Consider the following 72089-nt stretch of genomic DNA (forward strand, 5'->3'; position numbering starts at 1 on the left):
GGCGGGGGGTGTCTACAGTTTCGGGGTGCTGTGTCGCCCGTGACCTTGGTCTCTGCTCCGATGTTATTTGATCCAGCCTGTTGCAGACTGTCCCAGTCAAATTTGTATCTCTGTGTCTGACACACACACACACACACACACACACACACACACACACACACACACGCATGCAACCCTGTCTCCTATAACTGACATTTATATACTGCTAATTTGCAAGAGCACATATGTTTTGAAGGAAACAATACATTCAGATTCAGCTTTTAAACGCTGCTAATGAATGTATCTGGCAGGTTGCATAACGTATCTGTAAAATGTGCACACACAGTATTTGATTCAGGGAAAGAGCATGGCCTTGGTTTAACACCGACAACCGGTGTGACCCTAAACACGCAGGAGTCGGGACACAAACCCTGGTGTCACAGTCCTGTCCTTTTCACGCCCACCACCCACCACCCACCCTGACCACCTCCCAATCGCTTCTATGCATTACAAAAAATGAAGCATCTCCTTCACTGACAGAGAAACTGTGCACTATGTCATGAGCGCTTTCTTTGCCAGGATGTTTTTTTTTTTTTTTTCTTTTTACAAGACCTACATCACTGTTAAATCTAAAACTCGCTCTTGTTAAATTAAATTTACTGGGAGCTATCGGTACAGTGTGCAAACCTTTTGTCTGGCTTTTACACATGCCAGGGCTCCCACTATGGATATATTAAGAAAACCACATTTCAAGATGGTGCATGTCCCATTAAGTTGCTCACCAGGACTGCAAAACAAACACAACTTGTTGCGACATTTGTTCGGTGTTCAGCGCCACTGTTGCAAAGGCAAAGACCTGTGTGTTTTACAGTGCTAATCTATGTTTACTAATGGTAATAATAAACCCCAGGACATGATGAATAATCCTTCTTAGGTAAAATGGATCAATAATAAAGTGTGATCATGATTTTTTTTTTTCTGTGGAGGTGGTGTAAAACTTTACTGTACTCTCCCTGCTTTCTGAAACATTGATTAATGATTAATGACTCATTGTTCAAAGACTGCCGGGGCATTGATGAAAGCTAAATAGATGAGTGGTTCAGAGTTTATGAAACTGTGCGTGGGCTGGATCAAAAAAACGACTTGGTGAGGGAACAGAATATGAAGAGTCTCTAAGGGTTAAACTTACTCAAAGCAGATATTTTTGTTGACAGAACAGACACATAGTGATGGAATAATAATGACAGGCTTGTGAAATGACTGGTTTGATCAAACCCGTTGCACAACAGTGGAAAGTCATTTTCAATGCTCTCAAACGTTGAATATGCGCCACGACCTCCCAGAGATATCACGTCTCCTCTCTCTTTTCCGTGTGCTTGCAAGGCTCCGCCGTGGGCACCGGGCTTAAGTGGTGCAAATTTCAGGCATATTTACATTTCATCAAACCACCACAAACCAGCCAATTAAAAACAGCTCTGGGAGCTCAGTGGGTTTAGCTCCTGTGAGCAGTTGCCTGGTGAATAATTGAGAATTCTCAGCTTTTCTTCGCTGTCTGCATAAGTGACATAACTACTTCCACATCGGACACGAGCTCTTTAATGTAACTGGTGTCCTCTCTCCAGCAGGCTGTGTCAGCGCACACTGGTATGGATCCACGTGGCTGCTTGTTGTGTTATGGCTGCCTCTCTATGTGATAAGCTCCTCTCGTGTTGTCCCAGTGTTAACTCAACATCCTGTGTCCACACTCTCTTCCTGGCCTTATCACTCACTGTGTGTGCAGACAGAATCACAAATACTTCCGGAGGTCAATAGATAAATTGGACCAACAAACATTGCACTGGATCCTACCGACACACACACACACACACACACAGTATAGGGCTGCTACAGCTGTGTGTGTGTGTGTGTTTGCGTGTGTGGTCCAGGGTTCAGTGTGCTGTAGCAAAGCAGTTAAACTTTAAACAGTTATAAACAGAGGAGTTGCTCCATGTCTCTTCAGTCGACCTTCACATTCTGGTTTGTGCCTGATCAGATTTTTAAATGACAAAATGTTGAACAGAATAGTTTAGTCCGGAGGTGTGTATACACAGGTCTACAGCGTGTATCCACCACCTTCCTAAACATAGCCACAAATGCCTATCAGTGCACATTTTCCACACTACAGGCGACCTTGTTACAGTCTTTCATCTACAGTAATCTGTGGCGTTCACTGTGAACAGGAGACGATTGTTCTCTGACCTCACGGCTGTGCCTCCTCACTTAGCTCCTTAGCTGGGCATGCTAACGTTAGCAGTTTGGGCTTTTCAGTTTGCCTAAGTGAATCCATTTTGAGGGCATGAGTGTGTCAACTCTTTCTTTCTTTCAAACTAACTCTTGATCCCATAATGATTTTATATCTCTAAGGTAACCAGAGGATGTTGAGAACTGGGAGCGCTGTTTGGAGTTGGTATGATGGCATTTTTTTGGCACAGCAGGCCTTAAATATTAAGGCTGCTCAAGATGAGAGTCTATTGCTGTTGGAATTTCTATGATGTTATAAGGATGACGATTTGAGAAAGACGAGGTAGATATTGTCAGCAGTGCAGTTTATTTTGCCTCTGAGAGACATTTTTCTTGCCTTTTTAAGTCTAGTTTCACTGTTTTCATTACAAACATGATCCTTTGATTATTGAAATTTGCCAAGTGATGATAACTGCTGCTGATTGAACAAATACAGGCCGGAATACACTGAAAATTTATCTGGAATATGTCCTCGTCTTTGTTCAGAGCTGACAGACTTTAAACCCTCAAACAGTCCGCACACACACTTAGGACCTGCGGTTCATTCAAACTCTTGACTTTTCCCTCCTTGTTTGGAATATTTTCACAGATGAAGATAACGCTATGTGAATGAAAACAACCTAAAGACACATTAGAACAAAAGGACGTCTGCCTCGGTTGTTCCCTCTCAGTGTTCTTGTGAATAACACGGGAGAAAAGCTCAGGCAAGAACATCCTGTTGAGTTCAAGTTACAGATTTGTGTTGACTGAGATGAGATTCTCAAAACACTGTGGGATGGCAGGTCCAATAAACAACCTGCAGGTACACTGTAAAACAAACAGGAATTGAGCAGAATCCGCTAATCTTTTGTCATTAAGTTTACATAAACATATAACCTTTATTCATCTCAGAACACTTCCATTGTAAGTTTGAATGTGTTTATTTTCAGACTGTTCAGAATATACTTGGCAGACTTGGCTGTGTCTTTAACATAAGATAAGATAAGTCATGGTTGTTTCTTTTCATCATCATAATGAAAACAAAGGTAATCATGATGACAGTTGGTATTGAATTCAGTCCCTACCCACATAGATTTATAATTTAACAAGATTAGTGGGAGTATCCCTGCGTGTTACCTCTGTAAAAACTCTGGATCAAAGTGGCTCCAACAGTAAAACAAAGAACTGATTCTTAAAGCTAAGAAAAAGGAAACGGAGATCAAATCTGACCCTAATGTTTTTCAGAGTGACTGAACGGTATATTCAACTTAATATCTTAAGTTGATTGAACTGGTTTTCTCGAGTTCAGTGAAATTACCTCACTTGGTTTTACATTTTCACAACTCATAACACGCAACTATGAAACAAATTATTCCACTTTAGTTCAGTTAACTCACACCTTTAAGGCCTTTTTAAGTTCAACCATCTTAAAATATTTCACAACGTACTTTCTGAACATGCTGTCCACCGTTTTAAAAAAGTTATGCTTCCGGCTTAGTGTGGGTGGAGAGACAAAACACAGACACAAAGATACAATTTCAAGTTCAGCCGTCTAGGTGTGGACATATTCCTTATTTATTTTAAAAAGTAAGTAGGGTTGTGGTTCCCACTGTCATTAAGCTTAGCTCAGCAGCACCCAAAAACATCATGAAAGTCACTAAAACTGAAGCCTGGGAGTTTCCCGGCGACAGCAACAGTTCATTTGACCAAATGGGAGCTGGATTAGTCGACAGATAGAGTCCCACAATACAGGCCGGACGCTCGCTGACTAATCAGAGGTGTGGAGAAGGAAACAAGTCAGCAAATATACTGGCCGCTGAGTCGAGTACTGCTGTCATACACATTCACACACCCAGCAAAAAACCTCTGGCACCCCTGAGCAGAACATTTAGAGGATTGAATCATAACAAATGCAGCGTGTTGGTCCAGTGGTGAGTTTAGACTGAGAGCAGGGACACCAAAATCATCCTTGTGTCCCTCTGTGCTAACACATAACACATGGTCAGTGATGGTAGGATGCTTGTTTTCTCAAAAGTACAAAAATTCAGCAGCAACAATAAATACATAGTTTGAAGAGACATACTGGACTTTTATTTTCTCTATTTTTATTTTCTTATTTTTTACACTTCAGCGGTGAAAATCAACAGGAACATCCACAACATGTCTAAAATCACTGCTATTATAAGATAATTATTGATTGACCTGCGTAACTGGAAAGTCACGCTTCAAGGGAATGGTTCAATAATCTGGAAAATAGACTTATTTTCTTTCTTAGAGAGAGACACAGTAGATGTGTGGATTGACACCACCCTCATAAACGTTCCACAAGAGCACGGTTATCTTAGCGAAACATAAATACTGGGAACGGGAAAACAAAGAAAGACACTGAAGACTGACTAAGTGACAGCAGTTTTTTTTGAAAATGCTTTAAAAACTGAGGTGTAAAAATGTCACTTTACCATTTTTATGGACGTTATGGGACCAGTTACTTCCTAGAGTCTCAGCTGATGCCTGGCAGCTGGCCAAGAAATAGTCCGACACATAACTCCTTGTTGAACTAACACTATATATAAAATTTATAATGTATTAAATATACTCATGCAGGAAGCTTCAAATGGTTATCTGCTGCAGGTCCTCAATTCCTAATGAGTTGTCATTGTAACCAGTAATGCCCCAGCAGCAGCAGATATTTTGACTGAAATGTAAATGTAGTTTTTTTTTCCCGAAAAAATGATGTTTTTTTAGTTAATTGACCTCATCCATTTTCTTTTACAATGCCAGGTCAGCAGACACGTGTGTGTGTGTGTGTGTGTGTGCGTGTGTGTGTGTGTGTGTGTGTGTAACACAAGTTAGGCAACCTCAACAAATTGAACAGACTGTTCTTTGGAGATAAGGCGTCTTTGTGTGTCAACAGTTCACATGTTCACACACACATGTAGATCAGTGTGTGTTTGAGTCTGAGTGTGAGCATAACGAGTTCTATACTTTCGACCTGAATATTTTTCAGTCGAAAACATTTAGTTACTAAAATAACACACGTGCTACTGACTGCATTCATTACTTAACACTTTTAGCCTAAATGTAAACTAGGTCCTGAGAAGAATGGCAGCGGTACAATTCTGTAGAAACTGGACTGGCTAGAGGTCTTCAAAGGTCTAGTCTCATATCATACTGAGTGTAATCATGGTTGCTGCAGGTCACAGGACTCTAGGATTGTGATTGGAGGCCTCTCTATCAGCTCTGGTCACGTGTGTGTCATCATAATCAGGAGAAGTGTCATTAGAGGAAGACAGTCTGTTGGTTCAGGATCGAGTGTGATTGTCCTCAGCTCCCTTTTAGATTCTCTATTCAGGGAGAATTTACTGATTCTCAAACAGCCAGTCAGAAAACTCTGACACCGTGAAGACCCACTACAAGACAATAAACTGTATGACTTCTTCACTGAAAAAAAAGGTTGGTAGTCACAATTAATGTTACACACACACACACACCTCCAGACACAGCTCCCAGACTGAGACCTTTATCAGTTCAGGCAGGAAGGGAGCTCGGAGACTTGCTCGGTGATCAAGATTTATTGTACATGGGAGATAAGACACAAATGCAAACACATACATGTACAGACCACACACCATCTACACAGGAGATAAAACACACACTGAAACATAATCATCTACACAAACACACACACACACACACACACACACACACACACACACTTCAAAAGCCGGGGCTGGCTGGGATCACTGCTGCCCTCTCCTCCCACCCTCTTGACCTTTAACCTCCATCTCTTCATTCTTCCGTCTCGCCGTCTCGCTGTGCCCATCTCTGTCTTTCATCTTTCTCACATTTGTTTCTCCCTCAGTTTGATTTTTGCTTTTCCGTCATCTTTTGGGTATCGATCCATTTTTCTTTCTTTTAAATTGGTTAATTGAAAAAAGAAAAGAAATTCTATGTTTTCATCCACTACCATTATGTATAAATATTAGGAGTTGGTTCATCGAGATAAACATCTGGCGGTGCTAAGTCTACAGTCAGGTGCCATTAAAACATTGCATTTTGCAACACATTGCTTCACGCATGTCACAATTTATTCACTAAGTCTGTTTCTATTGCACTCAGCTACATACTGATATGACTTTTCCACCTCAGCCAAGCTTATAAACTTTTTTTGTGATAATTCAATTTTCTTTTTTTTTTAGCAATTATGCAATTAAGACATGCAAAGATATATATCATCTTCACCCTGTTGAGTCTCCTAGAGAGTGTATATGTGGTTCCAACCCACTGAAATGTGGCTAAACACTTCAATCACATGCACCAGTGCTTTCCTTAAATCTCAATAGATGGTATGGGATGACAACTTGCAAGACAAAGTGAGGATAAAAGCTCCTGCTCCTCTTGCATCCAGCAAGAACTCAAACCTTTCTTAGTTCTCTTACAATGCTAAGTGCTAAAGCTAAATAGACACATGGGGGGTAGAGAGTAAGCCAATTTCAATTTTTAGCTCAAACTAAATCTTAAAATCACACACGAGGTCCCATTAGTCTCAAACTGGCTGAAGGACTTACCTAAACAGATGTTATTTATTAAAGTTAACAAAAATGTGCGTTTGTTAAGGTGCAAAATGAAGCGAAGCCAAAGCAGAGTGGAAGCCAGCTGAGAGGAGAGAGCGGGAGAGAGGCGGTGAGATCATGGAGCCCAGGTGAACTAAAGGAGCTGACGACCCTCCACTGTGAGCCGGTCGTCCCCTGATCCCGACATGGACAGTCCTCTAGCCACAGTGGGAGGGACGACACGCTAAGAGTATTTTTTGTCTCTGTAGGGTTCGAATGAAAGCAGCAATGCAGCCAATAATAGCTGATGGGAGCGATAACAACTTGTCCAGAATCAAGAAATTTTTGGCTTCCACTCTGCGTCTGGTTATTGTCCTGCCTGACAGAATGAACTGCCATTTTTTTTTCTCTTTTTTTTTTACGTAACGACAGAGACAGGACACAGAGCTGCTTTATTTTAAATTATACTTTATTTCATATAAAAACAAAACAATAAACAAATAAATTAGATATTTCTAAAATAATTCTCTTGAGGAAATGTTTAAGAACAGTTGTGATTGTTTACAGTTTGTATCTGGGATAACTGGAATGTAAAGATGCAAATGTATCCGGACACTTCATGCAAATGTAAGAGCTTCACTCCAAAATGAGATCTCCATCGGTGACACCAGCTGTCACAAGGTGATTGGCGGCATAAAATGCAAACAAATGAGCAGAGTAGATACGTTAATCCTTCGCTGACAAAACGGTTGACTGGTTTTACACACAGTGAGATGAATGGATGATGAATTTAAAGCACTTTGAAATGAAACTTTTACATTTTCTTTAAACTTTCCAACATCTGAAAGAATAAGTAAAAAAGACCAGAGTAACTGGTGCAATTGGCCAAATGAAATTTCTTTCAGGAGACTGAAGGAGGCCGCGTGTTTCACCAGCATTTATAACAACCAAATTTCAGACTGAAAGCAAATTCACCATTGACCAATCGCTAAGTGTTGACACGAAAGATGAAAGATGTCATATTATCTAATCATACAATGAAATCTCTTTTTTTTTCCTTTTTTTTGGGAGGGGGGGGTCTCTCTTTCCACATAACAACTGTCAATGGTTATTTTGTTTGTGTCTGTGTTGTCTGCGGTCAGATCCAGGAAGCAGACTGGGACTCAGTTGGCATTTCGACCCCACAGGGGAATTTTCTGCAGCTGGTCCTGGTGGCAGTGCTGAAGCAGCGAATGTGAATTAAGATTTGTAATTTAAAAGATGGTGGCTATGGATAAAGATAGGGGCGTTTGGGAGAGAAGAGGAGACATTACCATAATAAGAGCCTCTTCATTTGCACACAAGCCCAAGCTACCCCTACACCACCACCCCCAAAACTCCCTCTGGTCCGTAGTCACACCCATTAAGCCTGCAAAAGCCTTCATTGTCCGGCCAGGCTGCGGACCTGAGGACCCCTCGCCAACAGATTGGGTTGGGTGAAGGGTTACAGCCAGACAAAGGAGGGTCCCTCCCCCTTCTCCTCTATTTGAAATCAATCACACTGGCTTTCACATTCAGTGTCCCCCGCCCTGCCCTCCTCTCCTTGTCAGCAGTGACAGTGGGCCTGGGCCAGCTCCCCACAGAGTCCTCATGCTGAATCGTCAGCCCTCCTTTCAGGGTGAGTCCCACCGTGGACGCACTGTCTCTGACAAAGCAGCAATGTAGGCAAAGATTGAATGAGTAAAGCTGTTGTTAGAGGAAGACCACGAGATGTTGTCTCAAAGTGTTGTTGTTTTTACTAGTAAATGAGTCTGTCTCCTGACCTTTGGGGTCTGGAGACCTGTTCAGACCTAGTTTTAAAAAGGCAATAGGGCTTTTGAGAAGATGTGCTTTTTTTTTGTTTGTTTTCTTTATATTCAAAAAGATTTGCAAATTTATGGTTTTCATCCAACAACAGCAACAATAACTGGGCTCCTTCTGGTATTTACCCACAAGCTGTTTTCTTGGGTCGGAGGCCGCAGCGGTTTACTACACAATGACAAATGGAGAGTTTCATTCCAAAATTTCCCAAGTTTACGCCATCGTTTAAGAGCCAGTCCATAATTCACCACAAACATTTGAGGCTTGAGCTGTCGATGGAAAATGAGATAATTTGTGTTTCTCAGTCCGTCATAACTCAAAAAAATAGGCCAGTTTTTACAGTGTTTACAAAAGTTGCTGATGCGAACCAAATTTGAACAGCATCTACTATTGGTTCATTATTTGAGATTGACTCCAATGTTATAATTTATGTATTTTATGTTTAATTATTTACTGATTGTGACTTTAAGCTTCCATTTTGGGAAAGTGTACATATGTAATAGAGGTCAATAGTTTCAAATGTTTCACTAAATTGAATTTGGTGATATTTTGGAATGAAACCTGAACATGAAGACAGTGTGACAGCTGTGACGGGTTTGGCACTTGAAACACTTGATTAAATTCCTCTCTCCTTTTGCCACCAATAACCTTCATTTTTGTGTGTCATTCAGAATAATTTATAAAAGGTAATCGTCTTTCTGCTGTTGATATGTACATACAATATTTTAATATTCTAATATATTCACAGGAAATCATAAATTCAGGCACTTTGCTGCTGCTACAGCAACTTCTTAGCACGAGAGATCCTGAGATTTAAGACCGTTTTCTTTTTTAAATAAGCAACACAAAAGTAAAATAATCTTATATAGAGAGATTTATATTTAACAATCAGTTTCTTCTTTTTTATCATAGCAAAATAAATCTTTTTGTTTTGTTAAAATGTCTTTATCACCAAGGTTTTCAAGCCCCGGTTTTGGGTTGAGTTTTTGTGAGGAGATCATTGTCCGTCGCCTCTCTGAAGGAGAGCTGATCAAAGAAAGCATTTCAAGCTGTTTTTGAGTACCAGGGTCTCTTCTGTTGTGTTTAGTGCCGCAGTTTTCCAACGTTACAACTGTTCTTGGGCACAGTGCCAGAGCTGATAGTCCAAAGTACCATGTTTAGTTTGTCGTCTTTTCTTCTGCTCCTTCTTCTGCCCACAATGAAACGTTTTCCTACAAAACTCCACCATGTAATGAAGCCCACCGGCCTCAGTGCTCCACGTGCACACGTGTGTCTGTGTGTGTATTTGTGTCTATGTGTGTGTATAAAAAATGCCCACCTAAATCTAAGGGCTTTGTCTGGTGCCATGATGGAGGTCCACTGTAAAACTCAACAAGAATAAAAACTTTAACTTAACTTTAGAAATGCTGCTGTGGACCTCCAGTATGGCCGCCAGTGAATGTTTTGTTTTTCAATGAAAGCCCAAAGTTTCCCCACTGTGGTGTTGTGTTCATGTGTGTATATGTTTGGGCGCCTATCTCAGCGCCGTCTTCATGTCTATCCGGGAGCGCACATCCTGGTAGCCCAGGAGACAGGGGTCGGTGGACAAAGCATCGTGGGTAAAAACGGAGTCGTTGTCGGAGGAGCAGGAGCTAGACGTGTCCTCGCATGACGGGGAGTACTGCTCAAAGGGTGTCGACAGGTCCAAGTACTGAGAGGAGAGAGAGGAAGTTCAGAAATTAGGGAACTGTTGGTGTCTCCGCAGAGGCAGAAAAAGAAACTAATCCGCATTGACATATTAGTAAAATTGGCAGTAAACAGCAGAGGAAACTGAATTTGGCGTGTTCTCAAAGGCTGTCAGGCTGCTGTTGAACATGCCGTTCATTTAATGATGTCCATGACAGAGGAGATGCAGATGTGGAGAATTGCTGCCATTGCAGTTTTACACCACCACATCAGTATAGACCAATATTGAGACCAATATTGATCGGTCAAGGTTAAAAAGATTTTTAGGCTTGTATCTAAGCCGATAAATTTCTGTACGAGTGCAAGTAAAAACCGACAAATCAATAACATGAACCGTCGACTGATCTGTGGACGACAGTTTGTTGGTCTGGATTTGTCGGAAAAAACTCTCTGAAATTTCAGCAATTCCGATAGTTTCGACACATTTTGATTTTGTTCCTGTTGTTTGGAGTTGATAAGTCTGCTCTCTACACATTCACTGAAGACATCTGGACAGCAGATTGGGAAGGAGAGGAAGAAGAACATGTGTGTGTACATCTTCACGAGTGCATACGTTAGCATGTGTGACTCTGTGTGCGTGTGTGTGTGTGTGTGTGTGTGTGTGTGTGTGTTTGAAGCCCACCTCGTCAGAGATGGACAGCAGCACTCTGTCCAGCTCCTCCACAAGCTGTTTAAAGGTCGGCCTCTGGGTGGGAACAGCATGCCAGCACTCACGCATCATCATGTAGCTGCAGAGGAAAAAATAAAAACAGAAAAACATAATTTCTACACTTAAAATAATCTACAACGAGACAACAAAGCACAAAGTTTAGTTGATGGATACAATTCTAAAAAAAAAAAAAAACCCTATTTGAAATAATCAAATCACTCGGCTCTACTTGTCACTCCCCACAAGTAAAGCACAAAGCTCAGCACAGCAAGGACTGGGAAATTAATTAGCTTGCAGGCTTCATTTCATTTCCATCTGTACTGATGCAAAACATCTCGAGATAAGAAGAGAGAGGAGCTCCTGCTTACAGTTCATGTGTGCAGTTGGAGGGTTTGTCCATTCGATGTCCCTCCTTCAGCAGCTTGAAGAGCTCTTCAACCGGGATACCAGGGTACGGCGAGCCACCCAGCGTGAAGATCTCCCACATCAGGACGCCGAACGACCACCTGAGCACAGACGAGAGTAGAGGGCGCAGGATGTGATCAGGACACATATTTACTTCCGTTGACTGTGGTACAAAATGATGTATGAAGCCATATGATGCGATTAAAACAGAACTCATATCAAAGATGTTTGTCATTCTACTGTCACATTAGTCTCGTGCTGCACATTGGCGTGTTTTCCTGCCGCAGAGACTTTGACTTACACGTCGCTCTGGTGTGTGTAGACTCTGTCGAACAGGGCTTCTGGTGCCATCCACTTCACCGGCAGCCGTCCCTGCAGAGCGGACATGGAAACATTAGAGACCACAGTCTAACTAAACCACAGTCTCACTCTATGTCTCCCAACGCCCCCCCCCCCCCCCCCCATAGTCCTCCCCCTCCTTTGTCCTCGTCTCCCCTCTTTTCTAATTAACTCCCATTAAGGCTGCTGCCAATCAGAGGAAAACATCAGACATCTGTCTTGAGGAGTATTAAAGCTGTGAAAGGAGCCAGGCAGGAGGAACATGACTGAAGAGAAGACATGTTTACAAGCAGGGCTGGTGACGTGGGTTTTCTTTTTTTTTTTTTACGAACCACCAGCTTCCACTTTCATCTTATAACAGTCCAAATACCTTGATGATATTAACATGACACATTTTTCATCCCTGAAGCTCATATGTCAGGTTCAGCTGATTTACATATAATTCTAATACAGTAACTCTACTTGAGCATATTCTAGTAATCTTATTTAACAGCATCGTTTTTTAAAAAGAAAAGGAAGAAGGAAAATAATATTTTCCCTCTGAAACGTGCTGTAAGATGACGACAGCTCAGCAGCTCAACTGTGGAAAGGCAAAAGGAGAGCGACACTTTGGCTGCACTCTGCCCCACCCATTAACTACTGGAAAACAGAACTCTCCACTGGTGTGAAAGTGTGAACGTGTGAAAAGTGATTCCTGAAAATAAGCTGCTACGCAAACTGTCACTCACGTTGGTGGTTTTCTTGTAGTAGTCGATCTGGTGGACTCCTCTGGCCAGGCCAAAGTCAGCGATCTTCATCACGTTGTCTTCCGTCACCAGAACGTTCCTGGCTGCCAGATCTCTGTGGATGCACTGTGGGGAGAGAAGAAGAAGAGGGAGGATTGAAGAAACCTGACAAAAACCTGAAATGAGCTTTAGGCCAACTGCTGCGTCTCCAGATTAGAAGATTAGCATTAAGTTGAAATGGTCTTGGATAATGGGCTCAGAGATTTAATTGGGAAAATGGGCTGAATACATTGTTTTTTTGTTCAGTATGTATTTAGTTTTTTCTTTTTTTGGTGTTGTATGCGCTCTCCTTTTGGCAAATTTACAGTTCTGACCAATCAAGAAGCTTGAACTAAACTTTATTATCTTTATTATCCTTTGAATTGAGACTTGTGACATGACATGTTTCTGTCTGATCCAGGCTTTGGTTTGTAAAAACACAAAGCTAGGGAGGGTAGAGATGATTCACTGCAGATTTTCTCCAAAAAATGAAAAGACTCAGGAGTCTAAAGTCAACACACAGTGCCTCATTTTAGTGAACGCAACAAAATTAAAATGTCTTTATATAGAAACCTGGGAGTTTGAAGAAAAAACAACCCTTTGGGAGGAAAAAAAGAAAGGCCCTGTTTGCCCACATTGAATGGATGTCATTAAGTTTATTTTGGTTTTCATTCGAAATAGACGTGGGATTTGTGGGGACGTGCGAAATGAACCACTCTTGGTTTGTGGGTCTCCCCATAATGGAGGGTTAGTTTCAGGCTCCTGCATTCTTAGGAGGCCGTAGAGCCAGAAACCTGATGCCTACACCCAAACGACGGCTCGGCTGCCTGTTTGCTAACAGATTTATGGCAGCGCTAAAAAGGACAAAGCCCGGCGACAGAGGGACGGACAGATGGATGGAGAAGAGTAAACAGGGCTGAAGCTGCGGCAGATTTCTGTTCAGGAATGCCTGTCTGAGACACCGGCTGGCAGACAAAGAGACGTGTTGATAAGAAGCACACAGACAGAGAGCATGCAGGGAAAATGAAAGGAATTGAAACATGGGGGGTGGGAATGGGAAGAAAAGAAAGAAAGAGACAGACAAGAGAGACGGGGGAAAGGAAAGACCTGGAGCTGCCATCCAAAACTGTCTGAGCCACACTCATCCATCTGAAGGCCAAGTGCCCAAATACAAAAACACTGAATTACACAAAGGAACTCAATCCTAATCACACTTCCCTTCAAGTCAAAAGCAGACTTCTGATATTACAGCCCTTTATACAGTTTAGAAGTCAACAAATGTGGAGCATGTTACTAGATTTCGTGGCTGTATTTCCTGCCCAGAGACATGGCTACAATTAACTGTAATGAGGACCCATATGTAAACATTGAAGCTCGCAATGTAAAAGTTCCTTAAGAACACAAATCTTCCATCTGGCTTGCACCAAAACAATTAAAATTTGTATATATTAGAAATCTCAAGTTATATTGGATCAGTACAAAACATATGTGTGGAGCTGTGCGTGCATGCAACAAGTGAAAGCAACAGTGCTGTAGAATAAGCTGAACACGGATCTATAAAATGTCAAGTTACCACAACCCAAAGTCTTGTTTTGTCTGATCCACAGTATGAAATACAAAGATATTCCATTTACAATGATATAAACAGAGAAAAAGCAGTAAATTCCCACCTTCAAGAAGCCAGAATAAAGGAATTTTGGGCTTTTTGACTCGATAAACTGCTTTAACAATTTACAATTAATCAACTTTCTCTCATTTGACTGATCCATTTATCAAATCGTTTCAGCATAAACCTGACAAGTGAAAAGGAACTCACTAGGTACAACATAACAACACAAAAATAAAAAAGCTTAACTACACCATCAAGAAATTCAGTGATATACACACTGTTACTACAAGTTCTGAAGACTCGTTAAAGTGAACGTACCCTCTTAGAGGCCAGGTACTCCATCCCTCTGGCCACCTGGTAGGCACAGGACAGCAGGTCTTTGAAGGTGAGCTGTTCCTCAGGCACCTTGGTCACATCAAAGGTGTAGTCCATGCCTGGGGGTCGCCGGGCCCGCAGGTATTCCCTCAGACTGCCCTTGGAGGCGTACTCCACCAGCACATACAGAGGGCCTGAGGGGGGAAACACAAGCAGCGTGTTGTTACTATTGGTCGGTTTAGCCTGGTGGCCACCAAAGCTGCAACAATGCGGCTTGGGAGGAAGGCAACGGTGCTGTCCTTTCTTCGTTGACCAATCACAAGCCGACAGATAACCGGCGCAACAATCACATTTAAATGAAAGATATGAAACTCACCATCCTGCGTGCAGACTCCCAGCAGGTTGATGATGTTCTTGTGTTTGTCCATCACCTTCATCAGCTCCATCTCCGAGATGAGATCTGCCAGATCTTTGTCTGTTGCATCATCTGGAGGGAAAAATACCTCTTATTTAGACAGGCATGCCTTTGTCACAGACAGCAGACTTCAGCTAATCCCTTGGGGTATTTTTGTGTCTGTATCATTTCTTTCCTACCTTTGAGCATCTTAACCGCCACAGTGGTGGCCTGGTCTGGGCAGTCCTTGTTGATGCCGTAAGCCTCAGCTCTAACCACCTGACCAAAGCAGCCTTCTCCGAGAGGTTTGCCCAATGTTAAACTAGAGAGAGAAAGAGAGAGAGAGTCAGTGAAAATAAGTATGTCCAAATGAAAACTGTACAAATCCATAATTTTGGGCTCTGGTTTCTTAAAACACGGGTTGGGCAGAGCCAAAAATGGGCTGCGGACTTGTTTCTTTTTAGGTCCCCACATGATGCGAGAGCTAGAAATGTTTAAAGGAGTCTGGATCCCAGCAGCCAAACTAAACTTAGTGAAGAAATACTCTCTTTGCAAGGGGCAGAGCTTTTATGTAAACGCAACATTTCAAAACAGTTCTCTTTCATAATGAATTCAAATGTGATGACCCAAGTGATTCTACATGACAGATAACTTACTTCTCTCTGGGGAACTCCCAGTCCGGGTCATAGGGCAACTCAAACTCCATGACTCCAGCCAGCATAGGAGAGCAGCTGGACGAAAGGCGAGCCACCCTCATCAGAGACGCACTGGACTTCCCTGACGAGTTGGACTCGACTGAGTACTGATGGAAGAAATGCAGAAAAGGACAATTTAGTCAAGCAACCAGGAACAAACAGGAGGGCTTTAAGTGTGGAAATCAGACGTGGCCGGATGGCGCTTTTGTAGGAACTTTCAAGCGTACACGGACCGTACGTCGTAGCCTGCCATATGCCAAAGCATCTTGTTAGACTGAAGTTCCCATGATACATTAGTGCCCTGTACCTGTCTGCGAAGAGGAAACTTGGAGAGCTTCTGGACAGGAAGAGCGTCAAACGGCTCCCTTCTGGGGTGGACCTGCATTCGGCACAACACCACGATGACGATGGCCATGATCAGAGCCAGGAAACCACAGGCGTAGATGATGATGTCGGTGTACTTGGTCTCCATGGTGTCCATAGCATCTGCTGCTTCCTCCTCTGTAAAGAGGAAAGTGACGAATTAAAACTACTTCCAGATATTAATGTTCAAAGTTAGCTTTTTTTTTGTTGAAGAATTAAAGTCTTCAGTATCATTCATCTTTTACCTGAGAGGACGGTCAGCCAAGCGGACTGGTGGGCAAAACCTATTGAATTTCCAGCCAGGCAGGTGTACTCTCCCGCATCCTCCATGGTAACTTTGGACAGGTAGAGCACCTCCACCTCTGACATGTTCAGACTGCCAGTCTGCACAACAGAGTAGAAATTATATAACAATTACACATTTCAGAGAACTCTCTTCCAGGATCCACAGAATGTGTTTGTGCTTGTCTAGATCCTCTGATTAAAACACCTGCTGTCTGACACCCACCTTGAGGACCTGTACGTAAGGCGTCCCATCAGGACCGTAGCGGCTGCCGTTTCTTTCGATGTGTTTCAGCCACTGAATATGAGGCTGGGCGTCGCTGTAGACCTTACAGTGGAACTGGACGTCACTGCCCACCACTGCTGTAGTGTTGGCTGGTAGGCCGGCCTGCAGGATGGGCCTGTGGGGGGAGCGTTCTGTATGGGGAAGAAATCGGAGAGGACATGAGTCAAGTGAGCAGAGAAATTTGAAAAATCTCAATAGGCTCCGGAGAAACCAGTGAGAGCTTAAAGGATTCCCCCTTTTCCCCTCAGGGCAACGGTTCAAAGGTGATCCGGGAACACGGAGACGGAGATTTAACTGATGTGCCGAGAGAGGTTTAATCCTGACAGTCTCAGAAACACCCCTCACACCGAGAGTCCTTGTAGGCCGGACGAATGTGGCGGAAACTAGAATCGTACCGAACTGTGGCAAAAACATCCAGATATTTGGCCACTTAACAGCCGACAAACAAATGTCTAAAAACGGCCAGCAGTTGTTACTGTCACCTTTAATGTGTTTGTACGCTGGCAAAAGAGCAGAAAATGTCATTTTGGGATGAAAACCGGTTCCATTAGTGTGGCTCTTTGTCAGCTGGTTGCCGGGGTCTCTTTGATCTGCGGTTACTCTCGCTCTCTGATCTCGTTAGCCGTCTCGTTAGTCCTCTCCCCCCGTCGATGGGGACAGAAACTGACCCCGCGGTGGACAGACAGCGAACAAATGAACAAATAAACCGCAGTCCTCCTTGATCTTCTGTCACAGGTCAGGTAGAAAACTGGTGTGGACGCCTGACCGTCCACATCCTGCCCGCCACAGCGGACGCCAGGCGCCCCTGTCACCTTCTGCTCACCCCTGTGGTTATCCCCTCCCTCAGACTGGAGGCTTTTATCTGCTTTTTCCATAAGTGCTGACTAATAACTGTTGCTATTGCTGCGATAAATGCTGTCAGCAGATTGTATTGGAGTTTAGGTTTTAAGAACACTATCTTATGTTTTGCTGATATTTAATTCAGCACTTATTATGTAATCTAATAAATCTGAAGCTGTTGATCATACAAATATTGGTCAAGAGACACAAATATATAAAAAAAAGAGTGTCTAAGACATTAAAAAACAAGCAACAATGACAGACACTCTGGATTACGCTTCATCGTGTCTTACCCAGGACGTCGAGGACGTAGCTGTGAGAGATGGAGCCGTATTTATTCTCCACCAGGCAGGTGTAGTTTCCTCTGTCTGAAGGAACTACGCTCTCCATCACCAGGCTCCAGTGCTGGTGTCTCAGCTAGACAAAGAAACATTAATCCATCATTAGATTGGACAGACACTTGGATGAGTCCAGATAGTCCTAATTTTTCTGTCCACTGCCTGTTTTCAGAGTCTCAGGAGTTTATGATAAAACGATGATGCACACTGGTAGAGAAAAGAAAAACTACAACCTGGAATCTCACAAAACATCTGAACTAATTCAACATCACACTCTGCTGTCATTCTCACCTTAATGCCACCAATGCGATGCTCTCCTCGAAATTCACGTCCATTTTTGAGCCAGCGAATGCTCGGCATGGGGCTGCCCATGGCCGGGCAACGAAACTTCACCGTGTTGCCTGCAGGAACAGCGTACAGCTTCTTCTCCATGCGCTGGGTGTGGGTCCAGTAGGGACCTGAATGGACAGAGACATTAGTCAGAATGCTCTGATGAAACCTGGGGACTGAGTTGTAGCAACGAAGGAAACAACAAACGCACCTCTGGAGAAGTAAACCTGGTCATTTTCGATCTCAGCTGATGAGTCCTCCAAGCCGTTGTCCTCGTCATCATCCCCTGATCCCAACGAGTCTGTACAGGTGACAAATAAATACAATGTGAAGAGAGACAAAAACACTTTTTCTGCCACTAAAAGTCAAAAAAGCACAGGAAGCAAACAGGAAGCAGTTGAATATTTTGCATTTTTGATTGAAAAATGATTCAGATAACTGTTTTATTAATAGTTTGCTAATGAATTAATCAAATATATAATCATGTCCGTTGTAATATAATGTAGCATGAATTTTGGCAGACATATTGAAAGTCCTCAGCTCTTAAAGCTTTTAAAACAGTGTCAGTGTCTGTACCTGTTACAGTGATGGTGAAGTTTCTCACGGGCTCTTTGCTTCCCCGGAGAACACAAATATAAACGCCCGAGTCCTCGTATGTTACGTCTGTGATCTCCATGATGGCACCGCGGATCTGGATCCGTGGTGTGGGCAGAACCCGGGCTCCCTCCTTGTACCAGTTCACCGCCATGCCAGGCCGGGTGCTCATGTCACAGCGCAGCTTCAGCACGTTACCCGGCTCTAACAGAAGATGCTCTGTGGTGTCCTCGCTCAGGTCCTCAAGAACATCTGTTGGAACCGAACAACACAAACGCTCTTATTTTGACGTTCAGGCTGTGTTTCAACCTTTTTTCATTTACTTTCATTCTTTTATTCGCTTTCTATTTCTTCTGCTCTTTTAAATACGTTGCCACACAGACAGACAAGGCCAGTCAGCGGGTCATTTCTTCACCTCCTCTCTAAAGCGAGTAACCATCCCCTCAACTATGACCTTCAACTCCTTAACCCCATTATCTCCCATCCCCACACACACACACTCCCACACAATGAAATTACCATGGAGACCAGGAGGCCTAACCGACCCAACCCTCCTCCACACACCCCCCTCCTCTTCATCTTTTTGTTCCTCTGTGGATTATTGTGGGACTGAGAGCGATCTAGCTAACACTGCAAACTCCCTCCCTTCTGCACTCACTCACTCAAAAAAAAAGATGAAGAAGAAGAAGAAGAAAAGAAATGAGAAGGAAGAGAAACCGAAGCTAATGAACACATTGCGGCGTGACAGAGGACGGAGAGTAAATCTAAGGGGCGGTGAAGGTTCACTGGAGATCTAAGTGAGCGAAGGGAGGAGAGAAGTCTGTTCCAGCCTGGAGAAGAGGACACTAGAGTTTGAGCCCACACAGCTGGCCGCGATACCACCTTCAACAAGTCTGTCCTCTCTTATCAGGGTTTTACAAACTTATCTTTTTACATTACAGACACCTAAAAGGATTAAAATTAACATGCACTCAATGCTCACAGTAGGTGTTACAGATAAGCTTAGACTGTCAACATTTCACTTCACTTTTTCCAGCACAAGGAATGAAATTACCTGCGGGGATATCAGCAGCAGTCAGGTCCACCGTTCTGGAAATGATGGTACCTGTGGAAGGAAAAAGGATGAGGTTAGAAAAAGGGTGTGATACTGTGTTATAAATGAATGGTCACAGGGTTGAGAGATGCCAGATTGTAAGTGGGTCAAAAGGGGTATTATTGGGGAACTTTATATCAAGCTGTCCAACAAATAGTAAGGTATGAGTGTGTCTCACCGGGCAGGACGTCCAGCCACGCCGCCTGCATGGCCTGCACTGCCTGGCCTCCGTGGGTGCTCTCCGCCATGCAGATGTACTCGCCTGCATCCTCCGAAGTGATGTTGGACAGATGCAGGGTGTTCACCTTGGATGCGTTGCTCTGCAGGGCCTGAACAGAGGAGGGATCATTTTAACATCTTTTTAATATGAGAAGAACAGAATCAAATCCCAATCTGAGTAAAACATGAAAAATCAAATTGCAGTTGTTTTTTTTTTGGGGGGGGGGGGGGGGGGGGGGGGGGGGGGGGGGTTTGAGGATATGTCAGCTTCTCACCGTCAGAGCCCTGAGGCGAGGCGGTCCTCCCTGGCTGCGTCCCGGAGTGCCGACCTCCGTCTTCAGCCACTGCACCTTGGTGGATGCCGGCCTGTGGACTTTACACACCAGCTTCGCCTGACCGCCCACCACCGCTGTGGTGTTTTCTGGGTAACCTGGCACAATCAGAGGCCTGGAGACCCGTAGATCTGGAGAGGTGAAGATAGAAAATCTGTCTTAGTTCTCGAGCTTCCTGTGAATTTTATTTTGAGATTCATTTCCATGGACGACTTAGAAGAAAATTGCCCGTTAGTCCATGAATGTGGTTTGTTGTCTTTCCTGTGAATGATGCTTATTTACTTCTCAAAAGCTACAACACTTTGTTTAAAAGAGCCAAATATCAGGTGTCATGGTGCAAGTATTTCACAGAATAAAGGAGGAGTCTATTTAATAAACTGTTTCAAACCTGCTTGGTCTGAATACGCCCCGAGTGAACAAGATAAAAATTGTTAAAACACACACTGGCGGTTTCAGTTTACCTCTGAAAGGTCAGGTAACAGAACACCGTGTTCCCGAACAACCACCGTCATTTAATGCGACCAGGAACTGGTGATAGAGTGCCCTGATAACCCGTCTACTATCGTGTCACCATCAGCCACAGTGCCATCCATTCAGTGGGTCACTCGCCCATTTATGTGCTCGCCCACTCGCTTGTTGGAGCATATGTGCGCCCTGGCCAGGGACCTCGCTCACTGCTCAGTCACTCAGAACGAGCAATTTTCCAGGGCAATTTTCTGTCTGATTGCTTCCTGCGAGCGCTTAGTGAAAAGGCAATCTGTTCCCTTGTCGGAGTGAAGTGCTGCCTTCTTTCCCAATCGGCCAGAGTACACGTAGAAGCAGTGCTTTCAGGAATCAAATACACGGTTGCAACCTCGTTAGTGGTAAATCAGAAATGGCGAAGCAGCCAAAAGGAAAACACCTTAAAATAAAGGTCTTGACGGCCACTCGCCATCAATCTGTTTAGTGTCCTGTGACCTCTGACTTCAAAATATCAAGAATATGAATATTATCCCAAGAAGCCACACATTTTCCTCTAATGGGGCAAAATTGAACACAGTAAAACTAGCAGTCAGCAGTAAATCACAGAGATGAACCCACACACACACACACACACACACACACACACACACACACTTGCAGCCATGCTAATGAACTTGCAGAGACAGAGACGGTGCCCTGGAGTTGAACTTGCGGCGGAGTGTGAATTGTCACCCAGAGGCGAGGGGGCAAACAAAACACAACACAACACAAACAAACCGCTCAGCTGGTGCGAGCCAGCCAGTCAGCCAGCCGGCCGGGCTGACAGCGGAGCCCTCTGTGGAAACCAGTTGGGACAATGAAGAGGCCTTCATGCCCCCCGGTCCAGGAACTCACAGCAGCAGAGCCCAGTAATATGTAGCCTGCTTCATACCAGTTCTATTACCAGGAGATCTTGTTCCTGATTGGCTTGCCCTTATTTAAATTACTGAAATGTATCCAATCAGGTCAGTTTGCTTTAACGCATGGTTTATAACTCCACATGTGAAACACTGATGCTGGTTTATAAACAGATAATGTACGGTTGATCATATAATATAACACAGTTGTTAAACTATTGATTAATTGACTTATTAAAGGGATGCTGGGAGTTTATTTTACGTCGTTACTCGACAAAGTTCATAAAGCAGCTTTGAGAATCACAAGCCGCTAACTGGTCCAACTCCATCCACAGGCAGCTCTGGCCCAGACACCCTGCCTGACCAGCAGATGCACTCCCTAAAAAAAAAAAAATGCCAACCCAGTTAATCTGTGCAGAGACCAAAGCAAAAGATGGCATTCTCTGGCACGCTCTGATCTCCTTACTGTTGCAAATGGCTCCCTGTCAATGATAAATGACAGGGAGCCATTTGCGATTTCAATACAAATCCATCTCAGATTCAGCCAGCCAAGTTTTAAGTTGCCAAGTGTCCTTTACACTTGTGTAAATGTCCTTTCTTACATTCAGCTTTGTGGGGATGAAGAGCAGCTGAAAACACAGCAGCAATGTGCGGACAAGAGCTACACTCAGACTTTTATATAATCTGTAATGATGTGGGAGAAAACAGGGCTCAAAATAAGTTTGTCTGGGGGGTGGGGTGACATTGGACAAGTCAGATCCCTGCATTTAGCAGCAGCAGCAAGCGGTTTGTAACATTAGATGTATAATTATATTTGGAAGGCAGTGTGATTTATTTTCACTCATAGTGATTATCAGATTAGCAACATGACAGAAAACACACAGGGATTAATAAAATCTTTCTTAGATAAAACGTCAGATGTAAAAAAAAAAATAAAGAAAAAGAAAAAAGAAAGGACATGTCTCTTTCAGCATTAAATTTCAAACTATTCATTTTCTGCATCATCTTCCTTCAGAGTGAAGACTGGATGAAATCGACCCGGTCAGTGTATTGTGGGCCCCTCTAACCCTTGTGACCTCTGTTTAGCCGGAGTCATCTTGAAGGAGGTGGCAGAGTCTCATTTTAACTCTTTCAACTGACACCAAGGGGGAGTTGGCTTTTTCTTTCTGATGTCTCTGTCTTCTCTCAGTTATGATCATCTCCTTTGAATCAAACTATTTGCAACAATCACATTAATTCACTGAAACTTTAATTTATGGCAGAACTGAATCTCATCTTGAATTCTCACTTCTTCACTTATTTGACTTTGGCTCATAAAAGTGTTTCTCAATTTGATCGTTTTTATACAGAAGCTGTAAAAAGTGAGAATCGTTCCTCCAGTTTTACGAGGGATTTGGAAAAAAAAAAACCACATTAAAATAAAAATCATAAATTCCTCTCCATGTTTTACGACACGCAGATCAACTGTTATCAACCCTGGTTTGACTCTTCACTCATGTGTCTTGCAAATGAACCTAAGAGGTCTTTCCTGCACGTTGTCGTCTGAACAGCAAAAGCCCCAGCTGGCCTTTGCTTGTCCCTGCGCTACAAAGTGGGGCCACCGAGGAGGAAACAAGGCAACTTCTGTGCTCGACGCCTCCGGGACAACAATCCACTTTGTCTTTCATCAATCTACACACATCCTGACTTGAAAAAAAAAGAGTCTTCCCATTAATCTGACTGAAAAAGCTGATTTGCCTTATTGCAGCGGTGAAATAAGACATTCAAATTATATGTTTTATTCTTGAAAAATGCTGATTCTGATTCCACCTGTACTCGCCAGAAACATCTTTGATGGAACTCCAAACTGACAACGGCTGATTTGTTGCATTGGCTTCTCTTTGTAAAGCATCAATGAAAATTCCCGTGCAACACCCCCCCCGCGCTTCATCCTTTACAGCTGGCACACAGCCAGGCAGATTTACACTTCCGAGCCCCAGGGCCTCGGATGGATCAGGTAGCACAGTTTACGACAGCAAAAACACTGCAAGTTTTTTTTTTTTTTTTTTCCTCCCCCTGCTTCACTCCTTCCAAGACGTGGCTACAGCCTCTCTGTCATTTTCCCTGTCACCTGGACTTCCTCCCCCGCCAAACTAAAACCTTCTTACACAAAAAAAAAGTGACAGCGGATTGATGGAAGCCTTTACAAACACATTCGCACAGTTAAAAATCATGTTTTTTCCTAACAAATCACACTTTTTTTCTGTTTTTCTCCAGAAAAAATGTTGAAGTGATACAATCAGATTTCCACAAATCCCCAAAGATGAGGTGTAATGTCATGGTCCTCGTTATTCAGGTCTTACCTTTAGTTCTTCTCTCGTCAGCGGGCCTGGCTGACAATCTTTCCATCACACAGAGCAGCAGAAAGCAGAATGTGCAAACCCTCGCCATCTTCTGGATGTGACGCTTGTGTCTTTGTGGTTAAACGGTAGAAATATATGTTGGAAGCCTTGAGTGGGCCTCACACTCCGATTCCTGGCATTGGCAATCTCAGAAACACCACAAAGTCTCTAAATCTGGATCCTGTGGGGGGGCAAACAAACACATGGCAGACGGTCAGTTATCTGTTGATCAGAAACTCGATTCTTTGAGGGGATCTGGCCGGAGAGCAGCTAAAAGACATAAACTTTTCTGTTCACTTTTCAGCCAGGTGGCAAAAAAACAAACAATTGTTGAGGCAAATAGTTAAAGACAGAGTCTGTTTTGACTGTGAGCAGCTGTATTCTTAACCAGATGTCCTGCTAACTGTCCCGTCGGCCTTTACATTGTCCAGGCTCTCCTGCGTCATGAATAAGGAGCAGGGCTGTTAACCGCCTGTTGTTTGTCAATGGATGGCACTCAGTCTGCCCCAGGATAATGGGCCCTTACTAGGAAAAAAACACTTGAAACTTGCCAGGAAGCCACTGAATCTGAAGGAGCGGCAGAGATTCGACGGGCAGCTGATGAGACCTCAGGTTCAGGGCAGGAGGTGGAAACACACAACGGGCAGCAACATAATGAAATAGGTGACTGCAAAAAATCAGAGCACCTTCTTCAGACTATGATACAAATTTGGTTTCAGAAGGTGAAAACTTTAATTAGAGGGGTTAATATCAGATTATAACTCTAGAATTCACCTAAAGATTTGGTAATCGTCCTGGGTATGACACCTTACTTTGTTCAGCACCTCAGTCTGGAGAATATCAGTTAGGGCTATTTCCATTACTGGTTAGGCTGCCAGTTTTTTTTCTTCTGTTTGGTCAATAAAACGTCAGAAAAAAAGGGGAAAAATGCCCATCACAGTTTGCTACAGCCCAAGGTGCTGTGTCTACAAATGTCTTGTGTTTTCTGACCAACAGTCCAAAACCAGAAGATTTTCAGTTTAACATCACAAAGACAAAGAAAAGAAGCAAAGTCTCTGTTGTGAATTTTGAGCTTGGATTCAAGATTATTTTTTTTTTAGCATCAATGCTTAAAAAAAAAAAAAAAGACTTCAATGATTACTCTGAATACCTGCTGATTCAGTCTCTGCTGGATGACTAAACGACTAATTGAATGATGTTAACAAGCCTGTTTTCATCTTTTCTAACTGAACAAAAGTATGCTTAACTTACCAATGCAGTAAAGTTTCCTAATAATAATGAGAGTTAATAAACAACCTCCAGTGTCCACAGATGTGCATCTAAATTTTTTGATTCTGTTGTCATTATAAATGATATCTTCAGACAAACACCCCCATATCACTTAAATCCAATGAGATACTTGTTTTACTTAAGTAGCTATTATTATGAGGGTATTTTAACATTTACGTACAACACTGTCTCCATGAGCTCATTCTGCAGACAAACTATAAACTTTGACAACCTTGAAGAACACTAAAGGAATAATACAGTGATTTTTCTGCTGCGAGTCGGGCCAACTGCGCACAGGCGCCAGACCCTGGTGCGTGCGCTCCATGCATGCAGGCAGCGCCCACACACACACACACACACACACACCCTCTCTCTCTCTCTCTCTCTCTCTAACACACACACACACACACACACCGTTTAAAGAACCAGCTTGCTGAATGAAACGTATTCTTTCTCAATTAAGGACTGGAAAACTTTTTTTCTCCTGCTGCTGCTAATTCCGCTGGCACGCTGCCTGGCTGCTGCACTCTGCTGTGTTCAGCCGGAGCCAAAACACTTCTACTGTATTCTGCTTTTCAGCCCTAAAACACGGAGAGAACGGCGTCACTGTGCAGGTTTTTAAATATATATATATGTATATATATCTCTAATGTAGGCTACTGCATTTTTCTGTCACATAAATTACACTCAATAAATCCAGCCTATATGCACTATTAGTCTCAAACAGCCCTTGTAGGTAATAATGAACCTGCGAGCTGCCAAAAACAAGTCAGACCTGTCACTATTTATGTTGTACAGTTACAGTGACTCGCTTGGTTACAGTGTCCACACGTGTGTGTGTGTCCCGCCGCCTATCAATCAATTCAATCAATCCACTTCCTGACTTTTTGAAGATTTTTTTTTTTTTTTTTTTTAATTTAAGTGCTCCCACGTGAAACCACAACAATCAGAGAGGATCTTCTAGCATTAGTCTCCGATCAGGACTGTCATCACGCACGTTGTCGTTTTAATCACCTTGATGTGAGTGAAACATAAATGAAATCTATCACTTTTTATGTTGTTAAACACTGCCTGACAGAGTTCAGACTCCGCTCTTCTCTCCTGACAAATAGTCCATGTGGAAGGTTCAATGTCTAATAAGTGACTTGTTTGGCTCGGCGCATTGCAAAGCACAACAAGTTAAGCTTCGCCTCGTATCAAAACCTGCAGCTTCTTTCCTGAAATCCCCGTGTAAAATGTACAACACGTGGATTAATTCACTAGTTTACAATGCAAATGAGTGATCCTGAGATAGATCCTCTCCTGCCTGGTCTCAAGGAAGTATTCTGTTTACAAGCAAATCCCTGAAAACGAATAAAAGAGTAGACTAAAGTCTTCCTAAAAGCAGCATTTGTGGTTTTTAAAATAAATCAATATTTAGGTAAGGCTTCCTTAAATTGCTTTTTTGTTGTAATCTAACCCAGCCTCCGCCATGCCCTCTGAAAATGAATGAAACTCTCCAAGAGTCTCCAGCTGTCTCAGTCTGTTTTCACCCACCTTTCCTCCCGATCTGTCTTCGCCGTGATGACTGGCACCGAGGGGAAATCACTCCTCGTCCCGGTCGACACGAGTGAATATTGAAATCCTCATTTGGAACTCTGGTATTCCCGCTGTATCCTTTTCCCAAAAAGCAGTCTGTATGCGGGTTCTCGGCTGTTTTGTATCCGGCTGAACGCGGAGTTGAGCTTATAAATCCATCAAAAACAGCCCCCTGGAACATGAACGACAGCTGCCGGGTTCTCCTGGTGACCGGAGGAAGGAGCTGTGATCCCGGGGGCAAAGTCCACTGCAGCCGCTCGCTCAGAGCGCTAAATCCATGGAGAGAAAGAAAAACCACGCAGGGGAGCGAGAGAGTGGACTTGCGCGTGTCAAAACCTGTCCTTTCTCGCTCTGATGATGTTCAAAAAAGAAAAAGAAAAGAAAATCCGAGGTGGCGAGACAATGAGAGAAAGAGCTTGATAGAGACGGGTGATAAAACGTCCCCCCCCCCCCAAGCTCAGAGTCCCTTCTTGGTTAAACTGTAGCACTGTCTTGGATAAAACTCTTTACGTGCGCCTTTACGCAGCACGTCTGTAAGTTCTCCTCTCGGTGTGTTTATCCCGGTAAGATCTGAGCTCCGCTGCTCAAATGTGCAGCTCAGCCTCCTCAGTCCGTTTTCTTTCTACAGTAGAGAGAGGGAGATGGAGAGAGAGAGAGAGAGAGAGAGAGAGAGAGAGAGAGAGAGAGAGAGAGTGGAGCGAGTGACTGCGTCTTACACACACCAGCCCTCCTACAGCACTCTGCTGTTCTCCGGACGGCAGTCACAACAACAATGGTCTGAGAGCGGCCAGGGGAGCAGGAGGGGGGGCGAGAGACCGAGAGAGGGGAGGGGTACGCTTCTGTTGCCCCCTCTACCCCCACCCAAAACAGCCCCCATCCCTCCAAAGAGCTGGCAAATAAAACACAAGACCCCCCGCCTCTCCCTCCTCTCCACAGCGGCACAGCTCGCTGAAGTTGTTCCTGAAATCACTACTTCATTATCTTCCCAAATTTTTCCCAAGCAAACTTCACCTTTCTTAATAATTGTTTTTGTTGTTGACCCCCGCAGAAAACCGCAAATTAGCCGCAGTAAATCACGTTATCACAACTTATTTTTTATGACGACTCATAATTTATTGCGGGTTAATTGTCCTTTCTGCAAACAGAGCATTAAGGCCTCTTTAGAAGACGCATTCAATTAAGTTGCTTTAATGAGTGAATACGCGTGAATTGCCTCCATGTTTTAATTGCATCAGTAAAAGAACAGGAGCGAATAATCTCATTAGCTGCAGCAGAGAATCAAGATCAGATCCGTTTTTTTTATCAGCTTAACACTCCGAGCCTTAATGTCGCCCCTCAGATGAAAGCTTAGTAGCTTAATGAAATAAGAGCCGTGGATTTATTTTTATCAGGCAGAGAGAGAGAGAGAGGAGAGAGAGAGAGAGAGAGAGAGAGTGGAGCGAGTGACTGCGTCCTACACACACCAGCCCTCCTACAGCACTCTGCTGTTCTCCGGACGGCAGTCACAACAACAATGGTCTGAGAGCGGCCAGGGGAGCAGGAGGGGGGGCGAGAGACCGAGAGAGGGGAGGGGTACGCTTCTGTTGCCCCCTCTACCCCCACCCAAAACAGCCCCCATCCCTCCAAAGAGCTGGCAAATAAAACACAAGACCCCCCGCCTCTCCCTCCTCTCCACAGCGGCACAGCTCGCTGAAGTTGTTCCTGAAATCACTACTTCATTATCTTCCCAAATTTTTCCCAAGCAAACTTCACCTTTCTTAATAATTGTTTTTGTTGTTGACCCCCGCAGAAAACCGCAAATTAGCCGCAGTAAATCACGTTATCACAACTTATTTTTTATGACGACTCATAATTTATTGCGGGTTAATTGTCCTTTCTGCAAACAGAGCATTAAGGCCTCTTTAGAAGACGCATTCAATTAAGTTGCTTTAATGAGTGAATACGCGTGAATTGCCTCCATGTTTTAATTGCATCAGTAAAAGAACAGGAGCGAATAATCTCATTAGCTGCAGCAGAGAATCAAGATCAGATCCGTTTTTTTTATCAGCTTAACACTCCGAGCCTTAATGTCGCCCCTCAGATGAAAGCTTAGTAGCTTAATGAAATAAGAGCCGTGGATTTATTTTTATCAGGCAGAGAGAGAGAGAGAGAGAGAGAGAGAGAGAGAGAGAGAGAAGTTTTAATTGTGTGACAAAGCAAAGCTGCACAGGCATGAGCTCAGCATATAGGGGAAACACCTGATGATGACAATAAAGTCATAAACATGTGAACTTAAGATCTCATGAATACACTCACTAACTCATTAACTTTTCCTCTCAGTTCAGTTTGTTTGTGCTTATATACACATCACTGTCACTCCTGACTCTCCCCGGATTTTATCGAAAAAGAAGCTTGACACAATAGAAAACAGATCTCTGCCTATAAAGGCTGAACGCCTCCACCTACATGGATTTAATGTAACCCAGAGGCCAAAATAAATTCTTCTTCTTCTATTTTCCAGAGACAGAAATTTTGGCTTTAGCTCCGTGATTTTGGGTGAAAGAGCAGTAAAGAGTTTCTAAACCGGCAACATTACAGGTAACGTCGCTCACAGGTCCAGGCCATGGGGTTTTCTGTTAGGAGGCTGTAGGTGTAAAAGACACGAGATCAAAAGAGATTTAAAGGTCCAGGTGTGGAGAAAAGTCATGATGAGGTTTGGAATCCTCTTCTTTATTGTTTTCATGTTTGTGTTGCTGAAACCCTCCCTGTACTCTCGTAGTGGCTTCTGGAGAATTTAAATGCCCCCCGGGATCAATTCAAATGTTTATCACTTATTGGACATCTTAGCCAAAGACGTCTTATTTCGGCGCATTCAGGGGGATAATTTGTGTCTGTGCTGCCAAGACATTTCTGTATACAGTAAATCATCAGTTCAAGTGAAGGAAAGTCTTAATGCTCCGGCTTACAATGATATTTTAGACAACGGTGTTATGTTTCAGGATGACGATGCCCTCGTGCACAAAGTTGAGATAAAGAAATGTTTTGGTGTGGAAGAACAGGACTGACACAAAGCCCCTGACTCCAACCTCATCCAACACCTTCATGCTGAACTGTCACATCGACAGTGAGCCACAACATCATCAACATCACCCAACAACAGTCCCTGACCTCACTAATGCTCTTGTCGCTGAATAGAAGCAAATCCCAGAACGACAAATTACATAACAACAAATATTAAATATGATTTCTAGTCAGAGTACATATAAAATAAAAGTGAAATATAGATATTATGATATATATTGAATTGGTTTTGTGCCATCCAAGTTAGCGAACCCGTCTTCCACAGTAAATTCATTTCAGCCTCTGAGAAATGTTTTGTTTTGCCTCTGCTGGATAGTTTTTATTGTGAAGAGAGACAGGAAGTGTTGGGGAGAAAGAGGGCAACCACAAGCTACAAAGGTCCTAGCCAGGATTCAAACATGGTTACATGATACCTGCTTCAGTCAAGTGAGCCTCCAAGATGCTCTAAGAAATGTTTGACCAAAGCTCGGGCCTGCTAGAAAGCTCTGCCGACCTCAAAATAAAAGTTCCAAATAAATCACAAAAGAGGTAAAGAAAAGACGTCGCACAGTCCGTTTACTTTTATCTGCGGGTCAAACTCCTCATGTGGCCGCAGTATGAGTGGTTTTAGTTGAAATTTATGTGTTGAAATAAATGCCAGATTTGACCTTTGACACGGCACAGTGCTACCTCGGGTCAGACAGAGCTTTACAGCGAAAGTCAAAGTACACAAATAAACCGGGCAGAGTGGAAGTCATAAAGTAGATAAGAGCTGTACTAATGCCAGGCAGCGATATGTGGTCGACTGCTGGGCCAGCCTCAGTATGTTTGTGTCATACCTGTGCGTGTGTGTGTGTGTGTGTGTGGGCGTGCATCGTGTTTATATGTGTCTGACTGCTGGTTCAATACAGCAGGACTTGACAAGCACAGATTCCACAAATGATTAATTTGGTTACCCTCCAAGTTTGCCCTGAATTGGGTCAGAATATAATCAGGTGTGTGTGTGTGTGTGTGTGGCAATTGAGGCAACTGCAATCCCAACTAATTAGCACAACAACACATTACAATAACATTACCACCGCTGTCCCCCTCCCAAAACACAGGTATCTTATAATGTATCCGTCCACACACACACACACACACACACACACACACACACACACACACACACACACACACACACACAGAGCACTGTCTCACAGAGAATTTGAATGTGTGACTGTTAGCTGACGCAGAGGCTTATAACCAGACTGGTTTTCAGAGCTGATGTTGCCTTGACGTTGACAGTACACTACAGTCAAACTCAAAGATGTTCCTTACAGGGGGTTTAGGACAAAATAAGAGACACCAGCTGGACACAATGATTGTGATTGTGACAAAAGTGTGCGCAGGCCTCCAGTCACATCAAATCAAAATTTACACCAACAAAACAGGTCAGTGATCAGGGATGCGACTTGCGTGAGGCCTTTGAGTGCGTGATTCTGATTCACCTGTTGAGTCTTTTCTACTATGAGAACCAAACAATCCTGCAGCTTCTTATAATCCAAACTTTTATCAACCTGTAAGGCTTCGGTTCCGCCTTACGTTGCAAGATGAAAATGTTTCTGACACACGGACAGTCCGGTGTATGTTGTTTGACATTGGCCTTGGCGGAGGTCTGCGCTCTCTGAGTGCCCCTGTAGTTTTGAGTGTTTTTATCCGATGTCATGCCTCAGTCTTACCCAGAAGGCTTTTATTGTTTTATATGCTGTTTTTACTTGTTTTTTGTCTGGGTTTTTTTTTTTCTGTGAATACGCAGAAAGGTGTGTTATGGGAAAGTTGTTTTATAACAGAATAAAACCACACTGAAGTTTTCTGTTTTATTATGTTTGGTAGGAAGACGACACACAAAGATTCCTCTGTAAGTAAAGAGCCAGTTTGGGCTCACAATGTAATATTTTTCTTGTTGTAGTAAAACAGATTTTAAATTTTTATAGGAAGTGTTTAACAGTGCTGCAGGGCCTGAGGAGGCAAAAAAAAGTTACATCTGTTTGTTTTTCGGGAAAAACCAGGCTAGTTGTTTACCCTTTCTTCCAGTCTTTATTCCTAAGCCAAGCTGATCAACTAAATTCTATTTTTGCACACAAACATAAATGAAGTGGTATCTGGTAAACGGGTGTCGTATCGGTATCTTCTTGTCTAACTCTCAGCAAGAAAGCCAGTAAGTTGTTTCCCAAAATGTTGAACTATTCCTTGAACATATGCACTTCTAGATGTTGCAGCACCACAAATTATTGTTATATAACCTCTGAGTTTGAACTTTCTGCTCCAGTATCCAAATCTCAAAACTCCGCTGATAGAATCAAAATACCTCAACTTGAGATCCCTCCCCTTGACCAGGACCAGACCCTCCGTCCCACCTCTTTATCTGATGACATCAGTGATATGGAGGATCCCTCCCGACCCTCCCGGTGCCCTCAGGTCCAGAAAGCATTGATAGCCTGCTGCATACTGATGTTAATGCTAATGGGGAATACCAGGGCTGGTTGGTGCCTGACAGCTGATAACAGATTGGGGAGGAGAAGGGGTGATGTTGGGGTGAATGATAATCATCGGGGTGAGGTGAAGTTAGCAGTGTGTGTCTGTGTGTGCGTGTGTGTGCGTGTGTGTGGAGGGAAAGTGAGGTGGAATAAAGGTCAGGAGGAATGTGTGAGGCGTGGCCGGTCTCTCATTAGTCTACTTCACAGCAGGGACACATTATGGAAACATCAGGTCCCATTTACATTTAAATTCTGACTGTTTAGCTAATGCTCCTCTTCGAAAAGACCACGTCAACAAGAGTGCATCTTAATTTAAAAGCACATCTTTTGTTTTGGTACTAATTCCAAATTAGAGGCTGAACTATAATTTGTTCATACTTTTTCATAGTGGCGGCCCCCTGAAAGTGGTAGAGCAAGACGCTGGTGAGGACTGAACACGGAGGGAGATGTTGACACACAAGATCAATAAATATATTGGTCAAGATATCAGGTCTGGTTATCTGCAATGGAGATAGTGTGAAGATGCTTTGTTTGCTTTTCATTTACAACATTTTTGAGTTCAGCACCCCACTTGATTTTTGGTAGTGTGTGGAAACTGCATATTAGTTTCTGATCAATACTTTGGAGAGATTAAACACTGGAAATAATAAATATAGAGTCTCTTAACTCCGGGTCAGTTATGCAGCTAACGCACTCGAAACTGTAGGAGGTCTCAATAAATAGGTAGTGAACAGGTGTGCCTTCTGTAGAGCTTCAAGATTAAATCAAATCACATCATACAAAAAGCTTATGGGGCACCAGCATGTTCAAGCCAATATGTGCAAAAAGGACAATTACAATTAATAACATTTAGGAGAATTATATATACATTAAGTAGCGTATCCTTCAAAACCACATATGTAGTGAACGGTAAAATCAAAGGTGTGCGTCCCACAGAGAAAAAGCAATGAAACACATAGAGAGGGACGACTATTAACTTCAATATGAAGAACCCAACCTGAGTGCACCTTTAAAATAAAAATATAAGAGGAATATACAAAAGAAATTGAATATTTAGGTGATATTATATCAAAGTGGCACTGCAAATATGCACACGCAAATATGCTGATTATACAAAAGTATAAACACCAGTAACAGATATTTCTCAGAATTTGTTCATTTGGATTGAGATGTGGTGACTGCGAAGCTCATAGCTTATGATTCACATCATTTTCATACTCATCAAACCCCTCAGTGAGTCCTTGTGTAAGGCAGCGTCTGTCCTCAGCTGATTTATTCAGCACTTTGCTTTGATTTCACCAGTCCATGTGTATATTGATTATACTGGACTTGGACAACTGAAAACCAATGCCTTCAAAAGCTCTTTGAAATATCGTGAAAACTAAACCAATACACCCAGAAGCACAAGCTTTTGAGCAACGTGGTTTCAGGCCTTTAACTAAAGAGCTAAACTCATTCAGTATTGGTGGCTTGTGGCCTCTAAGTACAGGTCAGCGACGCCAACGTCTGCTTGTCCCGACCTGAAGGCAATCGACTCCCACGCTGGTTGGGCGCTGAAGTTCCCATTGTTGTGTGTTTGTGTTAATCATTACCTGCGATGTTCGCAACACAATGGGACAAGCTGAGAGTATGGGCTTTGTGATGCAGGCGAGCACTGCTGCCAAAACACAGAGCTGAAAGAGAGGCAGAGCAGAGAGGCAGAGGGGGAGGGAGGGAGGGAGAGAAAGGAACAGAGAGGGTAAGAGGGGGGAGGGTCCCACAGCAAGAGACCTGCTATTAAAACATGTCATCTGATGAACTGGTGGTCCTGTCAGTACAAACACATGCTGCGTTCAAACCCACAGAACTTTATTATACATTTCAGTGGAGTTCTCAAAGTTTCTAAAGAAATCAAATATGTCAGAATGAAAATGATCCAACAATGTAGCAAAACATCCAGAATATAATTTATGGGACAGTGTATCTATAAACCATAGGGTATTTAGCTTTGAATTTTCACTCAGTATAAAAATCATTTAGCTTCAATGACGAACTGGAACAAGCTGATACACAATATACTGTTAGTGTGTGGAATAAAAAAGAGGTTTGTACACATGCAAAGGATTTCAGTATTTAGAGTCATGTTTTAAACAGACTCAATTTCTGCTAATTTACTTTTTTGGTTCTGCAGTAAATGCTGTCAGAAATGTGGGATTCATTTTTCAAAAACTTTGAAATTAACTTTGAAACTAACAGATGCGCAAAAGAATGTAACAATTCAAGCAGTTCAAGAAACAAACCAAAGAAAAACTACGTACCAACAACAAACAAATAATAAGTTAGACAGTTTGTTACCTTGTACACCATGCAGGTGTATGCATATATATATATATATGAGTGTGTGTGTGTGTGTGTGTGTGTGTGTACTACCTAACGACCATTAAGTGCATAGCAATAATCATTTGTGCATGTAGAAAGTGAACCATTGTATATAGCTGGGTTGACGGTCAGGAAATTGCACCTGGCTTGGTCACACTTAATGTTAAATAATAATATATTTTTACTTGCAGCAAAGTAATCTGATTACACTTTACTTTGGTAACATTTACTTAAATACTGCCTGCTAATGTGTGAATCCTGATTTTTTTTTTTTAGATAATCTGATTCATTCATTTTTGTATTTACGTTTTTTGATGTACTGGTGATGAATCTGTAATGAAACTAATTTAAAACATGCAGTTTAGTTGATTTGAGTTCAAACTATTTGCTTCACTGTAGTTCACCTTGTTCAGTCTTTTTTCAATGAAATGTCTGTAAAACCACAGACTATATTGTTATCATTTAGTTCATTCTCTTATTTGAAGCTCAACAGGACATGAGGTTACTCAATGCAGCGTTTTCTCCTCTTGCCCCCTAACCCCACACACACACACACACACACACACACACACACACACACACACACACACATACATACATACAGATACCTACACATACCCAGCTGTTTACATGAAGACGGATATCAATGACAGCCAATGTTTTCCCTCGCCTCTTCTCCCTTTCTTCTTTGGTTCTCTAATCACATCCAGCAGGGGAGTCCCATTCCCCCCTCACACACACAGAAGGCTGAACCCTGCCTGAACCCTGCTGCTTTAATTAATCTCACTGACTTTGTTAATTATTTGTTTGGCTGGCTGACTGCCTGTGTGTGTGTGTGGGTGTGTGGGTGTGTGCGCGCGCGTGAACACGTCCCTCCTTGAAGTTTTCGGGACGTATGCCACGGCTGAAACAACCCCACTGGCCCAGCACTGATAACCTCGAGCAGAGGAGGAGGAGGAGGAAGAGGAGGAGGAGGAGGAAGAAGAGGAGGAGGAGGAGGAGGAGAAGGAGGAGGAGGAGGAGGAGGAGGAGGAAGAAGAGGAGGAGGAGGAGGAGGAGAAGGAGGAGGAGGAGGATTCCCTCTTTAATTTTCCTTTTCTGTGACATCACTTTTTCTTGTATTTATCCGCAGAGAGATCTCACCTCTGGTGGTTTGTTACTGGAAAAGCTTCCAAGTTTTCATTTTAAGTTTAAGTTGTGATTTCACAGGACGCTTCTTGGATCCTCAACAACACGGAAAAGACAGTGATCGAGAGCATGTATATATGAACGGACCCACTTTACATACGTGTGCTCATGGTGCTTGTCATGTTGCTTGAGTGTCTGTGAGGGGGGGGGTCACGTTAGGGTGTGGGGACAGATTTGACTAGGTTTGAAAATTGCTGGAAACATTTGCGATATTGTACGTACACAACTCAAGAAAACATATAACACGGGTCTAGTTGTTTTGAGACATTCTAATGCGGAAAAGTTGCATATTATACCTTTAAGTCATTGCTTTCAATAAATGAAAGCTCCTCCGACTCTATATGCTAACTATATATGATGTCAGATTATATCCAGAGCACTTATACATTTAGTGTTGGGATATAGCAGCACCACCTCCATGGTCTTGTGACCTCCCATCATGGTGCACTCTCTGAGGTGTAAAATTTAGCGCATAGGGAGTCAATCAGGTGACAAGAAGATCCCATTGGAGCAACAGTGTATTGTTCTTGCATTAAAGCTGTTTTTACAACATCACTAACCCTAAAAGGACACTGTAAACTTTGTAATGGAACAAGGCCATGGTTGGATCCATGTGGGTACATTTGAAAACACACACACATTTAATTCTAGGATTTACAGCTCACTTCCTAAAAGCTTCCATTCACACTGAAATACCAAAACTATATAAAAAAGGACTTGCTTAAGGAGAAAGGTTTGCAATACATAAGCAGATGGTTTTTGTTATTTTCTACTGATAAATCAGTAAAATAAGCCCATATCGGTTTGATACACCACTCAGACTGTCAGCCTGCGCACCTTTGTGTCATTAATTCCAGGTGGATGACATATTTTGTCAACATGAGAAAACATTTTTACTAAAAAAATTGTTCATACAGAAACAATTCTGCAACACGTCCACTTAAAATGCATTTCATTTGCTTTCCCACAGTATCCTCTCGTAGCAACGCAAGCATGATATATGACATAATGTTTAGGTCTAGGCAACTTAAAGTGCTCGGTTAAGGTAAAGGAAAGATATTGGTCTTGGTACATATATTGAAATAGTCAGTGGGGATAGGACATGGTTTCTCTTTTCACTACGCTACTAAAACCACAATCACGAAAAAAGTGTTTCTGCTTTTTGTAAGTTTTGTTACTGCTACATAGGCAACGATATCATTAACAGCTGTTCACTTACCAGTCGAGAAGAAACGTTGAGAGTTCAGCATCAAACTTCACTCCTTCACTTGCCAAGCGCAACGCTACTGTTATCTCTTGTCTCTATCACACCTTTTCTTCTTCTGAAGTTAGCACGCTAACCAGGTAGCTCTCGTACCTCGTCAGGATAGGTGAAGCAGGATAGGAACTCCAGCAGTGTTGAGCAACTTACTTGAAAAATATAATCTATTACTTATTTACTTCGTACTTCCACTACAATCCACTCACATCCAGGCAATTAATTTCCCTTCAAAATATTTTAGTCAAAAACATTTAGTAGTATGTAAAGGTAATATTTAGGGTAGGAGCATCATTCTTGTTATGTTCTGCATTCATATTTTTCCTTTTACTAATCTACATACGGTGTATAGCCATTCATTTAAAAAGGTGAACTAACAAATGTTCACCTTGCACTAGTTCCCTTGCTGTAAAGTGAGACATATGTGTCCATGTGTATAAAGGGACATTTGCATGTAGTTTATACACATGCGTGTTGTTACAGTTAGTTGGCTGGCAACAGAGGGATTACTGCCGTCCAAACACTCTGTGTGATATACCCAGGATGTACGTGCGGAGACATGTTTGGTTAACCTCAGCGCTGGGGCTTGAGTGAACGCAGACTCCCGGCTGCAGTATTCTGGAGGAAATCCGGTAACGTGTTACATATGGGGGGTATTATTCATGATTACAGTTCAATAAACAGAAAGAGAGGATGGAAACGGATCTGTGGTCTGACTCTTCCTCCTGACCTCGCTTAACTGAGAATCTTCTGCTGTCTCTCCTCCTCTCCACTTCTTTCCTGTATTCTCCTCCTCATCTCTCGTGGGGCTGGTCATTAGTTTCTCCTTCGTTTCAGTATATCTCTCTGATATCAGCTGAAAATAATCTTCGAAAGCTGTTATACGGCAACATGTTATTCTTGTTCTTGTAGGGCTTGTTGAACTTCTTAGACTAATTCTTGTTAAACTTGAATCTCTCTTTTTCTTCATTAGTAAGAGCCTCACAGGAAGCAAGAGGAGAGAGAGAGAGAGAGTCACGACATGCAACACACGTCGAACTGCAGACGCCGTGGCTCTGTGACATGCACTTTACCAGAGCGCCAGAACAAAGTCATAGTATTATCAGTGTCTGAACTGAGCATCTGTTCAGTATCAGAACCTGATCAATGTCAAAACAACATTCATATTGTGGCCCTCATGTTCAATCTATCGATGCTAAAGAAAAGAAAGAATCTGCTGATAAATATCCCATGAAAGTCTATTGGTTAACATTCACAAATCTTCACAAATGTTTTATTTGAATTCATTTTGAGCTTTCAGTGCACAGATTGGAGGTTTTCACTGGTCCACTCAGTTCTTAAGGGGTTGCAGAAGGGGTGGGGGTGGGGGGTGGTAGTAGATAGGACAGAAGGGGCCTTGGGGTGATGGTTGGGTTAAGAGGTGGCTAAGCAGGGGATGAAGGAAAGGTTTAGACCGGAGAGGCTGAAGGGAAGAAAAAAGAAGGGAAGCTGGAGGCCTGGCTGGATGGAGACGGGGGCTCGTGGTTTCCATTTGCTCTCGGATGGATGCTGACTACAATCGGGGGGGTATGAGTACATGGACATATTATACACATGCAGACTAGAAAACATGATTGCGACTCTACAGACAACAAGACAAAGTGCTCCTTTGTTGAATTTGCCTGACCAACATGAAAAAATTGAAAAAAAAAAGAAAACCATGTGTGTGACTGCTGAACAAGAAAGGATACGAAATGTTATATGAGTCTGCGCTGATTGTCCACACAGACTCAAATTTAACTCATTACTCAGATTTTGGACCCTCACAAACTTGGACAAGACAGTAGGTGACTCACAATGAAAAGAAATTATATGCAGGTCGCACTGCAGGTATTGTTAGCAAGGGTATAAGTTGTCTCAAACTGTAATCATTATTTTTTTATTTCTGCATTTTCAACCTAAGAAGGAAGAAAATCTCTCTCCATTTGAGCTGCACAACCACCAAGCCCATTCTTCTCATTGGCTTCACATGACTCCTCACCCCCTCGTGCTCATCTTAACGACCTCCTGCTGTTTTAGACAGGTGTTCATAATCACCACGCTCGGTCATTTATACTATCTTACTACGCCTTTCTCCACTTCCCTACACCTCGCCCTCTCCTGCCTCCTTCCCCTACGTTTCAACAGCCTTTTCAACAGACTAATTATCTGGGAGATTTAAGTGTCACAATATGAGACAAGATACAGGGAAAGTTTTTTTCTGTCTCCATAGGAGAGTGTGTGTAACTAAATGTCACTGTAAGGTAAATCCCCTTCAGACAGGTACCTTGTTCCCTACATTTTACATGTTGGTCGTATGTTTTTATCTTCAATGTGACACAATCAGACCTGTTACACTTCTGTGACACTTTCAACATGGCACAAGTTTGAACTGAATGACACCAGATTAACATAAAGGCTGCAGCAGCACAAGGCTGAATATACACAAAGGCACTAAATGTATGTCCTGTTTCATGGTCTTAACAAAACTGTTGCAAATATGTTGCATTTGCTGGCGTCATCTATACTGTGATTTTGGACTCAGGAGCTTATCCAGGCATGAAACGAAGAACTGCCATAAGGTGCGTGTCTAAAAAGGGGTTCAAATTATTATCTCCTGTGCACAACCAAAATAAAATCAGTTTTAGAAACCAGGAAACACTGAGAATTAGCTGCTTTTGAGTTGTTGAGGAGAGTCCTCTGACATCAGATCAGTCATTTAAACCTTTTTTTCCCCCTTTTGGTATAATAAAAATAATCATCAGGTTTGCAGACCTTCATTCATACCTACTGCAGCTTTCATGATATCATCACTAACGGTTGTTCACCACCAATACCTACACCTATAAACTCCATCACTTCTACCTCCTATCGTCCCTGGTCCTACCTTTTTTACTCATCGCTCCTGCCTTCTTCCATCCCCCCCTCTCTGTCCAATCCTTCTCCTTCTCCTCTCTCCTCCTCCCCCGTGTGTAGGCCCCCTCTCCAGGGTAGATCTCTCGCAGTAATCCCTTGCCGCCACCCCCCACCCCCCAATCAGAGCCCTCCTCAGCTTATTAGATCAGGCCCTCTGTCAAAGAGCAGGGATCTGGGGCCTCATTGTTTGGCCCCTGATTAAGAGCTTCTCACACTGGAGGATCAGGTCTTTGCACAGAGTGAAGGAGAGGGAGCTGGGAGTAAGAAAGAGAAGGGATCTTTCTTTCTTTTTGTCTGGGGGGGTCTTATGGGCCACATTGTTGCAGGGCTCAGAGAAGGCTTCTTTTAAAGGTAGGATGGATTTGGGGGACAATGAGATGTTAGACGATGAGGGATTTAATTCTTAAGCTCGTACTTTTAGGGTCTGTGGCACCTCCATTTGTTCATGACTTGGAGATGTCCCAGTCCATCTTTAGATGTGAAGTGAGCTTCTTAGTCAGATACTGAAGGCAACATCTCAATATAAGGTGATTGACGTCAAAACATTCCCATATAAATAGATTGATCACGTCATACCTCTTACAGGAATGTCGGCACTCATAAAGAAAAAGGTCGAAGGTGAAGAATTACTTTCTCATGTATAACCGTTCATATTTGTCTTTTCTTTTAATTGGCATCATTGCAAATTAATTTGTTTGTTGTAAATAAAGTGCAACAAATTACAACTATAAATCAGTTAGCCATTTTTTCTCATGATTCATGGTCCATTATTGCAAAAGAAAAAAAGTCTCCTACTTTTACAAATTGACTGAGAGCAAAAATACAGTGTGGTACTTTTTTAAAGGACAGATGAAAACCTAAAGGGATGATCCATAATTAATTGTAATGACCTGAATAAATAAATTTGATTTGAATCAGCAACACAAAGAACTTTATACGTAACATCACCGTGCTAAATAATATAGATCAACAACCCACAGGCCCGTCTCATGTACAGATCCATATTGTAATGAGCCCCGATGGTAAAGAAAGACATTAGTTTGAAGGGACAGTGATGCAGCATTCCAGAGGGATTGAGAGGCCATGTGGGAAAAGCAAACGGAGGTGTTAATCTCAACAGAGTGACTCCCCTCCCTTCATGTTCTTAATCCCACAGTCTCTGTGCCATCAGCGCATTCATTCCCTGACATGAACCAAGCCCTCTTCACCATCAGCGGATACACAAAGGGTTAATTAAAGCTGGTCAGGCTGGAATGCGAGTTCATGGATTTTGTTTACCGCAGATGCTGATTGGCTCGGCGTGAAGGAATATGTGTAGGAATGCCCCTGTGCTTCCGCTGGAGAGTGAAAGTAGGAATCACTGAAATATTTTGATTCGTTTATTGTTGATGAATTAAGATGATTAGGTTAGAAAGTCAAATAATGCAATGAAAGCCTGGAGTAAAGAAGATTACATACATGTATTGTTTCCTGTGAATCCCTGTGGAAGTCATTTGAATCCAGCACCAGAATGACACACTCCTCCGCTAACAATGAGGCCTGCTACAGTCCAGACCATAAGTGTTTGGACAGTTACACATTCTTACGGTGCTTCAGCACATTGTCACAGCCCCTCTGTTGGTTTCCTGCTGTGGCTGCACTTGTCTTCAGGGCTGCAGGCCAATTGAAGGCCTTAATCAGCAGCATGGGACACACCTGGGCCCCGGTGTGTCCCATGCATATAAGCAGAGCAGCAGTAGTCACCACACACACACACACACACACACACACACACACACACACACACACACACACACACACACAACACACACACACACACACACACACACACACACACACACACACACACACACACACACACACACACCTCTGCGGCAGGGGGTTTCTTTGGAGGTTTTCCCCCTTTCTTTCTACAGCACAACATCCATGCAGCACATTTTCACTCACCCACTCCCTACACAACCGACCCTACAGATTCCCTCCATCTACTTTTTGTGCCTGTTTTGATCATTTTGTTGTAAATAAATTAGTTTGTTATTTAGTATGCTCGTGTGTCTCCCATCTTTGTGTGCCTCAGTGTTAATTTGAATATGTTTACATTATATAAAAAGAACTGTGTGGGAGATTCTGCCCTTAAACACATAAACACATAATGCACCTGTATTCTTCAGCTGCATTTCAATGAGTCCATAGTCCGTATTTGTCTGTGTGTGTGATTCCCTCAGCTTATGCCGTGTTGCTTTTGTCAGCAGGTGTGTTGTCGCAGGGGCCATGGATTAGAGACACAGTTTATGAAGGCCAGCGAACCACCTGTCTAACACACACACACACACACACACACACACACACACACAAAGCTTCTATACCACATACAGGCCACCAGGAACAATGTTCAGACTCGCCTCATTCTCACCTCTCATAAGCTCACCACAAGGACGTACACTTGGTCAGTTATGGTGATGATTGAAAGTGGGAGGAAACAGCTGGCCTGGCTGTGTCCACGCTCTGACTACCTCACAGCAGTCAGACTTATATGTTACACTTTGTGAATCTTTCACTTGTACAAATAAAATACTGTTAGCTTACACAATAGGCTTAATCAGTGGCTATTCAGCAGCACAGGAGCTCCGTCCTTTTGTTTCTCTGAACAAAAACCTGGTGATTCTGTAACTAGCTTACCAACTAACAAAATAAAGCTTGTAAATTGGACAATTGAGGAGCTGCTGGAAGGCGTCTTTATAAGTTGGCAATTCCAATTGGTCCTCAGCACCCAATCAGCAGACAGACGCACGTAGAGATCAGCTGCTTAATTTCACACCATTTCGCAGCTACAGAGCCAGATATTTCCCTCAGGAGTTGGTGGAGACCCACAACAGAGCTAGCGCTACACTTATACCACTTGCTCAGGGGAACATTAGTGTTAGCTGTGAAAGAAGGGAGAATCAAATACCACTCTCCCCCATCCACACTTCTCTGCTCATCAGGGGATCCGAATTTAAAACCATCATCTCTTTCCCATCCCTGACAATAGAAACCCGTCTCTTCCCTCCTCACCACTGTCATAAATATCTCAGTTCAGAGGTTGACAGCTCAAGCTTGATTCATTTTCACGCATGTACATATTTGGATTGGATCCCTGTCAAAAACAATTATAATGGTCCCCCCAGGATTTCAAGCCCCCTCTCCCTCCTGAGAGGCGTCTGCTGTCAAAACTGCTTGGATGATTTTCCGGAGTCGGGGTGTCCACATCTGTGCCTGATTAGCACAACAATAAGGCCCAGCAACCCCGACTTAATGAGAAGGCATCTTCAACCCGGGCTTGAGGACCCCACTGACAAAGACGCCATACAACCACTACACAAGTATTTTCCTCCAGATCCATTAGGCAGAAACCTGCCACCCCTGCAAAACACAAAAAATAAAAAAATAAAAAAAATCCTAAAAGTATGAGGCAAGTGGTGATTCTCATTTCCAGAAATCGGTTCTTTGTGCTCCAACATGCACAAGAATGTAAACTGGAAAATGAAGCACGGGTAGACGTGGAACCAAAAGAAAATGAAAACATCATCCACCGCTAAAATTAGAGGGGAAACCTGGCTCTACAATCTGCAACCATCGATCTTTTCATTTAAATGGCAGCTTGTGATGCTCTGTTTTTCTAAAGTCAAATTACCAGAAAACTTTCCCATCTGTGCAGCCTGTTGTTAAGGTCGCCTCCCCCAGAGTCTGAGGAGCCTTTTGTCTAAATGTAAAATTAAATTACACAGCAGATGTATTCACAAATATACAGACACATACTGTATGTTTAAATCCTCTGTGTTTCACTAACCCCTCTCTTTGACGGCTGGCTTCTCACCCCACCTTCGATGGTGGCCATTTGGATTATGTAGAAACACTTTTACCTTTTTGACATGGTCAGACAACACGTCATGCAAACTATTTCTTCCTTAGCAAAGCTGACCCTTGAAGTCAAGGTTAAGACCAAGGGAATGCATTGAGACTGAGGTTCCTCACAAGTACAGCAGTACAAATTTATGTGTGTGTGTGTGTGTGTGTTTGTGTTTGTGTGTGTGTGTGTGTGTGTGTGTGTGTGTGTATAGTGAAATCACAGGGCACTATTTCAACTTATTTCATTTCCATTGATTTTACATTTCAGCCATATTATTTAACTTTGTTTTAGGAGACGTTCTCATTGTGCAAATAAAACACTGCAGAGACTAAAACTCTGAGCTGTTTCTCTCATCTTTGTAGTTGGTGTTTTGTCCACTCATATTACAGTGCATGCTCTTTGTGACTTGATTATTTTAAATGTCTCATTTCTAAAACACTAAAATTAACTCAGCCGCAGCCAACGCAGATGACCTAAATGAAAAGGTAGATAGGTTTTTATGGTATCACGTTTGTTTCTGAGTGATTATTCTGTGGATCATAACCACACTGATGTGAAAACACTCAAACAGTAAGAAAAATAATACAACATAAAGTCTTTTTTGCATCCTTGCTGTGATGAAGTATCTGTTTCTGAAATGTTCTCATGATGAGGAAGGTGAGCCTGACATCTGCAATGGTGCCAACTGTGTGCAGACAATCCATGAATAATAGAAAAGGAGACAAACCACTGATTATAAAAAATCTAAGCATGAGTATTATCCCTTAAAACCTGCATTTCTCTGCCTGATCCACACTTGTTCCTCCTGCAAGAGGATTTGAAACATGAAAGCCGTCAAATGAGCAATGTTCTGAAATCTACAGAGGGTATTTTTTTTCCTCCTCTTTGGAGAAAGGTTATAGCTTTCATTGACTCTTCAGCTTTCACTTTTCTAGACAGTTTATATTTGTTATTTTCTGACACATAATCTTTGTTGGTTAGTGCATTCTGAGCAGAACAACCCCGTATAAGTTCGCCTTTATATTTGTGGATTCATACAGAAATGCAATAACGCCCTTTTAAGTGAGACAATGCCTCTGACTGCTGTCTGTCTGTCTGCCTGTTATTCTGGACGTAAACAACAGACAAGCTCAAAGTCAGCCCAGCTGATCCAGTGAGCAGAGTTTACCCAGCCCTCCCCTGGTTGTAAATGGTCAATTAATCTAAATCTCTCAGTGTTTATTGGTCTCCGTTAGCTAAATGAGAGTAGACTTCTCCTCCCTCTTTGGGCTGTAAAATGAATACATGGTGTTAGAAAAAGAGACTTGCTGATTGGCACTGGCGCCCTGTGTGGCCTTGAAGGAGTGAAGGGAGGTGGGGAGGTGGTTCTCTGTCAGAGGGGAGTTTTATGAGCCCCTGTAATCACCAGGCGTTAAACTCAACAATTAGGAGCTGCTATTTTGTCGCTGGTTTATGGCAAGAGGCTAGTTAGCTGCTCAGCTCTGCAGGCAGGGGGAGGGGGGTGGTCTGAAGTGGAGTATGGCGTGTGTGGAAGAAACACAATATTCGATCTTAGGCTTTGGTTTGATAAGGACACTGAATGCAAAAATTAGAGCATTTGTGATGCTGAGGTTCAGATTATTTAGACACATTGTTTGTCAAAGCGTTGAACCAGTTTGCTTCTCTGTCTCTGCGCTCGCATCTTTTTTACTCTGCTGTGTCAGTAAGTAATAAATCAGAGATGTTTTCACCCGGAATTCCCTTCATGACTTTCTTCATACTCACACACACACACACACACACACACACACACACACACATACACACACACACTCACATTCACACAGCATGGGGTCACTGAAAAGGACGGCCTCCAATTCAACACTTAAATTGCAGGTGTAGTTATAGCTGGGTCCACTGAAGCCTCGGAGGCAGGAATGTTGTGTAATTACATGTGTCATTGCGTGTAATCGTCCGCTTGTAATGGAGACGATTAAATGCAGCAGCTCATTGACTTCAACTGACCGCCTCCAACTTCCACAGCCTTCCTCACTTCACCTCACGTGACTCCACTTTCTCTCAGGTAAGTTCAAATGAGGAATGCAAGTGGTTTTCCAACTGTTTATCTTAAAGTATTACTTATTTCTGTTTGTAGACAAGTAGAAAAGATCAGGGGTCAAAAGTGCCACCCCCCCCCCCACCCCCACCCCCACCCCCACCCCTCTTTACCCCACTGACCAGGGATCAATTCATCCACACTATTGATTTTGCCAATGATCACTGCACATGACCTCCTTGTTGAAACAAAATGTCTATCACCAATATAAGTTTTATTTTCACTTGGGTTGCAGATAACGTATGATTCTGTTCATTATCCATAAATTAATCTATTGGTTGTTTGGTCTATAAACTCATGATTAATCAAAGCACCAATCACAGTTTCCCAGATCCCAGAGTGACATCTTAAAATATCAACAGTCTAAAACCCTCAAGTAGCAGTTTAAAATGATGCAGCAAATCCTCAAAGATGGAACAAGCAAAATTTGGCATTTGTGCTTACACATCCTCAAAGTTAATTTAAAAATACTCAATTTGCAATTACAAATGATAATAATTGTAATAATGCCCATGAAGAGTCCAAACCTGCACATATTCGCCAGGGTCAGAGTCTAATATACTACATTGTCCATGGATGAGTGAAATATCTTTCTGACATCAAAGTTGCAAAATATATAATATATTTTTTGAACTTTGAAATTGCCAGAACATATTTTCCAAGTATCAGTTCTTGTTTCAGCTGACAGCTAACCTGGCTGCCTCCTGCACACGGCCATTCCTCAGATGCAAGTCTGAGTATTGTCCAGACATGCAAACTGCTGCCAAACAGAAGTAGCATCCAGTCTTTAAATCATATCCAACTTTAGTGGAGCATCAGAAATGTTGTCAGTGTGTTTTATTTTTCAAACCTCACAGTTTTGTCTTGTTTAGTGAATATTATCCTCAGCTCTTTTCTGTCTTTTTTGATCATTTGAGCTTTGGTTTAGGATCATTTCTAAAAAAAGAAAAAAGCTGTGTTTTCTTTGGGAATGTTGAAAATGCAAACTCCAGAGGAGATCTTCCCTCCCCTGACCTTTACTTATCTAACCTTTCCTTGCCCTGGCTGATCATCCCAAACCTTACACACCTGATCTGCATCCCTCAGGTGACGACGCTCACACACCTGTCACCTAGAGGTGCTCTTCACCTCCAAGCAAACAGATCATTCTTCTTTGACTGCCCACATTCATGATGCAGACCTGTGGACTTTTTCTCAAGAAATGTTTTCCATCCAGGACTATATATTATCGCTGCGAAGCCAAACAAGATAAAGACTTAAGCTAAAGTGAAAATAGTTGCTCAGGTTTAAGTTACTGGCCTTTTCAAAGACTAAAATGCAAACAGCAACAACTGTCTGAATAGTGATTAGGAAATTGAGGAATATCCATCCTGAGAACTTATTTCCACTGGATCTGTCTGCTTTCTCTGTAATCAATCATTTTAAAAGTCAATACAGCCGATCACACAGTACAGCTGTGGTCACATGTTGTGATCCTAAAATAATGATTTTTTTTATCACCTAAGCGCAGCGACTATGGGACACAATAAACAGAAGAATATAAGATCAATTAAACTGTAAAGTATCACAAACTGGTACTGGTGCTCCACACTTTTCCACGTGATTGGAAGGGGCAAACGGTGATTAGATATTGTTCAGTGTGTGTGTTTTGAGTGTAGCTGAGCCAGAAACGAGAGCCAGGTGGTCAGGGCTACCCAGCTGAACTCTCCTGGGAGGCCCTCAGGTCAAAGAGGTCAGAGGTCAATGTGCATGTGTTTGCACATGTGTACAATTCCAAATATTCATGCATATTGTTGGTCCGTAGGTAGATGTCAGTAGGTTTTAGTGTGTGTCTATGTGTGTGTGTGTGTAAGTGACACGCTGTCATCAGTGTGTACAGACCCACAGCTGCAGTGTGGCTGATTGGTCCTGTGGGAGAACAACAGAGGAGCTTTATGTTCACACACAGCTCTTGTCTTTTACATTTGTTAAAAAAAAAACAAATGGAGTTACCGCAGAGACAGGAATTAAGTAGCATCATCCTCTCGGGGACAGGAAGCAACAGGATTTATGGGAAATGTGGTCTTGGCTTGGAAACGTCCAGCTGTCAGCCAAGAAACTATTTTTTGTGGGTATTTCTCAGGTTGAAAAGGCTGCTAAAGTCTAACCTCCACTATAATGCTCTACCTGCTCAACTTCCTGTTATTTCTTTAACTGAGCCAGTGTCTGTGTGGGTGTGTGGTGTGTTACAGGTGTCTTCCCTTTTCTTGGAGTTTGAGGAAACAGCCTATTAAATAATATAATATATATGCTTATTGTCTTTCTTGCTGAGAGTTATATGAGAAGATTTATACCACTGCTAGCTCTCACAGATGCCCTTTCAGTGAAAGGAATAACTGGAAGATATCATGATGCAGACATTTGAACAGACACTGAGCAGAGCACAGTTGCAGAGTTCAGTCTAGAACTACTTTGAGCTCTTAGTCTGAGTGGTGAACCGTGTAGTTTCGTGGTGCCACGCGTCTTTCCTGTGTTGGTTTATGGATGTGTGGCAACATAAGTGATTCCAGGCCCGTGTGGTAGTGCCGTGACGCACGTGCAGCCACAGAAAACCCGTTAGACAGACGTGTGTGTGTGTTCTTAAACCTATATCTGTAAGAGCCCTGTAGCTGGTGCGTCAGATTGTGAAAGGGAGGGCAATTTGTTTGTGTATTGGTGTTTACATATGGACAATTTTGTGAGTATGCATGTTTTTAATGGACAAAATATTTGGAAGTGTTTTCTCAATTTCTTCACATTTTAAGAGCTGTAAACACTGCACTTTGGTCAGATTTACTGAGTGATACGACTACACAGTGGAGGAAGAATAAAAAAACGTATCCCGGCCTTATGTTGCGTAATTGCCTTTGTGTGCAGATCACTATGTTTGTGCATTTATCAGACGCTCTCCTTTTTTTCCCCAGAATTGCAGTCATTATGTCCATTAATTACCTGTGAAATGGCTCTCAGGCAGAGGCAGGCCTGCTGCATTCAGGCTGCCAGCAGGCGATTTGGGTTGGCATTGAGCCACCAGGCCAAATATCCAGGGCAATGCACGCATACATGTTTAGATTTTATATTTCAGCCCATTAGCACATAAACCACATTGATTTGTTGTGACTACAAGAGAGGCAAACCCCGTTTTGACCAGGACAACTCAGAGTTATGTTATAGAAAATGAAGAGGGAACAAACAAAGGGGCTACTGATTTTCCCTCAAAGTGCTTACTCAAGATTACTCATGTTTATTTCAACTTATTTTCATAGTTTATCCATCATTTCCATCACTTACGATAACATTGTACTCACCAAAGTAGATGAGATCTGAAAAGCCTGAAATGACACAAAACACAAGCAGTTGAGCTTATCTAAACTACATTATTTGGAGGCAAATTTGGGAGATCAACTCTGAAACTGCAGCTACAGCGAAGCTACAAACTACTGGAGGTAGTGAGGCCACAGCAACACTGCACCTTTGATGAAAGTGGCAAGCTACACTACAAGCTACTCAGAAAAAGCAGTTTAACACACTGAAGCTATTTCACATTTAAAAAAAAAAAAAAGGTTGCTAATGGAAACATTACACAATTTTCAAAAATAGCCACGCCACCCAACCACTACTGGCAATGTAGTAAAATTAGTGGTAGGATGGTAGCATTTATAGTTTGGGTAATAATTTTACCCATCGTCCTTGTTTTTTCTACCAAACAGGTTTGGCTAAGGTTTGGAGGACATCATTTCAAATTTTCAAAATCCTAGTATCTTTTATTGATACTAACACAAAGTCAGAAATGATCAGATCCTACACATACAATGATCCTCTAACTGGATGATTGGAAATCTATTGAAAACTTATTGTGTGTTTTGAAAAACTGAAAAATATAATACACACATGATTTGTTGTTAATAGACTAATAAAAGCGAAACTCTTCTACTCTTCTCCCCAGTATAACACACACACACACACACACACACACACACACACTCACACACACACACTCACACGTAAGAACTAAAACACAGACACATGTAACTCGGATCCATGGTTTGGTTGAAACCACTTTAATCGACTCAGTCATGAACAAACAAACACACATACACAAACACACACTTGAAAATAGCCACAAGCGTTTACTCATTTATACACAGTAGCCAACAGCAAATATGTCTGTGACACTCTGACCACACAAGGAGAAACACTGTGGCTGGAGCAAGGCCTACTTGTGTTTGAAGTATGGCACACACACACACACACACACACACACAGACAAGGAGTTTAATTTTCAAAATGTGTAACTCATCCTGCAACACACAAACATACTGTACAACAAAATTCACTCGATCCTCTAACATGCTAAAAGTTTTCTTTTGATTTTCAACAGTAGATGTTCACTTTGTTGGTTGTAAGGATGGCAGCTGTTCGAAGCTCTTCCAACAAATACACACGAAGACATCCCACCACACACCAGCACAAACACACGGCTTTAAATGTCAGATGAGACAGTTCCAGTCGGCTGAATGAGGCTTACTGTGTCTGGACAGCAGCTAAGACACAAATGAAGAACGTGAGGATGTTAAAGGGTGAGGAAGAGTGTGAGAAGGCATGCGACTATTTTGGACCAAATTATACTTTAATTAATTAATTTATTAATTTTACCATTGTGCTTTGGATGCTACACGAAGTTGCAATATTACAATGGAATAAGACGGCAAACGTGAAACCTGCAGCGAAGTCATAAGGACTTTCTCTGTGTGCTAGTTATGAACGGATTACTATCCAGCACAGTTCCAGGGGCCTGAAAGGTCAGGGGACCCCCGGTCTTCGCCTACAAAATATCCCAGAAAGACACACAAAATGACCACAAAGGAACAATAAAGAACTACAAAGACACATAACCCATCTGCAAAGAGATTTAAAATAACCACAAAGAGACACAAAACGACCACAGACACAAAATGACCACAGACACAAAATGACTACAAGACAGACACAAAACCAACACAAAGAGATGCGAAACATCTTCAAAGAGACACAAAATGACCACAAATGACAGGGCTTGTGTGATTTGTGATTGATTTGTGTCTCTTCCTGTGTGGGTGTCTTGCTTCTTTGTAGGGGGCCTTTGACTTGTCTGTACCCAGGGGCCCTTTGTGTCATAATCCAGCCATGGCTCTTGTCTCTACTTGTGCTCCCCAATCCCAATTCAAAATCATACATTTAGCCAAGCTCAGTCCAAATGTCTGCGTTTTCCTGCTTCATCTATCTCATGGAGGACGCTTTGGGAGCTGAATGTGCGCAGCACTTTAGATGACTCCAGAGATGACAGGCCTGACAACGTGCATGGTTCTCCAAGGGAGAACAATCTTATCTCTGCAAGCCTCTTGGTAAAGTGGCCATGATGTCTGATGATGATGTAAGATAAAAGTTGTAGTCTTCATCTAAGCCAGCAGAAACAGCCAGATGTTAAACTAAAACTGAAATGAACTTGAAAGTGTCGTCACTTTGATGAAGTGGAGCCTCTGCTCTTTATAAATATGGTATCACAAGTTACAAGATGTGATTATATTTCCCAAGCCCCACCAGAGTAAACTTTTGTCTCAGTGACAGTCTTTACAGTGGACGGGCCTCTCCCAGCATGCAGTGCAGCGAGGCCCCCATCAGCATGCATCCTCTCAGTGAAAGAGCAGCCAGGTGGAGAGGCCTATTCACTGCAAACTGACCTTGACAGCGTTTGATTGAATCCCACTTCCTCTTGCCGCTTCCCTCCTTGCTGCCCAGATGGCAAGGGCTTCTCCTCCCCCTCCTCCATCTTTCATTCACCTCCGCTGACTGACACGTCCGATCAATGTGCTTTTTGTTCCTGGCTTGAGAAGTTTCTCTCTCTGTCCACTTGCCTCTCTGTCCATCTTGTTTATCTCCTTTCTCAGCTCTTCTCTCCCTCGTCCCATCTTTCTTTCGTTCTCTCCCACAACAGGATGAAGATATTTGATACGCTCCGACGATTCCCGTCTGCGTCCTCTTCCTCTGTCTCTACATGTGTCCCGCTGTTTTCCTGTCTGTCTCTCTGTCGTTTTCTCCCGCCACCGAAGGATGGAGACGTCTGCTGCACATGAGTGTTTCCTCCTCTCTCTTTAATCTGACACCACATGTGCTGCTGTATGTTCAAAACAAAAGCAAACCAACAGCTTTAACAAGAAAAGACAATAACTGTTCTGTCAAGTCTGTGTTATTGCTGTTAATAGACAATCATTTAAAGATTTTAAGTATTAATAAAAAACTATCCAGTACCTTATTGGTCAATTGTGCTGTTTTACATGTCATATTAATCTATGTGCCTGTTTTTCTAGTGAAACTGTAAAGGGTTTTATTTTTTGAAAACTAACAATAAGAGACTGTGCACAGTAAAATCCAGTAATAAACAAATAGTTTTAACCAGCGTCTACAACTACATTTGAGGCCATGTGAGGTTCTAGAGGCAGAGAAAACCAAATAGATAAAAGTTGAAGTCCAGACTTTGCAGTCGTGATGAAGTAAAAGTGAAAATGATTAGAGGGAGAGTGAACATGTTCAGAGATGTCTGTGGCAGTCAGACCTAGTTTCTGTGTTGGTGCAAGCATGAAGGCTATGAGCTTAGCCACTAATCTTTTATATCATCGCCAAAGTTATTACAGTTAATCCTGTGGGGAGTATGAATTTCACAAATTTCATGGCAGTCCATTCAATAGAAAAACCCACTCAAAAAACTCAAAGATCAGCAAAGTCATTGAGAAACATTTTCTGGAAACATGTATTTTTGTACCAAATGTTCTACCAATCCATAAATGTTCAAATATATCAGTCGATAAGTGAAAACTTTGACCTGTTGGTTGCGCTAGATGAAAAGTCAAGGGATCAACAAGATCTACAATTTCTGCGGACTTTAAATGTTGCTACCAGTTTTTTTTTTTTTTGAGCAATAGCAGCAGCAGTTGTTGCTGCTATTATTCCAGCGAAAACCTGTGGAGTCTAAAGGAAGTCAGAGGAACATCAAAGTGTTTGGACTTCAACTTCTGGGACCATGAATATGTGTAGAAAGTAATCTACCAATAATTGGAGATATTTCACTCTGGACCAAAGCAGTGCACTGTTTTCTAGGTTTAGATGGGTCCGTGTTTGCGAAGCCAGTCAAATGATGATGTTGGTGCTTCTCACAATTTAATGAGTAAGCGGACCAAGAGGTCAATGTCCAAACAACAAGTTGTATTTCAGATGGACAGTGGGAAAGTCTGGGTTCTTTATGTCTCCCTGCAGGCTGCTCGCTTGGCCCTGAACGTCGGACTTTCATTACGTTTATCTGTGTTTCCCAGTCTCCCCAGTCCTGAAATAGAAAATGATAAACAGCATTGATAAACAACACTGTACCTCATGGTGGTTGCAGGTGATGTCATCGCATAACTGCTCTGCCAAAACAAATCTGCTACGTAATGAACAGATGGCATGGATGGATGGCCATTTGCAGTGTTCGAAAAACAAACTCTGTGTACCCATGTAGTTGAGGTTCCAAAGCAAACGTATATACCTTTCCTTTTTAGTTCGTGTTGCTCTTGTGATTCCTCCAGTTTTTTTTTCTGGCCTAATCTGAATGTGGAGATAACAACTCTGAATGTCTGGATCCACATGTCACAGTGATAGGAGCTGAACCATGGGATCATCAAGCACTAAATCGTCTTCTTGCTCAGATGTTATTCTAACTTTTCAGTCAGGGCACCGAGAGACCAACAAATCTTCCAATTCAAATGACAAAACACATAATTTGTCCATGACCTCTACACTTGGCAGTTACCATGACAACTCGATTCAGTTCAGGGAAACATCATCAACATCAGAGAAATTAACGTCAGTCTACGATTTCACAGTCAGACATTTTGTTGACCCTCCATCCACTTTGATGTCCTCCCTCTGCAGACTGTTTGCCTTTATAATGTCATCCACCTTCATTAGTTTCTCCCGACAGACTAGAGTCATAACTTCTGAGATGCTACTCGAACATAAACACATGTAGTTTTGAGGTATTTGTTGAAACAACTGATGGTGTTGTTCTGCCTCTGCGTGGCAGAGGCAGAACAGCTTGTTGCTTGTTGTTTCTTGTTTCTTGTTGTTTCTTGTGAACGCGATATCTCAGTATCACATTGAGGGAATTTCTTCAAATTTTGGCACAAACGTTCATTTGGAGTCAAGGATGAATTGATTAGATTTTGGTGGTCAAAGGCCAAGGTCAGTGTGTTACACAAAACACTTTTTAGCTGTAACTCAAGAATTCACACAGTAATTAAGACAAAATTTCATACAAATGGTTAATATTATATATGATTCTGGATAAACAGGGATGTAATCTGAAACTAATAGAGCAGTACTGGACAGAGATTGGAGATATTAACTGCGAACAATCATTTGGGGATGTTCAGCCACACTTGTAAAAAAAAAAATTTCAAATCAACACTTTTATGTTGTGAAGTGCAGAGAGAAAGCTTTGCTTCTGTAGGGAGAAAACAACAAAAACAATAGACGCTGGCAGAAAACAGAAAAGTTTATAAAGGCCATTGTGGGCAAAAAAGATTTGATATGTAAATGACAGTGTGACGGTAACATGGCCTGACTCAAGGCTTTAGAGGGGGGAGGAGTGAAGATGAGAGCAAAGTAAAAGTAGGAAGCGTTAGACGAAAACGTCCTGATGACAGATGTCCGTCAACTGGAGCCTGTGACTGAAGAACAGGAACTGGAGCAGATAGTGAAGAGGGGCAGATAAAGAGACAAAAAGGAAGAGAGAGGCTAGTAGTTGTGTTTAAATGCTGGAAATTACTCTGAGCTCTTTCAAATGTAAAATTGTTTTGATTTTCAAATGTGTTTTTGTTGACAACGTCACGGACTGGCCAATTTAATCCCGCCGCTGTACTGTGTGCCTTTACTGGTCACAAAGCTTCTCTGTTCAGTCCAAAGGGAAAACTAACCCGAGAGAAAAATCATATCCAAAACTGTGAAATCAGACCAGACCTGGGTCCTGTACGTTTTTCTGTCTGTGTAAGTTATGCAGCATGCTGCCCAGCTCGAGTTTTTAGACCTAACTAACATCAGCCAAAGTTGCTATGTGTGACATTTTGTGCTGACAGAATCTTGAAATTGTTATTATTTCCAACCCCATATTTGTTTTCAGCCGTTCCTGTACAGAATTCAGATTTCCTTCACGCATACAAGGATTTCACAGAAAACAATGCATGTAATCAAGCGTTAAAGTTTGCAATTTTATCCCATTGATATCATTTTTGAGGTTCAGAAATGTGTGTGTACATATATATATATATTCATATATAGACAACATTTGAACGGTACTGACTGGATGACAGATATTTCATGTGTGTACTGCAGCACTGGAATTTTGTGTTTCTGTGTCCTTTGACATCAGATTTCCCCCTTTCATTTTTTGTAAAATCATCTTATTTCTCTCTGGGTGACAGCAACATATCATCTTGTTCCAGCTCTTTATTGAAGTAATGAGGGAAATATTAAAACCAAAGATGTGATTTTAAGACATAATTAGTAATTTTGGAAACCTTCTAGTGGAATTTAAAACAGATTCCTGTGGGTCTGAATAAATTTTGGCTGCACAGCACGAGTTTGTAATGCCTGACCAACTGAAAATGTCACATTAAATATGATATAAGAGCAATTACACACTCAAGGCCGCACTATTTAACATTCATACTTCATGAGGTTTTGGCAGAAATGTGGCTGAAGGCCGAAGTGCACCCCCCTCAGACTTAATACACACAAGCTCTATCTGTGTTTCTTTCACCCTGGCAGGAAATCAGTGGAGAAGCCACTTTAAGGGACGACTCTGGTGATATTCTGTTTTTATTATTGTCAACAACTCAATGAGCAATGAAGTGATTGTACTAACAAGTGTAGCCTGTGTGTGTTAATCTGTGCCAGAGACCTCAGTAAATACTCGCTACAGCAACAAGTGTGTATTAATCCACCAGTGTTAATAGTCCCCAATAAAATGCACAGTTTCCTCCTATTTGCTAGTTTGCTAAAAAAAAAAAAAAAAACAGCATAGCTCAGTTGTTTTTATTGAGCCTCTTTTAAAATGTAAGTGGGTATTTGTGAGTGTTTTTCTAAAGTCAAAGTCGGGACAAAAGATTTAAAATCAGGGTAGGGAAGTTGGAAAGAGACAAGCCATTGTTGGTTTTGGTCTTTTCATAGAATTTGGTGGCAATAAAATACATTTTGTTATTTTATAGATATTATCCTTTACTTGTATTCCTTTATGTACCCATCAATCAGAGCCCAGGGTTGTGTCTCCATGGAAAAAACTCACTGATTCAAGAACCTCCGAGCGGAGATTGTTCTCAGACTTCAATATCTGAGGTGAAAACTCATCTAAATTGAACTTTCAGTTATACCTAAACGAGTACACAGATACAGTTACGTACATGGAAGTATGACACGGAAACTGGTGACCATGTAACATGAATCCATTTGATTGTACTTCAAACGACGATAAATCAAAAGTGCACTTTAACACTGTGCATGAAACAACACAGGAAGCCTTCCTGTGATGTGGCCCTTTACGTCACTATCACGGGGGGGGGGAGTCCACTCCCAGCCACCAGCCAAGACGCCCTGTAGGTGGGCAGTTTTATCACGGAGTCCGGAGACGTGGTTGGCGGGAGGGTAGGAGATGGTGGGCGAATGAATCGGATATGGGGTTTCAAGGAACCTATAAAGGAACCTAAAAGCTGTTCCCTTAAATAAAAATCTAATCCTTTTACATTGTGTGTACTTCTCAGTCATGCGAAAGAAGAGGAAAATCTGTTTCTACAGATGATTTCTGACATTTGGTCGAATTATCATGCAGTTCACGACAGGAGACTCTGGTCCAACAACTTCTGATCCTTCAGGACTGCAGGAGAGCTGCAGGCATGTAATGTCCCGCTGTGTGATTGGTCAGAGTGTGTTTCTTTCTGACAGGCAACATCAATTGGATGTTTCTCTCATTCTCATGTGTCTATGATTTGATTTGATGTGATGTGATTATGTATCCTGATTACCTGATTACTACCTATATGACACAAAAGTTGTATATACTGTATAAAATAGGCTTTACATACAGTCTCACTGATACTTTTTCCTTTTAATATGCACACGGAAACTTTTTTCCTTCACATTTTTGCTTTTGATCCCTCCTCTGTTGCTCTCCCTGAGGGTTTTTTTCCCCCCATTAAAGTTTTTCAGGGGGAGTTTAACTTTATCCAAATCGAGGGTCTAATAACAGAGTGTGTCATATGCGGAGCCCCTTGAGGCAAATTTGGGATTTGCGATGTTGGCCTATATAAATAAAGCTTACTTGACTTCACAGGTACAGTAAGTGCAGAACGGCTACTCACTTCAAATTCATTAGTTGGGGAAACTGGTGGAAACAACAGCTAAACAAGCTGCTGGCTCTATTACCCATGGACTATATTTAACCTGTGCCATTTTGTTTGAGTAAATTCCAAGTGTGACATTTATTAACTATATGGTGACCTCAATATTTCCTAGCAATCCCACAATGTAATTACTGTCGTGTGGCTGTACACAGCAGTGGCACAAAATCACGTTACAGTAGGTGCCTGAGAACTGTGTGTGTTACATGTGAGGGGCCTCTGAGGAGAAACGGGAATTTTAGATTGACAAGCAAAAACTGCAAACTCTTAAGTTCAACCTCGAGTGAACACAATCACTCTCACTCAGCCTGCTCTGTGCAACGCCGTGATAAACAGCCTGAAGAAAATGTCTGTAGATTTTATGTTGAGAGCTTCCATCCCAGCAGAAAGAACAAACACTGATTGTATCCCTCAACTTTCCCGCACGCCAAACAGTTAAGAAGCTCGATAAGCAGCTGTTTGTTCTAAAACAAAAAAAAACTAAAAAAAACACCTGTGTCATGTGGCAGTGCTGAAACTGAGAGTGCAGCTTTGTATTTAACTTTTAATATCAGGAGCAGTGTTTTAAAATACACTGTTTCCTGAAGTTTGTTTTTTTGTTTTTTTCCACTGCAGTTGTTGGAAACATCTGGACATGAAATAGTAGGTAAACTACTATTGGGCAGTTCTCCAGATGAAGAAGATAAATACAGCACAAGAGGGTGATCCAGATATTCGGTACAATCAATGATTTCTGACTCCACAGGTTTGAAATCATTTTGATGAGGTTTCCCATTGATAAATCTCAACAAGCAGTGTGGGAGATAAACCAGAAGGAGGCCTGCAACTCACGGAGATAAAGTGTGGTATGTCCAACACACACACACACACGCGCACACACACGCACACACAGCTCCCAGCACTGATAACAGCTCTCTGCTCTTTGATGTGGCTCCTTGAGGGAAGAAAGATTGACTGAGAAGGGGAAAAAGAGAAAAGAGTGATTGAGAGGGAGGGAAATTGAGGGAGATTACAGGAATAGCTTCAGGGTTGTTGTTTTGTGCAGTGTTACAGACCCCTCAGCCTCTCTCTCTCACACACACACACACACACCTCACAATTTAATCCTTATCAGTCTACCTTCATCTTCTTTCCTTTCAGGTGGAAATGAAGTCTGCAGAAGTAGCTTCAAACTAATTTTAACATTGACGACGTTTGGTGGCCAAAGGCTTTTCTATCATTCCAGAAAAGAGTCTAGCGTCTGGGCCTGTGTCAATAAAGGCCGTTACAATTAATAATTTCAGTGTCCATGCAGGTAAAGTTGGAATAGGACATTTGTCTTGGCTTGAACTTGCAAACCTATATATGAAATCCTATTATGAAGCTGTGTTTTATAAATAAAAGAAGTTTAAGAAGTAAAAAAAAAAAAAATTTCAGTCAGTATTCAAACATGGGCGTTGTGAAGGGGATGGTGTGACTTTGTAAGTTTGCTCTGTTAGTTCAGCTGACCTGTTTCCCCTTTTCTAACGTGCCCTCATTTTTTTACATATTTCTCAGGTCCATGTTGTGGTGTCATAGTCTCCATGGTTACCCTTTACATACACGGCCCTGTGTATATAGATTTAAAGGTTCAGAGTCACTGTGTCGGACAAACAACATCATTGGTGCCAAAAGATCGTTATAGCTCCCGTTTAATTTTTTCTTGTTTCTATCTCATTGGTTTTGTTTTCAATAATCTCAGTGTAAAAGATCATCACTATGGTCCTGTCTGCAGTTTGAAATTAAATTCCAATTCTGTGTGTGTGTGTGTGTGTGTGTGTTGTGTGTGTGTGTGTGTGTGTGTGTGTGGTTATAGTATAGCCTATCTGTTGTTTTCAGGCAATTAATGAAGATAAACACAGTGAACGCGCCACAACGCCAAAAGCGGTACAGTTACATCAGGATGCCCCTTTAAAATAACAGTGAAACACTTCACCATTGACTTCAGACCAGTTTTTCGTGCAATCAATTTCGCTGCCTAAAGTTAGCTAACTGCTAACAGCTAACCACACTTCATTTTAAGACCAACACACTCATAGGCGCTCAAATGGGCGCAAGTGCATTTGCTATTTAAACAATGTGGTTGCTGGACAGGAAAATGACTGAAACTTGTATCGACACTTGCGTTGCACTTGTCGAGTGTAAAATAGGGACCTAAGACTTTATGGTTTGTGTTGACGTTCTTTGAATATAACTCTTCAAATAATATTTTGAAAGCTTAAATAAGATCCAAACCAAAAATGTCAGCATCACAGTTGTGCTCATCTGGACCAAAATGACGCGACTCACATTACCGTGCCTAACCACACCGCTAAAACTGACAAACAGCTGAACAACTACTGAGCATCATCAAGAGAAGACATCAACGCAACGGAGCATCTGAAGAGCAAGAAGAGAGACGGGAAGAGAAAATAATCTAAGCACTCTCCATGTCGTCTATAGATTATTATTGTTTAGGCTGATTGCGTTTTTACTCTGTCCGCTCCCACCTCGCAATAAATTTTCAAGCCTTTGTTGGCTGACGTGCACATTGAGACCGGTCAAAAAATACGATTTAATGATGTTATTATTTCATCACCATGTCTTAGATCTCTGAAGAACGTCAACTTTTGAGTAAAAACATTAATGTTCACCAGCGAAGACTGTCATTCCTCTTGATTCTTGAAACTGTTCATTCCCATAAGTCTCTAATAAGCCAGCAGTTGAACGTGTAACTGCTCAGTAGATTTAACACTCTCTCTCTCTCTCGCTCTCTCTCTCTCTGTTTCTCTCTCTCTCTCTCTCTCTCTCTCTCTCTCTCTCTCTCTCTCTGTTTCTCTCTCTCTCTGTTTCTCTTTCCTTCCTACAGGATGTTATCCTGTGAAATTTGAGTATGACATGAGAAAGAAGAGGAGTTAGAAAGGGGGAAAAGGTGTGTGTGTGTGTGTGTGTGTGTGTGTGTGTGTGTGTGTGTGTGTGCGTGCGTGTGTGTGTGCTTGTTTACTTCCTGTAGGATGTTATGCTGTGACCTCTGAGGATGAACCTGGGGTGAGTGTGGAGGCTCTTCAGAGCATCCTGACACTAATAAGATACCTCCGTTTGTCCGTGTGTGTGTGTGTGTGTGTGTGTGTGTGTGTGTGTGTGTGTGTGTTTGTGTGTGTTGGTGGCTTCACTCCTCAAGTGTCATGATAAAGGAACGTCCAGTTGAAAGTAGCGCCGGCCCAAACTAAACAACCGAATCTCTGCTATTGGCCGTTCACACTTGTACGTTCTGCCTCCAAGAGATGCCCACACTCTAAAGCCGCTGCTTTTATATGGTACCAACTGCAAGCTAATTCAATGAAATATCATTACCCTAAATAGCGTTAAAACCTTTTTAGTTTTTTTCACTCTTCCATGAAAAAGGCGAATGATGAAGGAAAGGGTGAAATTAGATTATACTGCATATCACACAGTGCTGCGCTGCATTCAGCAACTTAAGAAAAGACTGGGATCGCTTGTTCGTGGCCTCGCCTTCATGTATCCTGGTGGGAAAACAACCTAGCTTTTTGAGCTCATTCACAAAGTGACATTATACTACCAAATCGAATTAAAGCCAAGTTAACACATTCTAAGAAGAGATTTCTCCGTTTGCCCGGTACTCATGACTCATGTCCTACTTAAATCTGTGATTTGCCTCACTCTCTTCCTCCTTCCACTCCATTCATCCCTTCATCTTGTCCTCGCATTCTGTCGCCGTCTCCCCTGGCAGGAAAAATAAACTTGACCCCTGCATCCTGGCAGGAGCTGACCTCCCCACCTCAACGACCCCCGACCAACACACACAGACACACACGCACACTCCTCATTCCTTTCACTCCCCTTTCTCCTTCGCTTGAATTTTTCGACTGCTCGATCTGAACCTCAGCTGTCTGCCTTCTCCTCTCCTCTCCCCTTCATCATCTGTCACCGTGTCTCCCCCTAAATTTTTAGCTCTCAAATGGCATTAATGTGCGTTTCCCCACCTCTAGTGAGGAAAGAGTAAGGAAGGCCTCAGCCTTAAATCAAAATGCTTGTTAGATCATCTAAAGCTGGGCAGACGCTGCTCAGATTGAGCCTGATTTACATCCCAACTCATTTTAGAACCGGACTGGTTGACGTGCAGTTTGAAGATGTTCGCAACACCTGATAAACTGCCTGTCGGTCAGAAAGTCTGTTCAGCTGTCTTGCAGTTTGACCAGTTCCATAATCCCAACATGGCTGCTGTCAAAATATCTATTACAAACTGCTTGATTTAATATTATAGCGGTTGTATTTTACAAGCTAGCTAAACCTGGAGCCTTGACTCAGACTGAACTTCACTGCAGAACCAGAGAGACCATATTGTCTGCATCCTCCACACATCTGCCGCTCCATGTGTTTCTTTTTTCCTGCTTACTCTCTGCTCATAAAGGAATTGTACAGTAATGTCTTTTTTGGTAGCATTGTTGAGACAGCGCGAGGATTAAAGTCATAGGTTCTGGCCACAGAGAGAGGCGGATGAAAACGTGTAGTGCGAGGTGGCACAATGCAACACAAGGTAACGATGACCTTCGCTCCATGCAGCGACTGGGCAGGTGTTTCTTGGACTTTCTGAGAGGCCGTGCTTATTGCCACTGTTTTCAGTGTGTGACCATTCAGGACGAATACAGACAATACTTCATACTAAACTTGTTTGCGGTTTACAGAGGCCCCTGAAGAGCAATGGAGGAGGGAGAACGGAAAAAAAACAAAGAAAGAGGGGAGAAGAGGGAGGAGGAGAAGCAGTGCTACTGTGTGTAGGAGAGGAAGAGGAAGGCTGAGAAACCTGCTGTTGGCCAATTGAAGGGGATGGAGGAGATGGAGGAGGTGGAGGAGTGCTGCAGCAGCAACACATGGTCCCAATTTCACAGTTGTGGACAGAGGAGTGCCGGCGGATGCGGGGGCAGGAACAGGCCTGCAATCTGGAGACATTAATACCTCAGTAATAGTCACATTCACTTCCACAACCAGGAAACTACTCCTCTGGACTTACTATGTATGCATGTGTGTGTGTGTGTGTGTGTGTGTGTCTCTGTGTGCAGGTGTGTGTGTGTGTGTGTGTGTGTGTGTGTGTGTGTGTGTGTAACCCTCTAGTACGCAAATTCTCCTCTCTCTCCTCCCAAACACTCACTCTGTCTTTTTCTGTACACGCACACCCTCTCAAACCAAATCCGTCACTGCCAGTTTCTGTTGTTCTGTCGCTAATTCAGTCTCTCTCTCTCTCTCTCTCTCTCTCTCTCTCTCTCTCTCTCTCTCACACACACACACACACACACTGAGACAGAGCAGACCATAACAGAGTAGTAAAAGGCATGCAGCAGGGCAGAGCAGGACACCGAGCGCCTGACTTCCTGTGCCTCGTGTTCTTCCTGAGCGCTTAATGAGATCTGTTACAGTAAACCACCACCTCCACTTCTTCATCCATCCTCCTCGAGCTCTCCTCTCCCTCTTTCTTTTTTCCTTTTCTTCTCAGTTCCCCGGTCTCCTCGGTGCTACATAGCATTTCAGCAAACTGTTTTTGGCGGTACGACTCGTAACTGTATGGGTTTGGTCCACTCTCACTTACCCCCGCTGCGCACCACCTGCTCAGCATCGAACAGCACACACAGACGCAGCTAGCCATTAGCTGGTGAACGTAGCAGCTAAAGAGTCACATGTTTAGTTGGTTGAAACTAAAGCAGGGAAAACAGGACCGTAAGTATGGGACTTGCATTCATCTGCTGGATGTATGAATTGGGGAATTCCCATATAGTTGAAGTGACATGGAAATATCAACAGGAGCTGAGCCAGCCAACATTTAACACATTGGATTGATAAATCCAGACACAAACGGATACGTAGACATGACAAGTTGTGGGTTTTCAGAGGGTTACGTGACGGTAATGATTTTTTGGTGAACAATAGTGACAGAGCCTTGATGCCACAGTGAGGTTGCCAGGTTTGGTAGAACCCAAAATCTGTGCAATCAAGCAAGATACACACACATAGCCAGAGACGGTGCAGAGAAGTGTTATGTGCTGACTCAACAAGTGAGATACAAGAAGACAGCTCTGAAAGTTTTGGAAACATAACAGCAAATGTGAAATTTTCAAAACCTGCCAAATACTGTATGAAAACATGTAGTGATTGACTCATTTAAAGACCGGAACAAATAAGATCTTTTCCCAAATATGTTGTCTGACGTACATTGTGTACAAAATCATATCAAACTGCTCCGGGCAGCCATGGGAAACAAGTTTGTATCCAAACGTTTGTGGGGATTCAAAGTTTCATACATCAAATAGGCCTCTGTTCGTTGTTTGACTTTTAGAAAACTACTTAATCATAAACACAGAGACACACACATAGACTCATGGTCTCAGTCAACACTCTCACCACTGTGTGTTTAACTGCAGCTCCTGGACTCTACCGGAGGCATTTCATCAATGTCAGGACCGGTTTGAAAACGTCCTCTGTCAGGCCACACTCGCTGGAGAGCCAGGCTGCTTAAAAAGAGCCAGAGACCTGAAGACATGCTGAAAGAAGCCCTTGGTACATCAATGGAGCGCTCAGTGGGGGAGAGAGAGGGAAAGATGGAGTTGGGGGAGAGGAAGATGCACACCGTACGTAAATAGAGAGAGAGAGAGAGAGAGAGAGAGATGTCAGCGGATAACTTTGATGGCACCTTTCAGGCGGAGGCACTGACAAAAAAAATAACAAAAATGTCTGCTTTATTTTATACTACTTCAATATTCGCTTCTCTGATTGGGTCGCTTCGATCACTTGGATGAAGTATGTTAGACCCAAAACAATCTGCAGGGAACACCAGGGTTTTCAGAAAGCGGAAATTTCCGCTTGAGATGGTCTGAATCTGAATCTGGATCTGGACCCTCGACTGACTGCAGGTCATCCCGCACTTTTTCTAGTTTCAGTCTCAAGGAGTTCATGAAGAAATGACAGATTATATGTATTATTATCAGGATTGATACACTGCAAATCAACCACATTATGAAGACTGTTGAGTAGAGACTGGACGAAATGAGAAACGTCTTGTACTGTGGGATTTTTATGATGCGCATCTTTTAATGGACTGTAATGATCTTCCGCAGTAAACAAAGTAGGACACAAGCACCACCAGAGCAGTTTTAACTCTTCTGACTTCTGACTCTTTAGGTTGTAGACCTTCAGAACAAAGTCATTTTGACCTCACTCCGTCAACGTGACAGTTAGGTTAAGAACTAGGATTAGGATTAGTTTATCTATTATAAACTGATGCCTTAAAGTCACCCCCCACCCCCCATCCCTTGTCCACCCCTTAACTTCTCCCCCACCCCTCAACCGCAGGCGCTCAGATCTCGGTGTGGTGCTGCTGCGTCAGTCCGGGCCTGTATGGCGTCCTGCATGCTGTTGGTTCAGACCACAAAACACACACTCTTCAATGGCTGCCCTTTAATCGAAGGACCAACATACACCCACAGCGCTCTGGGCTCGGGCCTTTAATGATCAAAATAGCCTCCGAACACTGAGGAGAGAAGACGCTGGCGGTTGAAGAGGAGCTCTGAAGTTGTGTTTTCGCCGTCCTCTTTGGTCAAACAGTCTAACCAGGAAAAATGTTTGCCTTTCTTCACGTTTATGGGTTTGATCTTGGTTTTCAATAAAGAAGCCAATCAGCCACCTGCACATGACACAGCTGTTTGGCATTATACAGCACTAACAGTCATGTTTTTCTTTTCTTTCCTCTCAAACAAATGAAAAATTCTGCCGGTGCGTTAAAGTAATTTTCTATATTCCAAGAAAATAAGCGTCAGTGTCTTTAAAAAAAAAAAAGCAAAAAGAAAACAGATTGTCACACTAGAAGTCCTTGCAACAAACTGATTTGCGCTGGAAACAGGGTTGAATAAGGACTCAATACCAGGCTTCATACCATCAATAATGATCATATCCTGTGCGGGACAGATCTCATTGAGACAGTATCTTTACCCTGGATCCTCCAGCTGAAGGAGAACCTCTGTATTTACCGACCGTCCCTGTTTCCTCTTAAAGCAAACTCAGAAATGTCAGGGGTCATTAAGGACAGGCTGGAGTACAGTTGAACCTCTGTGGAGCTGACACATCCACAAACATTAGAGGAAGATTTGTAGGTCAGACCTGAAAGCCTGGCTGTCTGTGTGGCTTTCACAGTGGGGTAACTAGCCATTTTTCAACCTCTCACAGTCGGACGAATGAATCCATCTATCCATCTATCTATCTAAAAAAGCAGTAAACAGCAAGAGTGTGAAGAGGGGAGGGATGTGGCAAGGAGTGATTTAAAATAATGGGGGTGTAGAGGTGGGAGGGACGAGGGGGACGATGTCTGGGTCTAATTTATGGCCCTAATAAATCCCCTCTCTTTACCCTCCAACCCCTGAACCAGGCGGGCAGCTCCCTAAAAACCTTAATCACTCCCCTGCCGGCCCCCTCTATATCCTCATGGGGCGAGAGAGAAAGGAAAGAGAGCGAACAGTGGCCATATTATTCTGCTGTAAAACCAAATGGCGTCCTTGTAATCACTTGACTGCCTCGTCAGCCAGACAGCCAGTGAAGCAGTCAGCCAATGAGACAGTTTAGTTATTCAGTGAGTTGTATGGCTGTCAGCCTGGCTGGATGACTTATAGAGGCCCTTCTAGCTTCAGCACACACACACACACACACACAAAATCACACACACACACACACACACACACACACACACACACACACACACACACACACACACACACACACACACACACACACACACATACACACACACACACACACACACACACACACACACACACACACACACACACACACACACACAGATTTATCCCTGGTCCATTCCTGCCAATCCTAATAGGATAAATCTTCATTGTAGCCTCTGGTCACACCTTTTACCACCAAACCTGAGCGTTTTATTTAGGGTAAATTTGAAAACGGTTTTTCAGTGTAAAGTCGACAGAAACAGAAATCCTGCTTTCCTTCATGTTTGCTTCACATAATTCAAAAATTATGTGTTGTCAGGTTGAGTGCTTTTCCAGCCATTTGAGCTACTTTTTATTTTATTTGGTGGGTAAAAGGTTTCAGACAGCTTGTGATAATTTGCACTACTTTTTGTGGCAATTAGTTCAGTTTTCCTCAACAAAATGTTAGGACTGGGTCTCTCCTCTTCTCCAGTTAATATAGACATATCATCGAGACTGACAGGGCGCTGAGTCCATTAGTCTCAACCAAAGTGACAAAGCTGTCCTCATCGGCTCCATGATGAAAGACTTGAGCTTACGTCTCTTCATATCAGTCATATTATTCAGAACACTATTTTTCATTACTGTATTTGGATTTACGTAATTATACTAATAAGACCAGAGGCACGTCTGAAGACTCGTATTCAGCCACATAAGAGGAAGGCTCTGATATACACGTATAAAGGAACGAAAAGGGAAAGTTTTCAAAGAAGACCTGCCCAGAAATGGACTAATATGCAGCAAAAAAAAAACATCCTCCTCCATTTCAGTGAGACTAGTGCGCCGGTGCTGCAGGGCTGCACACAAAAGAAACACCCAAAAGTTACAATAAGTCTGAACGTCATTCATCCCAGAGAAAATTGCCAAAGATGTTCAATGTAGACAGTAAAATAAATATATACTGCGGAAGAATATACACAAATCACGGTGCAAGGCATGAAGGGCAACGATACACATGTAAGTAACGCACTGATTTTTGTTGTCGTGATGCTCTAGTGCTGTTGACACTGTGAAAGCCCCCTGACTCCTTCCTAAACAGACTGGTTTTATTTTTTGTCTGACTGACAGCAGCACTAACTAACCAGCCGGCGTCCAGAATCCTGCCCGGCTGGCCGACCTGTCTGGTTCGCTGTGAGCTGGGCTGACTTACTGGACTTTACTGACTGACTTGTTTCCTGGCTGGTAGAGTGGCTGTGTCAGAGTAGATTTATGTCGCCTGGCCTTGGTGATAACTCATTTCAGACACACTGAGCTCCCCACGGGGGAGCAATTAAAACCACTCACTGTGTTAACCTGAATTCAGTGGCAACACTCTGGAGAGGCTTTTGTTGACGTTTACGTCTCATTTTCCGCCCGTGCCTGATACTTTTATCCTCAGTCACTGAAAACAACAGTCCAATAACCTTAAAGTCAGAATTAACAACCGATGACATATTTCCACCCTGAGCTATTTTTAAGATATGGTTCGTCATATTCAATACATTATTACTGTGGAAATCTGCTTTCAGTCGCAGTGTTCAGGATCTAAAGTCATTGATTCAACACAAACGCTCTGAAAACCTGGCAAAATTAACATAATAATCCTTTCAGCTTCTACACTCACTTGATTTTCACTGACCTCTGTCATTGTCACTTGTTCATTTTGCTTCCACCTCATTATTCAAACGAGTTACGTTTTTTAAGGAAAAACCATAATTGCCCAAACTGCCTGGATCCTGTTCACAGGAAATGTGTTGTTTATTTTATCCAGTGGAGAACGTGGTGGTCAGGGTGGATGGTCGGCGTGCAACGTAGGGCTAAAAGCTAACGACTATTTGCAATGTTGATTAATCTGCTGATTGACGAATCTGCTGGGTTCAACTATGTTTTTCTGGTCTTTAAAAACACGTTGATCATTTGATTATAGGTGCGACGAGGAGGCGCTGGCTCCATCTGCCACTTATACAACTGTGGATTTTTGAGACCGAAAGCAAAACTTTTTGCTGATATTCAGACTTAACTTTTTGCAACTTGCCACGTATGCAGATGAACAATGTTTCCTCATTAAGGTGAAATCTAAATACAGGTGGTATTATGTTTCCTTCAAAATATATTTGCTGTCACAAAGTTATATATAACCATGATTTCAAGGAGAGGGGGTTGTGGTATCCCAAAATAGAAATCCCTGATGTCATTATTGTCATCCTAAAAACCTACGTAAACTCTAAGAATTTGAGTTTGTCTCACTAAATGCCTTATTTGAATATTGAAGATGAGCTGCAGGTGCTAAGATGTGCTCAGTGCATCTCCAAGCTACTTATCTTGGTTCAGCAGGTTCAAGTCTTCCACTCTCAAGGACAAAAAACACAAAGGACGGCGGCATTTAAGAGTGTGGTGTCTGAGAGACACTCAGTCGTGAGGAAACTGCAGCTGTAAAGACAAAAGAGGAACCCAGAGGTCTCATAAATCACTTTTTAAAAAATGCAGCGCTCACACCCACTTTCAACAACAACGACAACCACTTCCTTCAAGGCAACCGCACGCACCAATAACAAGCGAAGAGGAGGATTCTTTAAAAGAAGAGTCGGACGTTTGTCTCATTTGCCAGATCGTCCACAGAGGGCGGAGCAAGGCACCAACAGTGACAGGGTTAATGGTTTGAAACCTCACAAATAGTGCGTCAGGTGTTTGTCAAGAGCCCCAAATCTACTCTGACCGTGTTTTATTCTGGGTTAAAATAAATAAATAAATAAATAAAAACCGACAGATGTTTATGTTTACAAGGTTTGATTCCCTGTGACTGTCTCTCCCTGTCGCCTTTAATTACGGTTATGTGTTTAAGGCCATACCAGTGGTTTGGTTTTCCATGGTCTTGCCTATTAATTACAATTCGCATATATTTTACATTACTGCAAACCATTTTCTAAAGCATTGCAAACATTCTGTACTTAGATTGATCTCCTGTCCTGGGAACAGACATTGGGTCCAAGTTGTTTTACTATTATACTGTTATGTTATCTTATGTTTTTGGTTCACATTATCATGGCGTGTTTTTGCAAGCAGGACCCTTTTTCAGAAATCTAAAATGTGAGAAGTGGCCGCGCAAACACTTTGCATTCTTGAACTTTGCTGGGAATCAAAACCACATCTTGTAGACAAAACTCTTGCATTCACGATATTTATTGAAACATTTTCTGTTAACCAAAAACAAAATGACGCTAAAATCTCACTCACGAAAACTAGACCATAATTTGTTTTTTATCAAAAGAACAAAACGTCCTGAAAAACACATGCAAGAAGAGTTTCTTCTAAAAGCTTGGCTTCACATCTTGAGTATTTCTGTATAATGGTAAGTATTAACAAGTGTTTCTACAAATAAGCGACAGTTTAAGAATTGTGAGCCCTGTGTGGGTGTGGTTTCATCCGTTTTGATTGACAATATAAAAAGGTACAACAACCACACAACGGTCACCAGATTTTCATATGTTGCTAAATCCTGATCGATAGAAACGTAGCTCCATCCAGCTCAAACCAGAGCAAAGACAAAAACACAAATATAGAAATCTCTCCTGGAAAAATAAACAGAACTGTTCTAACTACAGCAGAAAGTGCTGTGCTCGTTTAGGACCCTAATAAGCCGATTGAGAAAACAGGTTTTATCGGGCTGTAAATGCAAGTTGAATTTCATAAATTGCTCAAGAAAAAAACTGTTAAAACCTGGGTCTGTTTCTACGTAGATGATGGTAGCTCGAGGTTGTATGCCCAGTTTAAAAGCAGCCACGTCCTTTAATGATATACAAAAGTGTCATTTGGAAACAACAGGTTGTCTGGGGCTTTTAAAAGTCATTACTCAGCTGATGTGAACGATTACCGTCCGCTGCAGTCAAGCAGGCCTGTAATTGTTCGTGTATGGAGCCCCGAGGATGTGACTGATTGGATGTCATTAAGTCAAACGTGCGTCAACGGACGTGAAGAAAGTGTGTTACAGTCAAATTCCCTTACTCAACCCTACACTTTCTCCTCAGAGGGTGGCTAATGGCTCAGGAGGTCCAGGTGGCAATTTAGGCCTCTGAAGTTTTAAATGCTTCCTACTGTAAGACACAAGTACAAACACACACATACACGCACTCAATTCAGCGCTTGCTAAGAAATACAAACGGGACTGACATTGCAAAATGAACACCAAAAAGATGTTTGTCAACTCGTTGCATTATACCTAAGTGTCTGTGACCTCCATTTGCTTTGAAACGATTAAGTGCTGAGATTAAAGCATTTAAATAAGGCAAGAAAACTGTGAACATAATGTTTTCCTTCATGTAGCAGCTTCGAGTTTGTGAATAAATGTGTTCTTATTCCACCAAAAGACAGATTGATAGAGAAAGGGTTCATAAATTAGGACGAGGTCTTTTGATTCGATAGGTTTCCTAGCAGCAGGATGTCGGAAAGATAATTTTATCTCGATAACTGGTGGAAATTATACTGTAATTTTCTTAAATAACCTGCACCGTGCGGGCTCCGTGTGCCTCGGGGTGTTCAGACATACAGTGCATGCCAGACGAAATCCCAGCGCAGCCATTTGCCTCAGTTGGTATCAAGAGCAGTTACGTGAATTTCAGGCAGATTGCGGCAACAGATTTTGTGCTGTGCTGCGTTCACGTGCTGTGGTGTGTGAAAGTTTCTCACAGTCCGACCTAAAAAAGCTTCCACTTACAACACAGACTCCTGTAGACCATGAAACCAATTGCAAGTCTTGGTGCCTTGCAGTCGGTTTCATGGTCTACAGATGATCATCAGATTATCCCGATAAATCAAATACATTAATAAACAAACTTTTTGGGGGCATTTTGGATCAATTTGCAGTAAGATTCATTTTATTGAGAAATAATATCGCATGCCATTTTGGCAAATAAACTCTCTAATTTACTAGAATTACTAAAATGCATCTAAATACATCTTAAATCACTGTGAACCACTTATCACAGACTTTTTTCCCATGTCAACAAACTGTTGACTGGCTGTTTTCTTCTGTCTTGCTCAGGGGCAGAGCCCTTTCCACCCCTTGTTTGTGTAGTAGTGCTGATGCTGTTTGAAAAGCTCAGTAAAACTAAGCCGAGCTGGGAGGTGTTGGGGCTGTGTGTGGAAGCATTTGTGATGTTCGGGCGCGGTCATGTTTGTGGGTTTATCTCTCGTGTTTGTGCCTCTCTGAGCGGGAATCAAAAACATGTTCAAAGACAACTGACTTCTGCAGGGTTTTACAATGCCGGGATTCCATGAGACTGTTTTATGGCTGAACTTTACAACATGAACACAACACAACAAAGAGCTAAGGGTCTTTCTGTATATGAACCAACCAAATACAACAAATCCTTTCTGTCTGTAAGTTGCACCACTGGCTGTATGTGTTCCTTATGAATTACAACATTACGCAGCTTTTAAATTAGAGTCAACAGTCACGCTAGTGCCTCTGCGACTAATTAGGCCTCTACAGCCACAGTGCTTTGAGCTAAATGCTAACATCAGCCAGCTAGCATGCTCACAATGACATTGTTATGTTTTTGATTCATATGTTTTTTTCATTCTGTGATGACCCCTGGGGTCTTCGTCGGGGTTGTGAGATTGTGAGATTTGGTTTGGTTATGTCTTGGTTTAAGCCTTACGTTTGGTTCTGCACTCACACACACACACACACACACCACACACTACTGATTTTTACTGATTTCCACACCTCATACTTGGAACATTCAATTTGGTCTCCTACTTTGGTTTAATAAAAAAATATTCTTTA

General features: G+C 42.4%; 1 protein-coding gene across 1 annotated transcript; it reads right to left on the reverse strand.

Moving 5' to 3' along the window:
* Positions 1–8559: 8559 nt before the first annotated feature.
* fgfr4 (fibroblast growth factor receptor 4) lies at positions 8560–27468 on the reverse strand. Its single transcript, XM_056397754.1, has 21 exons — positions 26747–27468; positions 23903–24122; positions 20146–20333; positions 19830–19980; positions 19613–19663; positions 18541–18810; positions 18176–18265; positions 17926–18092; positions 17590–17713; positions 16397–16587; positions 16134–16272; positions 15833–16026; positions 15487–15632; positions 15031–15152; positions 14813–14923; positions 14440–14630; positions 12477–12599; positions 11711–11781; positions 11373–11510; positions 10978–11083; positions 8560–10320 (listed from the first exon to the last, which is right to left on the reverse strand). The coding sequence occupies exons 2-21, from the start codon at positions 23988–23990 to the stop codon at positions 10144–10146; spliced, it is 2838 nt and encodes a 945-aa protein (XP_056253729.1). The 5' UTR covers positions 23991–24122; positions 26747–27468; the 3' UTR covers positions 8560–10143.
* Positions 27469–72089: the final 44621 nt, after the last annotated feature.

This window comes from Seriola aureovittata, chromosome 15 (assembly GCF_021018895.1).
Source record: "Seriola aureovittata isolate HTS-2021-v1 ecotype China chromosome 15, ASM2101889v1, whole genome shotgun sequence".
NCBI classification, from domain to species: Eukaryota; Metazoa; Chordata; class Actinopteri; order Carangiformes; family Carangidae; genus Seriola; species Seriola aureovittata.

Bases quoted from the DNA above. Each gene is read 5' to 3' on its own strand.
- fgfr4 (XM_056397754.1), bottom strand. From the start codon at position 23,990: ATGGCGAGGGTTTGCACATTCTGCTTTCTGCTGCTCTGTGTGATGGAA. The intron at 11,782-12,476 runs GTGAGTGACAGT...TCCGCTCTGCAG, and splicing joins ACTACAAGAAAACCACCAAC to GGACGGCTGCCGGTGAAGTG. The intron at 10,321-10,977 runs GTGGGCTTCAAA...CTCTCCTCTCAG, and splicing joins TGCTGTCCATCTCTGACGAG to TACTTGGACCTGTCGACACC.